Genomic DNA, 72089 nt, shown 5'->3' with positions numbered 1-72089 from the left:
TCAGCCTCACTAGAGGTGACACATTTGGTGATGATATTAATATTTAAGCAGTTCAGTAAATTAATACTTTGGTCTTTTGAGTCTTTACAAAAGGCAACAGGACAATTTAAAAAGTCACCTAACACTATTATTTATTAACTATTTGATCACAGAAGCAGTGTAGGTTTTCAGCAGTGTGTGTAAAACACAATGCTATTTCTGCCCATCATTTTCTTTATTTCAAGGAGGACTGTACATCTGTTTTGATAAAAGTGAGCAAGAATTTTGCTGCCTCTCTGAGGGAACTTGGTCGGGTGTTTCTATCTTGCACAGTATGAAATAATGCTGAAATGCCCAAACTAGTTCTAAAAACTTATTTCCCAGATGATTTGCCCAATGGTAGTCTGTGTTACCACTATTGAATTGCTATAAGCTTGGCTGTCTTGAAACAGGTTTCCTAAATATAGAGCAGAAGCCATCACAACTACTCAACCTTCATATACCATGACTTTGGGTGGATGGGTACCAGAAGCCAAGCAAGGCTTTAACAGGAGAGCATTAGAAAAGGGTTGTCCTAGCAATGTTTGGGATTACTTTTTGCTAGTGTCACGTGGGAAACAATTATTGATTACTGAAGGTTTTGTAAACAAACCTGCATATTGTCACTGTGGGTAGTATATTAATTATTAAGTAAACAAGAGAAAATAAATGTGTACACAGTGTTGTTATTACAAGCCATAGGCACCATTTATCATGGTGCTGTATGAAATCAAACTGAACAGAAGTGATAATTGAATACCTTGGTTAATATCATTCCTCTGGCAGAGGGTCCCTGGGAAGCATGATCATTAATTGATTGTCTTGTATGATTAAAAATGAAGAAATAAACCTCAGCATTATTTTACATACTTCAGTTCATGTATCAATTAATTTGTATCAGGAATGGTTCTTGGTCCAAACAAATAAAATACATCTTGAGATTTGAATATTATATTTAGGGGTTTTTTCATAGCAAAATATTTTCTTTGTTCTAGAGATGTTGCCATAGTTTTCATCTCTCCTGATTTTTATCATGGGGCTTGCAACCTGCAACAAATTTTTGAGAGATCATTTGCAAGAACCATATTAATATCAGACAACTTCAACTTTTAATAAAAGGTGAAAATGCATTCTACTCCTCATAACTTTGGCTACCTGCAAAATGTCAACCTGAAAGATTCAGCAGCAAAGAAAAACAGGAAATTAAGTTTTAGTGTTGTGAATGGTGAAGACAAGTCCTGACTGCTGAACACTTATGTCAGTGCGCTCTTACTTCCTACTGTCAAATGCTGTGAATAAAATGGAAAAGTAATAATAAAAATAGCGTAGCAATTTATCTTTATTTCTTCTAATAGATCAAGAATAAAAAAATTTATGTGATTTATCTAATATCTCTCAGATAGTCTGTGTCACAGACTAGAAATAAACCCAACTTCTTTGTCACAAGACGGCTCCCCTTTTCAGATCAGCATTAGCTAGTGCTGAGTAATGCAAATTAATAGAGATTGTCAAAGAGATTAGGAATCCAGCATCCAAAGAAAGGCTTAGACCAGAGCTGCTCAAACAGTATTGCCAATAGATGAAGACAAATGCAGAGGCAATAGTTGCTGTTCAGTAATTTAATCTCAAACTGTTTTGCCATTTCAGGAATAACATTTCAAGATTGCATTATGAAGAAGTAAAAAATATGACTCAATAATTGTAAACTGCATGAAAACTTTTCAAACAGAACTCGTATTTGCAGACATTAGAGTGAGATTATCTTAACATCTCAATGGCCCTCCATCAGCCTAGATGATCATTGAAATAGAAATCTTAATGAGTCAGCTAACATGCAATGACAAGCTGTCTCCTTGATAATGTTTAAAAAGGATTTACTTATTCTTCAGACTCTGTGGGAGGATGGGATAAGTTCTACAGAGAAGAAATGGGTATAAAGACCCTGCATCCCAAATTTAGCTTAGTTGCCCAGTGCTATTGTAACCACAAATTCAGGGTGTGTTACTGCAATTGATCATAATTTATGAGTATGGGAAAAAGGGTTTTTTCCTTCAAAGTAGCAGGGAAAATATTAGAGAAAAATTGATTCCAGAAATCTTGCAAAGCTCATCAGGTCAGGAAACAGAAATAACATCACATGGCATTTCAGAATAATTTCTCATAATCAATAAAGGAAAGTAAGATTTTTCTCACAATCTTAAATATTTCTTTCTTCTTGAATCAAGGCCTGAACCACACTATTGTTGTGCTGTTGTGGACTACATCTTCCCTGTCTCTGAGTTTCTGGTGAGTTTTTAACTAGACAACATGGTCTTTTCCCTCAGATTCCTGTTTAATTCTTTGGACATAATGGTGTTTTGACCAATGCCATACTACCTTCTTTCTCTGTTTCTGTAATTTTGGTCCTTTACTAACCCCAGAGGAATCCTACTTTGAAAAACTCATAAACCCCAAGCAGTCAGACAGATGTCTGCTCAGTGAGCACCTGTTCCTTCCACTGTTATTCATGACTCCCTATGCTGGATTACTTTTCTTTCTGCTGTAGAATTTTCCTGTCCTTGCTCAAAATGCTAGCACAGTTCAATTCCTTAAGACTTTTCTTGTAGAAGTCAGAAGAGTTAATTGCTCCCTCATGTCTCCCCAGTGTATGGCTACCACTTGAGGATTTCTTCTTGCTTTTCCACTGAAAAAGATGCCTCTGCCATCTCTCTTTGTCTCCCATACTTTCTTTCTGCTCTAAGATCCTCCATTTTTGAGTCATTCTTCCTGACATCATTTATCCTGAATTGCCTTGACTCAAGAAACCAGATGTACTAATTATTTACTTGTCCTAGTTAACTTTTTTCTATTGAAGAAATATATATATTTTAGGGTTACTTCATACTGCTGAAATGCTTAGAAATTAGAGGAATTCCACAAACAGAAAAGGAAGAAAATTCTCTAGATCATCAAAGTTATTTTAAACAAAAATGTTTATTGTACATGTCTGATAAATTTCTATATAGTGGATTCTGTAAAAATATTTATGTGCATAAGCATTTAAGTGGCTTACTGGACTGCAGACCTACTGCAGCAGATGCACTCTAGATACCACCTTAAAAACACCCATACTCATGTTTCCAGAAGAGTTCTACTACTTCAGAAGAGTTCTCTACTTCTTTTTCCCAGAAATTTTGTTTTCAGCAGAGCTCCACTTGCAGATAAACCACGGAAAATCGATTAAATGCAGGCAAGTAGGGTAAGTTCTATATATTTGTGTGCAAGACAAGTTCTAGGTTATCACTTATTTTTGTTTCAGAATAAAAATGGTCTAGATGTTTCAGCAGGCTATCATTTAAGTGCTTTGAGTCTGGATCTCAGATTTTGAGGAAGAGGAGAAGAAGATGCATTGAAGGGAAAAGTTTGACTAAACCAAGTCTTACATTTCAAAAGACTGTTCTGAGAATATAGGCTGCATTCCTCATCCCAAAGACATTCTCGGAGAGAAAGGTGACCATTCTAACAATGTGCTTTTATTTAGCTCTATACAAAATCTGACCCAAAATCTTTGAAAACAAACTCACTGCAAGATTAATTAAGTCTTTTTAAGGGACCCAAAATGGTCATCATTACACTCATTACAAAGGTCAGCCAAGTTTTATTAACTCCTATGTCAAATTTACCCTGTAGCAAATTTAGTACCTTTGTTATGCTGATCCAAAGAGAGTGAATTGCTGGCAATTAGCCAAAATGAAGTGAGAACTACTTACTTCCTCCATCATTTTAATACTTGCATTTTATTACTGGTGTAAATAGGTTTATAACCTTCCATTATGAAGCACAGACATCTGCTCAGCTTAGCACTAAACATCTGGTTATTCCAACAAAGCATATAATTATATTTAATGGATGAGAAGTGTTTGATGGATTGCATCCAAGTATCTGAATAAGACAGTTATGCATAAAAACTATTTGCATGGCTTAGGTCGACAGACTAACAAGACACAGTAGAATATTATTTTGTCTGAGAGTTACATTGATTTCGACTGATAATTTGCATTGCAGAGGCTGCCAACGTTTATATTAGTTAAAATCACAAATTCTTCTAATTTTCCTTAGGTAGCCATAAAATGTACAAATTTTGTTTTGCTTTATTATCAGGCACAACCCACTAACAAAAATTGCAAAATTCCTCTGTGTTATACTTTGACAGCAGGTCTTGTTTTTCAAACTTAGCATTAAATGTTGAAAGAAGGAGTACCTCTACTGCTTACCCTCATATTCTATTGTTATCACCTAGAAGATGATTGTGTCAGGAAGCATTGCTTGCTCAGAAAAAATTGGAGTTTTTTCAGTTAATTGATGTAAGCAAGTAGCTCGCCAAAAGCAATAAAACAGATTGTCTTAAAATGAGAACTATCATTCTAGAAACATTAGTTGTGAAATTCCTCCAGGATTACTTATCGTTAAGAATCATGACACAAAAGTGGGAGTGCTCTAGTTAAGTTGAAAATCATCATTAATAGAGGATGACCAGAATACTAGACAAGAAGAGCTGGATGACCTTGAAAATGATAGCAGAAATAGGATAAAACTTAATCGTATAAACCTCAAGGTCACATTCTTGGAGACTGCTGACATTCTGTAGGCCACAAACTCAGGAACTGGAAATCACAGAGAACACGACAGAGTAGTGGACTGGGAGTAGTGGACATTTTCAACTACATCAAAACTTCAGACATAATCCTGGGTGGTAATCAAGCAAATTTTTTCTATTATAGACTGAAAAATATTAACAGCATGGGACTTTGGCTGGAAGGTTGTTTGCTGTTCTGGCCACCTGTACTCAAGGAATATAGAACTGAACATAAGCAGTTACAGACAACACTGATAGGTTGACTGGGGGTGTGGAGAGCTTATCTTGTCACATGTGGATAGAAAAGTTTGTCCTTTTTGCACTAATATAAGACAATCTGGGAGATTCTAGAGATGATGACTATAAATACATCACGGGGAGAAAATAAATCTCCAAAGAGAAGGAAGAGCTAAAGGAGATATTTAAATTGAGTGATAATTTGGGATCACTAATACATTGACAGAAGCTTACTTTGAATAAATTAAAATTGTAAATTAGCAGACTTTTCCTACCCACTAGTTTAGTAAGATTGTAGTACTGACTTCTAGGGTAAACAATATTAAGACAGATACTAATAAATTTTAAGAGAATTATATGACCTTGCTCTCTACAATAACATGGGCTGGATTCAGTGGTAGATGTCTTTGTCAGCCACGTCTTTTGTCCCAGTGAAAGCAATAATGAATGGAAGTGCGTTACTCCTGAATCACCACAGAACTATTACCTCCAACCACTGCTTGGTTATTGACATTGCAGAGATAAATTGAGTAATTCAATGAGGGTGTTTGGCAAACATCTGTTGAAAACTGCATGTCACTTTTTAATAATACAGTGCTTTATATGTTAGATGTTTTTGTACTAGAGGTAAAGAAAAACATTGTGAACACTTTTCTAAAGGGTAGGATTATAAATGTGATTTACCTTGTGAGATCAATTGAATGACTGACTTATCCCATGATACTGTAGCCTGTTTGTCTGGAAATAACTTCAGCAAATGGTGTCAGTCATAACTAGGCACAGGGACTTGCTGAAATTAATTCTTTCCCATTTCTTCCTCCAAGACAGGGTAGCTACTTGCTGCCCTTTATTCAGCACTCATTCTCAGGCTGCAGTAGTTCATATTTTACAGATGAAGGAAAAAACAAAACAAGCTCCAAACCCACAAACATTCAAGAAATAAATCTTGTGTAACATGTTTTCCTTCAGAAATGTTAATTTATCCAGATAGATAAAAACATTAGGTGGGAATGTATCCGTGTTGATAAGAATTTCTTCCAAAAAAAACAACAACTAAACCAAAGAAATCAAGATAAAACCAAATGAAGCCTCTACCAAAACCTGTCATACTTAAAATGTTGTATCAAAAATGGATTTGTAAAAATTTATTTAGCCCTGAACTAACATTTTCCTCCCTAATAAACTTCAATATCTGAATCTTACTTGGATCAAAATATAGTTTCTAAATCACATAATTGACTGCCCCATTAAAATTCCAGTTCCCTCATATCACCAATTAAAACATAAAACACAGTGTACACAAGTTCAGATGTTCATGGAAAATTCCTGATCTGCTACAAAGACATGAAGTCCTGGATCTCCCATTCCAATTTAGAAAACTTTTTTTTTTCTCATCAAGATTTGCACATGATAAATGAAAAAGCAATCATTTTATTTTGGTGACTCACAATTATTTTCTCTCATAGTTGATATAATACAGCTAATATTTAGTGACTGGATTTTGCAGTACTGGGCAGATATGAAGGTGGAAGTCAGTAACACCCACTGTGGACAGAATATTTGAAATACAGGGCAAAGTTTTACTTAACTGTCTGAGCTGAATAAGGAACCACCTACCCTTGCTTGAAAATAACAAGCACATCTCACTGTTATGAAGTCATGAATTTCATAGGTCTATCCTATTTTCTCAGGCAAACGACACTGTTTTTTTTAAGATCATGTAAACAACATGTGCTCATGACTACTGCTCTTTGGCAGTCTTTTCAGTAAGAAATATAGCTTGAAGAACTGTGATGTTTAATAAAACTCAGTATTAAACAGTTAAAAGTTTAGAGTTGGCCAAAATTTCTTACCTAAGTACTTCTGTACAAAATCAACAGGTTCAGTCGTTGGTTGATTAGTCTGGAAGCTGCCATGTTTCTACAGGCAAATGTCTGATGATTAAAACATTTTGGCCAATGGTCTTGATAATTGTTTGTACCAAAGCTTGAGCCATAAGCCCACATTCCCAACAAAAGAGTCATTTACTAATCTTTACAAGTAGAGGGAAAAACAGGTTACAAAAAGAAAACAAAAACAGCATAGCTGAGGCATAGGAGAGCTGTTGTTATAAGACATTTTCAACTAAGGTAACCTAGGGCTAGTCCCATACCACACTGAAAATTACAGGGTTCATTCCTGACTTTGTTTGCATGTTCAAGACCTTAATGAAGTGGAGGAATGCCAAGGTGAGGAGATCTGAACAGTTTGTATTTCCATCCTGACTCTGTCACAGTTTCCTTCTGTCACCCAGTAAATGACATGGTTGCTTTGTGTTACTGTTCCTACCTCTGTAAAAACAGGATAATGGCAATTCATATTTTCCATCTCTGTAGCAATCCAAGGCATACCTATCTTGAGTCTAGGGCTGTCTTCCACTGTCTTTTTGATAAGGCACACAGTACAAAACCATTTCCACACGTTTGATGTTTTTTGATAATGAAATGATATAGATTATATGTTCTTCATTTTCCTGGAGTTCCATTTCTTTATTTGGTCTGAATTAGGCCTTCATAAAAAAACAATTTTTCAAAAAGTGCTTTAAAATACCTGCCCATGGTAGTGTACTTGAAACTAGATGATCTTTAACGTTCCTCCCAACCCAAACCATTCTATGATTCTATGGAATATTTTTAGTCATTTACCACAGGAAATTAATTCTAAAGAGCTGTTACTGTCAGTCTACTCTTCTTTAAAATAAGAATGCAAAATAATAATTGCTTGTCTACTTTTTTCTTTTGATCTGATTATGCCATGAAGTATATTTTTAATGCATTACATTTAAATGTTTCCATGTTTGCCTGTATTTTATGTGTTTATTAAAAAGAAAAAAATGAAAATTTGCATAAATTCAGGTTTCTGATCAAGCCTGCAATCCTCCCAGTGCTCAGTATTTGCACTTGGCTATATCTCCAAAGGGATAGGACTGCCAGTACTCATTTTTTTCTCAACTCACATCCAAGTTCATTTCCTAACAGAGACACTATCTTCACATGGCCAATTCTTGGCGTGTTTTTGTTTGTGGTAGCCAGTTTTGCCATATACTGATAAAGATAAGTGGCTTACCTATACCCTGCACATAATTTTACTTTTATTTTTGCACCAGCTACCCAACTAACTAGGCAAACTTTTTCTATCAGCTCTTGCATCAACGCATCTTTTAACTACCGACCTTGCATTGCACCATCTTTCTAATAACATTGTATGCCAAGACAGCACTTAAGGTAATGGTAGAAAATCACACAAGTACACAAGCGGAACAAAGAGTTGTGCTACAGTCCCATTGGAAATGAAAATTAAACCATTTGCATGGATGACATTTTAGTAGTTGATTAATACAATAATCACACTGACTGACACCTATATCAGAGGGGGACAATCTTTTAAGGGTCTAATGCAATTCTGGTGAAGTAAAAACATTCAACTCTTAAATGACTTTTACTGAAGCCGTCATATAAGGAACTAGAACTGTCTTGATACAGAGCCATTAGACCAAAATTAGGTAAAATTCTGAATTCTATTCTGATTGTGATATGTCTTTTGGCAAGTGATTTCAGTCCAGATAACTCAGCAAATGTATTTGTATCATTGTCTTCACAGTCCCACTTGCTTACCTATTTTCACACAAGTTTACTAAAAAGTCATGTTTGGCAGTTGCTGAAGCCACAGATGGATGCAGAAGGTTTAACATGTTAGATTCAACAGAAAATGGACACTCTAATGAGTGAAGAGAGTAGTACATCCTCCAGATAAAAAACACCTATCGAGAGATTCTCCATCCCTAGGATCAGGACCCACCATAAGGAAAGATACAAAAAAAGTCTTATTGATTCAGCATCAGGGTGTCTCTAGCCAGAATCCAGTACTGAACGCATGTGAGCTCCTAGTAGAGAATAAGAACAAGGTAAGGATATATGATACTTCCTTCCTAAAACTTCCCCCAACCTCCAATTATTTTATCTCAGGATTTTCTGACTCCATGCTGTATGTCTACTTCCTCAAAGGTTATCTCTTCTAAACTCTTATTCAGACTTAAAATCAGACAAATTTTTTGCATCTGCAGCACTCCTTAGCAAGAGTATTGGAAGAAATGAACAGGCGTCAGGCATGAGATTAGAAAGAACAGTAGAAATGCACTAAATGGCATCCACTACCTAAGGCTTTGAATAACTATCTCAAAATATGACCATTTCCGGAACTGTTCCATCAGAGACACCTCTTTTATGGTAATAGTGCTGCAGCCCTTCAGAGAACAACCAGCCTATTAATTAAATTCAAAAATTAATGTTATATAGATACCAATACATTCTAGGACACTGTGATATGTATTTTAATAACAATAAAGGGAATAGACTGAGAATTTCTAAGTGCTTTATTTGGTAAACTGGAGGTCTTCCTGAGAGTAACTGACCCTTGCAATACCCCATCAATGACTAGGGCAGATTTGCCGTAACTCAGCTTTCTAAAATGTTGTTCATCTAAACAGGACTTAATTCCAGGCATTTCAATGATCTGTGTTGTAGCAGAGGTCATACTACACAATAATACCTTCTATAGGCCTGTGACTTTTTCAGATGCAGCCCTTGCATATTTACTGAGAACACAGGGACCCTTTTTTTAAAAACAGAATAGGGTGTTGTGCTGTGGAACGGACCTGCCTTAGCAGATGTTACAGATCATTGTTATAAAAACTTCAACAATTGAAACCAGCTTCTTTTTAGAAAACTGTTTTTCTGCTTCAGATAAAATAAATGGATATAAGGGAAGAGGAAAGTGCATCTCTCCCTCTCTGTCTATAGTTCTATGCCTGTGCAAGAGTTTCCTTTCAGAATAGTTAAGATATCAACATTTGTTTCCTGGAATGGGTAGGTTTATATTCACTTCTATAATTTCAGTAAAAGCTAGCAATAAGCTTGTCTGTGGTACTCTGTAGCCATGTATAAGGTCGTGAACATTTCAAGAACTTTTCAAAGAGAATCACGTAACATGCATGGCAGCCTATGTCCTTTCTTCAGCCAAGTGAATCAAATGATTGTATAAGTTGCAGGACTGGGTGTGGGCAGTGGTGATAACAATCCTTACTTCCCTTCAGACACAAAAGGAGCTCCCAGCATACTTCAGTTAAGTGAGAGATCTGAACCCTAACTCTTGAATACCCTGAGCACATGGGAAAGGAAAATCTGTACTGGAAAGAGTATTCACACTTTGCAAACTGATTTATCTCTACCACGCAAAAAAATCAGTGCCCAAGCACAGATCATGCTTTGGGTGACAGACCACCTTGTGTAACCTTTGATTCAGCCCTGTATGCAATGTACAAGGCAGTGTATCCTGTCTGTATGTAAAGCAGTTTAAATTCCAGGTGTCCTATGCTCAGCCTTTTGCTCTTATGGCAAATGTTAAAAAGTTCTGTCTGAAAAGTACCCCACTTAACAATGACTATGTTCTCACGTTGCAAAAGCAAATGAGCTATATGATGGCAAGCGTACGGCAAAAAGAAAACAGAGGTTTTACTTCTGTGTTCATATTCTTAGCTCAGTGCTTGTTTACCCTAAGATATTCTTAAACCTGTGTCTGAACAGGGATTTGCAGCTACACACTGTAGGTGTGAGATAAGTTTGCAAGGGCTGGAAGCAGTCAAAGATAATGGAGCACAATAAATGGAGTATGGAAAAATGTAACTAAGGATTCACAAGCAAAGCCATATGTCCTGTAAAACAGCACTTCTCACACACGGTTCAGACAAAGTTTGACACAACCCCTTTGCACTCTCTATGGGAAAAAAATTATAATCCTTATAGCCAGGGCCCAAATCACTTTCTCCGTGAGACACAGCTGTCTCATTCCAAAAGCTCACACAGCTACCTGTGTGTTATCTGCAGAAATAATCCTGTGGAAGTGCTCCATGTTCCACACCGGTAACTGCACAGCTCCTTTCAATCCCTCCACTGGCTTTGAATTTTGTTTAATTGAGGCAGTGTCTCCCAAAATTCTTAGAGCAGCACAAGAAGAATGCATCTAAGCTGTGGAACCCTGAAATCAAGTGCAAAGGGAAGTAAGGAAGGAAACTCTGTGTATGTGTATGTATGCATGGAGAGGGTAACAGAATACATCTTTAAAAAAAGGAAAATATTTAAAAATGCAACACACTAAGTGTAATGTCACCTGTCTGCCTGAGTTGACCACTTCTCTCAGGGCCACAACTTCATTGAGCAGCTGTTTTCCCATTATAAAAGGAGACCATCCTAAAAAAAGGAATTCTCTGCAGAAGAAGGATTAGGTGAAGCTTGCTTCCCATCAATGTGTGTGATAGACCAAACATCCAGTCATGTTGCAAAGACTTTTTGTAGTGAGCAAATATGTATTTGTTTGCATGTGTGAAGGATGAGTGAAGACTCATATTCTGACTTCATTGATTTTCTACCTGAATATAAATATTTTATGCTACCAGATGGACTCTACCAGTTAACCATAAGCTAAAAGCAGTTTGGGGCTCCCTTTGCTCTATTGGGTGCCTTTGCAATTGAATTTCTTTAATTAAGTAGAAAACCAAACTACTTCAGAACAAACTAAAACCTTAGCCGTAATTATATCAAGATGGAAGACCTGCTTTTAGTGGTCCCAAGGTCTCCATGTCCAACACCTAAAGAAGACAGAATAAATGTATCATCATCACTAAATTAATTGAATATTTTTCCCCAACCACTGTTTTCAGGATAATGAATTTCATTTTCAGGAAATCAGAATGACCGGTTCCCACAGTAAAAAGCTCAGATAATAAGGACGAAGGCATATGCAGAGGGAACAGAGAAGCCTCAGGCCCAAATTCTCTGCAAGGGTGTATACCTCTGGGAGAGTCACAAGATCCTGGATGATTCCAGGACATCACCAGAGGCAGAACTTTGGCTTCCCATGACACAAGTTGACATTTGAGTTGTGAAGCCAGTAGAAGCTCAGAGTTGCCACCTCACACAAAAACCAAATTTGGCCTGCCAAATCACATTTGTTTTCCCATTAGGATATGTTTTATTTGCTCATGCAGTTTATTGTCCTGTTTTATTGTGTCTTGCCTTTTTTCTTGCTTCCTCAAATAGTAATTCATTGAATAATTTCTCTCAGGGTATCTCTCCACAGTGCCAAAAGAAAGACTCACATAGTCCTGTGGAGAGGGAATTTTCTGCAGTCCGGTTTGCTGTTGATGAAGGGTTTGCTTTGTTTCATTTCATGGACACAACCACTTCTCTAGACTGTGACATACTGCTGGACATTTTTCTGGTTTTTCAGTTTCTAATGGAAAGCATCTGGTTTTAAAATATTTTTTTAAGACTTTTGAGTTTTTTGGTACTAATTTTAAACAGTTCGGTCCTTTCATCTTGATTTACTTTATAGAAAAACAAATATTTGAGACTGGATGTTAACAGGGAAGACTGTGAGACTGTTTTCCCTTCTCCCACTTCCTTCATCTCTAAATGAACAAACACATGGTCAAGTAACGAGTTCATAGGATGACTTGGCAGTTATTTTGGAAGAGAAGGCAATAATGAACAAAGCAGCATATTGGTTGAAAAGGTCATACAAATCATGACTTGTGTTTTCAGATAGGAATCTAAGAGTCAACCTTGATTTAAACAAACACACGCAAAAAAAAGTGTTGTGAAGTAGACTGATGTGCCATGCTTTTAAAACAGAAAAACTCAAAGAAATTTAATAAAAATCTTTTTTAAAAATAATTCTACATCACAAAAGCCAGAATGCTAGTACTGTCTGAAAGGTATCTCAGTCTGGAATGTGGATCAGAAGCCAATATCTTTGCTAGCAGGGAGAGAATATGAGAATAATTTCAGTTACCTTGTACTCAGTGCTTTGTGTTTTGGGTTTGTCCTGAATGAATTGTTTTGTAAGTGAGTTGTTGAAGTAAATTGCCTTTAAATGACAAAAAAAATTAATTGTACAGGACCTCCAGAGTTTAAAGGAGAAACATTAGGTTCAGGCCTTTCCTTCTTATACCTGAAAGCCTTGAATATCTTGTAGAAAAACACACATACAATATAAATGCTGCAGCATCTTTGTTTACTTAGGGAATTTGCAGATTGACTCTGTATAAAATCAATCCATTCTCAGCTAATACTCCAGCTGAGCTCAGGGGGTGAAATTATATTATAACTTTGTACAGTGCCTTCTGTGGCTGAGGCTTACCTTCAAAATCTAAGCATTTTACCTTCAACCATCTATCAGGAGGGATTCTAATACTTTAGGAAGTGGTAGCTAAAACCAAGCCACCCGTGGCTCCCAAAACAGTGACCTAAAGCACATAATGTGTAAAGAGGGGTTAAAGGATCTGTGCTTGTTTAGTCAAGCAAAAAATGAGGCTAAGATGCTTGCTGGCAGTGACTGCTGTCTGCTCTTATGATACCTATGCTGTGTCCTTTGAAGCAGGGGAACAGCAGCACAAACACACTGGGACCAGGGGCCAATTGCTCATGTAAGTGTCAGAGGTCCAGAGTCACAGACAACACAACTCAGCCAACTTAACCTCTTTGTTCCTTCTGCTGGCTGAAACTGCCAACACTAATTCACCCCACAAAGCAATCAGAGCAAGGAGTTCACTGCACATAGATCAGCCATCATCTGCCAGGTACTAGCAGAGCTTGATTCCTCCTGCCTGACCTGACTCCTTTCCTAGATGTGAAAGAACTAGCACTTCACTGACTCCTCAGTGGGTGAGACAGTCTTGCCTTACAATCCTGCCTAGAAATATAAAAAGCTTTAAAATAACACACTTCTTTTAACTGCTTATGATTTGACCTCAGATAGTGATAACACAAAAAGAGAGGTAGCCTTACATGAAAGTAAATAGCCTGAACTTTCTGAAAAGAGAATTCAATGTTGAAATTTCACTGTCAAGTTTCATATCACAAAAAAACCCAGTTTATATACCTCCTTCTGCTCTCAGAAGAGCATTCTCCTCATATTTCCTAAATGTCCCGGTGATTTGGTAGGGATTCCTCCTCAAGGATCACTTTTTTCCTTTTTTTTCTTTCTTCTTTTCCTTCCTTTATTTTTTATTTCATAAGAAAGAAAAGAAAACACAAATCACCTGAAAGGCATTCAAACTCCAGGACCTCTCCTTTAGTCCTCCACTGGGACATTTATACTTGCATTCCTCCCTGGACTTTTTCCTGCACCTAGAAAGGTTCATTTTAGCCACAACCACCATAATCTGTCCCAAAGCATGGATTTCCAGGATTTTTGCCAAAGCAGGACTAGCATCAGCCACTGGCATAGGGGTATCCTTTACTCCCAGTCAGTGTTACAAAGAGCAGAGTGCTTGACCTTGAATGTTGTGACAGAAAATGCTCCCAGGCAAGGGAAGGAGCAAAAGAGAGAGTGCCAGGACCAGGCCTTTGCTGGAATTTATTTTTCTTCCTGTAACATAATTCTTGAGACCAGGGCTTGTGGTGTTTGATGTTTTGCATCCTCTTCCTCCACTGAGTCAGATCTGACTCAGCTCTATAGACATAAAAATTACAATCTCCCCTCACAAGTCTTTGTGTTGAGTCACCCACCTACCAAGTGCTTAGAGGTGCACCACAGGCTACCTGAAAGCCTCCCATGTAATACAGAGATAAGTTTATCTTTCTGTTTCTGGCCTTTTGGCTGTGAAGGATATCTTACATTACAATACAGTGTCAGAGGGACGTGCTCCTCCCAGTGCACCTCTAATTTATGAGATGACAGTCTTTGACACACAGGCTGAGGGCTTAAGCAATCTCTTTTCTCTCGCTGGTGACCAGAGCTTTTGTTCTTTATGCTGTTTATAGATATTGTCTTATCTTGAATCCATAAAGCAGACTCTTTGAGCTGTATCTGGGAGTGCTGGAGATGAGTAGATGTTTATCTGAGCCTTCCTCTTTCAGGATGCCTTAGTTCAGAGATAGGGAAAGGATGCTAGACCTTTTGTTTGTTTTCTACTGTGAAGAAAATCCAGGCTTTGGGAAGGGTTGAGCAACTTTAAACAAGAAATAAGGAGACTCGAAGAAATGTGAGGAGTTCTTTCTTTTTTCTTGAAAATAAGAAATCAGGAAAAGAAAGAAGTAGAGCAGGGTGAAAAGGAAAAGAGTAAACAGGTATGATGGGCAATGGAGAGATGTAATTAACAAGGCCAAAACCAGGGATAGAGAAAAGGAAAAAGAAATAGTTGTCTAAATTGCAATCACAGTTCTAAATTCTGAAAACCATTTTCTCTTTCTGAAGGGAAATATTTAAACAGTAAACAAAAGACAAAAATATGTGATGTCTCCCTTAGAATGTCTTCCGGCTGATGCATATATCAAGAGCTGTACAGGTCTGCATCAGTAGAGGGCTGCTGTCCTATGCGAGTAGGCTTCTGGCTGTGCAGGAAGCCCAGTGCATCCCTAGGAAGGTGGGATGACTGCCCACCTTCTCAGCCTGGGGTTTTGGCCCTGATACAGGCTGGCCTCCAAGAGCTGCATAAGGAAGAAACTGAGATGACAAAATGGTAAGGACATTTTTGGCTTTCTGTCTAGCTGGTTATCCAGGCATTGCTGTATCCTTCCTCTTGCTCCTCCTGGATATCAGGAGCCAAGCAGTGGCTGCCAAACTCTCCTTCCTGCCTCAGTGATTGCAAAGCTCCTCTCAGTGAAATATAAGAGAGGAAGGAGCCAGTGCAAGTGTTAGGGATCCCAGGACATTGTCCTGACCCCTTCCCTTCCTTTCCCATGGAGATGATTTCAGCTGCTGTTATTGTGTTTTAGCTGCTGGGTCTTTGTGTTTGGGCCTCACCATGATAAAAATTAAGTCTTTCAGTTCACGTACAAAGAAAAGAGAAGGGGAAAAAAAGTAATACTACTAATAATAACAATAATAATAATAATTTGGAATTTGTTGTAGAGTGCAGAATGATTCTGAGATTAGACAGCAGGACATGAAAAAAAAGGGCAGGAAAATATTCTGGTGTGCTTTTAAATGCCAAGGCCTAAGATAATCAGAATTTTTCTCTGGGACTTTTGCTATCTTTCTACTTTGGTTGCACCGTGTTTTTTTCTCAATGCAAATAAAAACCCCAGAGCTCTTGCTGAGATTGAAAGATTCTTCAAACTAAATGCTGATATGAGTTTCCTCACCTCCCAGAGACACACTTTAGTTTTGAACACAATTTGTGAGTGTTCCAGTTTCACCCCCCAAACCCCAGAAGAAACTAATGCAAGCTACGGCCTGGAACGAGAAACACCCACTTCTAAACTAAGGATTTAAAATATGCTCTATGAGTACTTATAAAGAAACATAGGATTTGTGTTATTCTCATTATTAAGACTTGAAACATAACTGGAAAATCTAATCTAGTACGCCACCCTGCCTTGCAATGTTGAAGTCCATCAAACCAAATTAATTAACCAAGTGGAATTAATTAATTCCTTTTGATACTACCCAGTTGGAGAATAAGCATTTGGGGTTGTTTTTAAACCTACAAACAGGCAGCTGGGAGAGATTATTTATTTTAAACAAAAATGCAAATGAAAAAATGCCCATGCTGAAAACAGTGTTTTTTCTCTCTTGATTTAAGACCACTTAGGTTTCCTACTCATGTTATAATTTTTCCTATTGCCATCTTTACTCCCTTTACCATTCTAGATGTTGGGATAGAATATAAAGATTATTTAAGATCCAAATTGAGCCAAGGCAACAAAATGTTTAGAACAGAACCAAGGTATGGAATTAAGTATGGAAATAGTGAATTAAGGAGTCTTTTTCTTCTCCATTAACATTGACTTGTATAACATAGTATTGTTATATAACTTGTATAACATCACATAGTATTACCATGATCAAGTGACTACCTAGCTCTTTAGACTGGATCAGTATTTTGGTCCTGTTGCTTCTTGTCTTGGCTCTGCAATCATAAAACCAGCAGCTTTATATGTATTTGCACATTTGTGATCCTTTCTGCTCTAAGGCATCTTTTCTATAGGCCAAGGGCCTAAACCATCATTTTTTTTTCTCTCAGCATTTTATTGCTGGTCATGTTTACTACAGTAATGATCATCTGCTCAGTCTCCCCTGAAATCTTTTCAATTGCTTCACATCTTTTCTACAGTGCTCTTGATTTTTCCTTTCTCTCTCTGGCATCTCATACTTTCTATTTTTATGCTATGTCATTCCAGGTTTTTCCCAACCATGTCATCAGCATACCAGAATTAGTTTGAATTCTTATCTTTTTCTCCAGTATCCTTTCAAGTGCCTCTACAGTTTAAATAAACACAAATTCTATTGCATCAGGAAGGTTATTAATGAAAAAGTTAAAAGATTTCGGCCATAGGCCTGCAGAATTACATGTAAAATATTATTACGCTTGAAGATGGAATCACTGAATCACTACGTTTTCTCTTAGTTGATATCCACTGGATATTAGTCTCACCATATCAGCCACCCTCCCTCCCTTTATTTTCTTTTGCTGCCTCACAAAGCCCGTTGTGTATTCCTTTCCCACTCTCATGTTTTTTTTCACAGCTAAAGACAGAAGACAGGAACAGGAAAATGCCCTGTGAGGTTTGACTCTTCAATGTTCCTCGTTGCCTGCCCACAAGTCTGTTGGACCCAATTTCTCCTTCTTCACTTGTTGCTAGGCTGATACAAAGTGCACAAAGCATCACCTCATTTTTCCTGGGGCCTGGGAAAATACATCTTCCTACTAAAGAACATAAATCGTTTCCTAGTATTGTCCCACCAATGATGAACCCAGCCATTTCCTTGTTCCTGGATGTACAAAAATATTTATCCAGCCATGCCAGATTCCCCTTGTCTGGTTATTCACAGGTTATTGGAGACAAGCTACTTGGGGGGGGGGAAAAAACCAAAAATCTAGACTACATATGTTAGTAAAACAAAACACAATAAAGAACTGAAGTCTAGACTATTCAAAGGTGCCTAATACAGTAAAATCCTTTTTTTATTGTTATGTGCCATTTGATGTGGTTTTATTGTGCCTCATATATTTGCATATATATACTTGCAAATCCTAGCTAACATTTCTAGACCACATTCAGACCACCTACTGCAGCACCCAATGCAGAGTTAGTCTACATTATTATATCTACTGCCAAAAAGCAACAACAAATATAAACACAGATAGTGAGTCACATCACAGAGGAGATGCACATCACCTAACTTATAAAGTCTTCAGGGTTAGCATCCTGAGGTAGGTAGGATCCTGAGGTAGGTAGGATCCTAAGGTAGGCAGTCTAGACTACCTTTATAGAGAGTGGACAGAAATAGGAACTTCTCAGTTGCTATTTGTCACAGCCTAAATTGCACGTTTAAAAAGGAGTGGATGAATCATGGTTTGGAAACACCTAATGCTTTCCCTTAGTCATAAAATTAATCAGCATGATCCGTATATCCATCAGTATTGCACATATCACAACCTAGAAAAAAAGAATCTCAGTTGAAAGAGTGGAGCTGACATATTTAGACAACCCACAAACAGAATAAAAAGCTGTGTACAAGTTGCTGTCAGAGAAACATAGAACTTTTTAGGTTGAAAAAGACCTTTAAGATCGCTGAGTCCAACCATTAATCTACCACAGCACTAAATCATGTATCTAGATGCCACATCAACACTTTTTTTGAACTCTTCCAGGAATAGAGTTTCCATCTCTTTCCTTGGCAGCCTGTTCCAATGTTTGACAACTCTTTTTTTTGAAGAAACTTTTCCTAATATCCAATTTAAACCTCCCCGGCTACAACCTGGGACCATTTCCTCTTTTTCTATCCCTTATTACTTGGGAGAAGAGACTGACCCCCACCTGGCTACAATCTCCTTTCAGGTAATTGTAGAAAGATAAGGTCTCCCCTGAGCCTTCTTTTCTCCAGGCTAAACATCCTCAGCCCCCTCAGCCACTCCTCATAAGACTTGTGCTCCAGACCCTTCCTCAAGCTTCACTGCCCTTCTCTGGGCAAGCTTCAGCACCTCAGTGTCCTCCTTTTAGTGAGGGACCCAAAACTGAACACAGTGGTCGTGTCACATCTTGTCCTACTTTTCTTTACTGTCCTGATGGGAAGAAACACAGCCCCTGGAAGTGTCATCATTCCCTGGAGACTGTATTAAGTGCTCAAGCCCCTTCCTTTTGTGCTAAATGTAGGCAGAGGGGTGAGACCTAACAGGATAGTGTCAGATAACTCTGACTTTCAAAACTGGGTCAGAGAGGACAAAACATTAATTACAAGTTCATATGACTAACTTTTCTGTAAGATGTAGCTTTCTGAGTTGCTAACTTAATCTGGAGCAATGTTTTATTAGGAAAGTCTTCAAAGGCATAATACAGCATCTTTGGAAATTCAGGGGAGAGAATGTGACTTACCTGGATTTCAGTAGGATTTAATACATGCATAGGTAGGTGGTGAATGAGATCAGCAAAGGCAGGGAAAAGGACCAGAGGTTTAATATATAGAAGTACAAAGACATAACATTTAAGCATTGCAAGTACACAGAAATCATTGCTGGTAAACACAGCAAGAGAATTTAGAAAAAGCAAGGGGACTGTTGTTATTTATCCATGCTTTTCTTGTGTTTGGTCCTGGATCAATACAATTAATAGTAGCTCTTTGAAAAAAACGAGATTTGGTCAGGATAGGCAGGGTCAGACCCTCAGTTTGGAGCAGCCAAACCTTAAGCATACTAGTTGAAGCAACTAAAATATCAGATAACTGGAAATGGTACTTACCAGCTGGGGAATATCAAACAGATAAAGAGACAGATTTTCAAAGTTTCCGGAAAGCATAGGGTAATTCATCAAGAAAACAAGCCTCAATTAAGCAAAACCCCTCACTTTCTTTTAAAGGAATTAGTGGAGTTCTGAACAAGCAACAGAATAATTACATTAACACATACTACTCAATATGTTTGCATTACATATATACAGAACCATTAACAGCATTCAACACAGAGCCAGGCCTCAGTAACTAACTGATCATTATAGATGAATGGATAGAGGATGAACTATCTTATGATCTGAAATGGAAAGAGGCCACAAAAAGCTCAGGAGAATAAATACGTTGAATTTAGGAAGAAAACTGCTAGGTGATTTCTCTCCCATTTCAGATATGCAGCTCTTTAGAGTGACCCAGCTGCTTTGTCCCTGGGAATCCGCTTAAATATTGGTCTTGCCTTTCATGGATCATTTCCAAAAAAGTAATGGGAAGTGAAGATCTGCTATTTTTTGAAGTTTGTCTACTTCAACAAGAAAAAACAGTGAGATGGTCCCTCATTTCCAAGGACAACCAAAAGCAGGCAACAAGCATTCAGCTTACTTCACAAAGTGGACAACACATTAGACAGTCCAGAAGAGCCATACAAGAAAGCTTCAGCACTCCTTTTGTTTTGGGACATTTTGTTTTGGAACATTTCCTTTGTGTATCTTTCTGACTGAACATTTAACATTGTTCCATATCAAGCAGCTGCATATTTTACAGTGTTAAAGGGCAGTAAGCCGAGCCTTCAGCTTCTGTAAACTTTAGTGGGTAATAGCACGGTTCCAAGCTGCCACAGTGCAAATATATGACTACGGACATGACTTCTTTTGCAGCCAGTCACATGAACTACAAGTGGGCAGATTACACGCCAGCCTTCAGCACTGAGATGGGTTGAATGGTATGAAATATTGTAAGAGAGGATGGCTTCTCTTCTGGCCTCTAGATTATGACAACACAAGAGAGAACAAGTGTCTCAGTACTGGAACTTGGTCCCACTGTGAATGTGATGCATTGGACCTACATATGCAGAAAAGTAAGAGAAATAGTTTGATAAGTGACGTGCATATGCAACTATTCTTTGACATGCATGAAGTATGTAATTACACTCACTTTTTTTTTTCTTTGTACATTATGTCCTAATTGGCTCATGTATCAGCAAACCTCACTGATTGGTTTGTGAATTTTTGCCAAAATCTTTCTCTCAAAGTTTTCAGTGATTTGAGACCTTTTTATTAATTTATTTTGCCTTCAGATATTTCTGCACTGACAGGAATTACAGGAATTTTCATCTGTTTGGTATAGAATTATCTAGGCACAAGAGTTTTAAAAACATGAAAAATATTCATCATAGGAAAAAGGATAATAAAAAACATCTCAAGAAGCAAATTATGATTCCAGCTTTTTGCCAAGACAGTTTTTACTGGTACACTTAGATAAGCAATGGCATATCTATATATGAAAAACTATAGCAGGTTCCTCTGCATAAAGGAATAATAAAATACCTGCAGCGTTTTTCTAGTGAAAGCATCCACCAGCACTAGTCTGGAGAACAAATACCAAGATTAATCATTGATATTGCTATTTTCAAAGTCTCCTTTCTGTCAAAAGGCTTTCAGTGACAGTTCATCAGCATTGGTCTCCATCTTTTTCTTCATTGTCTCCCAAGGATATATTCCCCTTCTGGTGAACTGCACATGTATAACATAGACCTTCGAAGCCTACTGGCAAATCATCAACTGCAATATATTACAAGGAGTTTTCCAAGAGGGTAGCATTTGGTTTTAGAGTCTGCAGTCCCATCCTGGGGCATATGGAACCACTTTGATACAAGTTCCTTCCAGAAACTTCAGTAGAATTGCATGTCATATAATTCAAACAGAGTGAATTTAGTAACAGGTACCCTCAGTTTTGAAAACAGATGCCTCATAAATAGCATTCAGACATTAGAAAACCTGAGAATTCCATAGGATTTCATAAAGCATAAAAGAAAGAAACATTATTACATTGCTTAGAAGAATCTGGTACAAAAAAAATTAGTAGATATTAAAAGCAAACATGAAAAAGAAATAACAGTTGTTTTGAAGAATTGCTACAGTGTTAGGCACTAGGGTGCTGTAAAACCTCCTCAGCCATTCTTGTTGCTATCATTTTCCTACATTGTCACTAATATCCAAGCTACTGTAGTGATTTAATTTTACTTTATTGCAGTGCTTTTCCAGCCCTTCTAATGAGATAAACATTTCTGACAGTGTTGAATGCTGAAGCGACAATTTTCAAGATAGACCAGAAACAGAGTATGAACTGCACAAGTTAAAACCAAAAAAGAAGAGAAGAAAAAAGAAGTATACTTTGCATTCCTTGGAGTTGGACCAGAGAAGAAGGAGCCCAGTTCTCACTGCTGAGAAATATTTGAGATAGTGGGGAGTTGGCTCAGTGCATGACTCTCCCTAAAGTTTGGCTCCAAGACAAAACTGGTTTTCTGATTACATTAAATAAGATGATGACTGCCCTTGTGGTTCATGTACTTGAACTGTGGTCCGGAGGCTTACCAGTTTGAACCTCCTGGGTGACCGTTTGCAGAGGACATAGAAAAGACCTTCCTTGTGTGGGGAGGGTGCGTCATGAAAAGCTAGTTTATTTAGCAGTGCTATGTCCAGAAGCAATACAACTATAGCAGTACAGAGTTTTGCCAGAGCTGCTTTCCCTTCCAGAAAAACTCCACACAGTATTGGCACACCTACCCTGCTTCCTGACACCCTGAAGGACAGAGATAGACAGAATGTCTCATTCAGAGGTAACTTGGTTTACACTCTTACACTTAACAGAATAGTCATCATCTATCTCCACTCCTCCTTTGCCTGTTTCTAAAAGGAGAATTTCTTTCCCACTCCTTTTTCTTACCCTTTTCATGTTCTTCTGCAATATTATGTAATTTCCTATTGTTTACTAAAATACTATATGTTGAAATACATCAGCTACTATTATTTTTTATGTTGTTGCCTTCTACTAAACCATATGATCATCTCTTACTTCTCACTTTCATGCACCAAACCATCCCTGACCCCTTGGTTTGCCACAAGTTTTGTCAGCATAACATTTGCTGGTAACACCACATCCTTTCGAGAGCATTTTGGGAAAGTAACAACAAGCAGGTTATTTTTGGTAGAGCACATTTTGTCACACCTGCGAAGAAGAGGTTACACTGCAAGGAGAAATATTACATGATTTCCAGGGGACACCAATCTATTTAGAAGCTGTAACTGCAGGTGCAAGAGAACTCATGGCATCACACTAATGTCCACAGCAGGATAGCAGGGAAAGCCTGTAGTGAATGACTCTACTGCAAGAAACTTTGATGGCTGGGGCTCACGCTGAGAAAAGTAGTTGTAGTGAAATCATGGAATAAAGTAGAAAACAATACATCCTCCTACTCAGTTGTTCTTGCTGGGTAGTTTTTAAGTATTCTGAACACCAGGTCAGAATCTCTTTTATTTACAGATGAGGTCTATCATTTTACATCAGCAGAGACTTTGGCCCTCTCTTTCATGAAGGGATGGCTGATATTAAATCTAACACCTGATATCAGTCTCAGTTACATAGTGATAAATATGAAGTTACTCTACTCTTTTGAGGTCAAAGTACCGAGCACAAATCTAACAGGTTTATCCCACTTTTACAGTGAGATAACAGAAAATAAGCTGTGCTTTGGTGCATTAAGAGCAGAAGTAATGTACAGCAAAAGGACTAATCTTGAACATAAGTTATTTGGATTGTACAAATATAAGAAATTAAAGTCTCCGTAGGCGACGAGAAAAGAGTTAAAACACTCTGTCTGGAATTGCAATCTATTTGCTTTTCCCGGTAGAAGCTGTCCCAGACCTGATATGTCAGCTGCTGTCTGATATATGTCTCCTGCCTCCCCATATGCTTCATGTATATGGTTGTATGTCACTTTGCAGTCAGCCAGCAGCTTGAAAATGTCACACTGATAGCTTGCTTGGTGACACTCCCCACTCTCTGTGCTCATGACTGAATGTGTAGGTCTCAAATCTACTTATATACACATAAAAGCAGAACCAAGGAGGTGGTTTACAGTGAAATCCTTGAGCAGTGCTACAACATTGAGCTCTGCAGTGAGCTAATACCAATGGTTTCATCTGCCTGTGGCCTTTAGGGACAGAAGAGACGTCATGATCCTGTTGTCGGATACTCTGTCCTTTACAGGCCATAGATTTTCACTGGCTGATTCACGGATTAATATCTTCAAGGCCACTCAGGCCACAGAATGATATTGAACTAATAACTTCTCTTTGACTCATAAATCTTTCAGTGAGGTGTCTGTAAGATTTCAAGAACTAAAAAAATTCATTCTTTTTCTCAGTACTTTGTTCCAAATCTTGGTTGCTAAGAAAACATGTGGTTTTTTATCCCTTATATTGTTACAGAGTAATTGCACAATTGTTAACATTAATTTATTCCATTAGATTCAAACCCTCTTTTAGTACCTGATTTTTTCTTCCCACTGAGATGCTTGGGAGCAATATTCATATTACCTCTTGATCTTCATTCTGATAAGCTAATCAGATTTATTTCTGCAGCAAGGCCTGGCTTTGTATGAATGATAAACCCAATATACTTAAAGTTATGTATCTACTGTGCTTTAGAGATGGAAAAGAAAAAGCTCTTCCATGTTGCTGCTTCTTGGTCTCCTAATTTTGACAAGACCACAGAAGTTAGCTCAAGCCAACAGTTTCCAGAAGAGGTGAGGTCAGTCATGGGTTGTTTGTTGCAGACATTTTACAAAGAACTACAGCTGATGAGACTTTTTGTAGAAGTGAAAAACACGTGGTTTCAAGAAGTCAAATGGCCTTCCCAGGAATTTCAGCCAGTACGTGTAAGGGAGCTAAAGTCCCTGTACAGTCAGTAGAGGAAAATTAAATGACATCAAGAGGCAAGTTAGCATACCTAAGAGATGTCCTCCCCTTCTCTCCTTTAACAGGTAACCTCTGTTTCTCCATGGGGTGATCATACCCTCTCACACTCAATGGGTTCCCACATGGACCTCTCAACCTGGAGATGGTGGGGCACAGGGAAAGTCCAAACGTGAATCCAAGTCCTGTACAGCAAACATTCTGCCTTCCCAATTATTAACGCACCATTCAAAACAGATGTCTGATAGTGAAAAAGCAAAGAAATAATTCAGAGGCCAGAGTGTCTACCCAGAAACCCAGAATGCTCCTAGGGGTTTTCACCCTGGGAGCATGAAATCAACGATCTCACTTGTCCACAATGAGCTCTAACCACAACACTGTGCCATGGCCCCAGTGGAAGGTAACTTCTTAGCAGAGTCAAGAGGTAAAAAAACTCAAGAGTTATCAATATCTATCTGTGACAAAGACTTGAGTTAAGAGTAAAATGGACATGAAATGAATTCTCACTGTACTTGTGCATATTTTACAAGGAGAGACTATGTTGATATAAGTTTTAGTCTGACATAAGATTTTTACTTTATTTGTGTCAAACTAATGTGACTTCTAAATGGAGAAAACCTCTTTATATCTCAATATTATAGGTATATTTCTCTTTATATATAATATTTGCAGTGCAAGATGTTCTAAATCTTTTTTCCCCAGTGATCAGAAAAAACGTTTCCTACCTTTTCTGTCAGTACATTGTAGATGATGTTCTGTTCCTCTAAGGGATCCAAATAACAGCACTCTACCAGAAAACAGCAATTTTGCAATATCAGCTCACTAGCAGAGTACATACAGACAATTGCTAGAAACACAGAATCCCTGAATCATTAGGGCTGATAGGGACCTCTGGAGATCATCCAGTCCAACCACCTCTGCTAAGGCAGGGTCACCTGGAGCAGATTACACAGGAATCCAGGTGGGTTTTGAATGTCTCCAGAGAAGGAGACTCCACGACCTTGCTGGGTAGCCTGTTCCAGTGCTCTACCACCCTCAATGTAAAGGAACTCTTCCTCATGTTGACATGGAAATTCTTGTGTTTTAGCTTATGACCATTCTTCCTCATTCTGTCGCTGGGCACCACTGCAGAGAGTCTGGCACCATCCTCTTGACACTGCCTTTGAGATATTTATATGCATTAATGAGATCCCCTCTCAGTCCTCTCTTCTCTAGACTAAACAGGCCCATCTCCCTCAGCCTTTCCTCATAAGAGAGATGTTCCAGACCACTCATCATTTTTGTGGCTCTCTACTGGACCCTCTCAAACGTTTCTTGTTTTGTGCTGAAGAGTCCAGAACTGGACACAGCACTCCTGATGGGGCCTCACTAGGGCCAAGTAGAGGGGGAGAATTACCTCCCTTGACCTGCCGGCCACACTCTTTCCAATGTACCCCAGGATACCACTGGCCCTCCTGGCCACAAGGGCTCACTGCTGGCTCATGGTCAACTTGTCATCCACCAAAACTCCCAGGTCCTTCTTTGCAGAGCTGCTCTCTAGTAGATCAGCTCCCAACCTATACTGGTACTTGGGGCTATTCCTCCCCAGGTGCAGTACCTTACACTTGCCTTTGTTGAACCTCATTAGTCTTACTTCAGCTATAATGATAAACATATTAATAGAATTAATGAAACTCCTCACATGCATTCCAAAACTTGAAAGGCATTGAAAAGCTGACTATAAGCATAAATACTTTGTGTGTGAGTGTGTGTAATTAATGTCTACGTATTGCCCATGGCTATTCAATTTGCTATTGCATTGACTGCTATGTCAATAGTGACTTTAGTGGACAATATAGAAATGTTAACTGATATGCTAAGTGAGTCACATTGCTCATATATACATGCACAGCTAATTTGTTGTGGGGTACAGATAACTGGATGCAGCTGTTAACATGCTCAGAGTCTGGGCTGGATTAGCAGCAGGGTAGTTGGGCTGGATCATCAGTGATTAGAAGAAAACAGCTCAGAGCTAGCAGCAGCAGAAGTTATGGTAACATGTGAGAAAAATAACAATGTTATTTGGTGGATGTGTTTCGGATTTTTTCAGGTGAATTTCACATTTTGAATACCTTAAAAGAACAAAATACTATCATAACACTTGTGAACCACAATGGCTTTATACATACACATAGCAAAATCTGGGTATTCTCTTCAATGAGATCAGATACCAAGAAGACACTAACATTTCATGTTTAATTTTGTATTTCAGCTGAGATACTCTAAGATCAATAAGTTCTAAAAAAATTGGGGCCAAATGCCCTAGATACATTCATACTTTTTCTCTCCTTTTTCTCACAGTACTACTTGTATAGATATCAAATGTGTGATGCTACAGCCCAAAAATTAATTATTTTAGGCTATTATGTACAGCGAAAATCCAGAACTTTGAAAGTACTAAAGAAAAATAGTATAATTTAATGGTATCTAGTGAAATACAGATTTCTAGGGGTTATTCCCAGTTCTAAACTTGAAAGAACATGTCATTAAAGCCAATGTGTGAATAAACAGATGGATAAATTATTAAGCATTTGCAATTGCACTTCTTTAGTAGAAGTTAACTGCTTCATTTGAAAAAAAATTCTATTAGAGCTTGTATATCTCCATCTCACTGTTAAAAACCATATCTAAAATTGTATTCCAAGTATCTACTAACACAGTCCTAATACAATGTTGCTGAGTAAATTTTTGACTGCATTAATACTGAGAACAACCATTCTGACTGAGTGACTACAGTCACAGCCTGCAGAGGTTTTCAGAGAAAGGTCAGGATTTGAATTAATGTTAAAAAAAAAATTAACCAACAGTAAAAGAAATAAAATAATACAACTTTATTTGGCTTTAATTACTGTACTTTTCAAGCAATTAAAGCTTTTATGGCATTATGTATAATATGTGATTACACCACTTTATTTAAATTTATTGATACTGTAAGTAAATGTATTGGGTTTGCATGATAAGGGTTTGGTAATGTGCAGATCACAGGGGTGGCTTCTGTGAGTAGCTGCTAGAAACCTTCCCCATGTCCCACCCCGTGCTGGAAGGAACCACAGAGACAGTATGAGATGAACTGACCACTACTCCCATTCATCATACCCCTGTGCCACTGGTGGGGAGGAGGGAGGGAGAATCAGAAATTGTGCTCTGTGAAGAAAGGAGGTCTGGGTGGAAGGTGTTTTAAGATTTGGTTTTATTTCTTGTTATTCCACTCTGATTTGGTTGGCAATAAAATAAATATTTTTTTTTCCCTAAGTCAGGTCTGTTTTTCCTATGATGATAACTGATGAGTGACCCCTCCCTGCCCTTATCCCAACACATGAAACTTTCATTATATTTTTCTCTCCCCCATCCAGCTGAGGAGGGCAGTGATGGAGCAGCTTTAATGGGCAGCTGGCACCCAGCCAGGGTCAACCCATCACAGCAGAACATTTCTGAGAACATCTGAGAATTATTTTTTGAAGTTAAAAAAAGAAAACAGCAGAAGATTATGGCAGGTGAAAATCGAAATGATGGAATATTGATACAGAGTGTTAATTAACACAGAGTGTTTATTCGTGCTACATAGTGCATGTAATCAGTTACACTTACTTAAATGAGGATTTGATTGCCCACTATTCCAAAGCATACCAGCAATTTTAAATGGTAAAAGTAGGATTCTGTGTGTATTTGCTAAGTACAAGCAGGATGGCCTCTGTGAGGAGTGTGAAACACTGCCAGAATAGAAACAGCAAATTTAAATATTCATAGAAAAGCTGCAACATCCTTTATGTCTGGATCTCAGCAAAGAAGGGCGTTGGTTTTTTTCTTAGGGGGGGAGAGAAAATTATTGATTATGATGTTGTTCATTGCACCTAATTTTAGCCACAGAACGAATCACCTTCTGGAAACCTTTATCTACGCCTTTCACTCCAGAGGGTATGCAGAAGACTAGGATAGATTATGTGACTAATACCTCAAATACTGAAGTTACATAAAATGACACTAACCCCTATCTTTAAAAAGTTTCTTCAATAGACTGACTCATCATAGAGTCTAATTCAGAAATTTAATTTGGGTGATGTTGTAGAGGAAGAGTCCATATATGAATATTTATAGGAAGCCTTCAGTAATCAGGAAAATCTTTAAGCATGCCTTCAACTTGTAACATGACCTAATCATGTGCCTAAAATTAAGAAAAAGCTTTGTGTTTTCTTAAAAATAGGTAGCCATAAGGGCATTCTTCAGTGCTTCCCTTACCCAGGTTTGAGCTCTTAGAAACAAATCAGCAGTGTAGCACTGTGCTACACAAAATTGCTCCAGCTCTTATTTTAGTGTTTGAAAAAAAATTACAAGATCCAGTGATCCTAGAGATTTCTGAACTAAGTTCTTTCCCAAAACTTCCTGATATAAACTAATTCCATTCCTGAAGTCTCTGTGTAACATTCTTTCCACCTGACTTCACCAGCCAAAATTCATATTTATCTACCTCATACAGAAAAGATATGTTTAGACTATTCAGATATTTTCCCTGTAATTATGTTTATTGTCCTGAATTATAACTTCCTGGGCAGCTCTTTGATTTGATAAGGAAGAAAACTATTTCCAAATAAAGCATTGTGTACACATATAGATATATATATATCAGTAGAGTTTGCTTGTAGGTCACTTCAAGAAAGGAATAATTTCTGTACACTCTCAGCATCTCACCTTTTCCTTGGAGTTTAATGCCTCCCATTTCTAATAGGAACACCAGAACAATAAAAAGAAGATCTGAGAGAGCATTGCAGAATTGACAGTTGAAAGCTTCAACTACACTCATACACGACATTTAAATAAGGTTCAAGGAAGTCTATGGCACCTTATCCAGAAGGAAACACTTGGACTCTGCATTAAACCAAAATAAAACTCATTGTGCAATTGTCAGCAAAAGCATTCATTGTGTGTCCCAGTGCCCAGTTCTCTGTGAGTGTGTCTGGTAAGCTGTTGCAGTTGGGCTTTTTGCCATTCCAGCATGTGCAGTTCAACATTTTTTTGCTTTGTTTTGGTTTTTGCAGCTGTATATTCTTCTCCTGCTGAACATCAAAAATCTTGAAGTAGTGCCAATCAGATACAGCTGAATTGACTTTACTGCAGTAAAAAAAAAAAAAGATCAGCATGCAGTTTATTATTAAAATAGACCATTCTAAAATTTTATTCCCATCACACCAGAGAGCTATATCCATTTTTGTATAAAAACAGCACAAATAAAAGGAACAGCAGATTATCTGGCTTTAAGACCATATCCTATTTTCAGCTGGAATTGTGGGGTAGTAGACCTTAAGGACTGTGTCCAGTTCATTTAGTTGCCCTTGGGGAACTCTTTTGCTCCCACACCCTGTACAAAACCAGTAAAACAGAGAGAAACATCTTCATGATGGCTCAAATAAGTTGCAAAATGAAAAAAAAATATGTGAGTTTCAGGTTGTTTTAAAATAAAAGCAACTCCAATCACATGACTCATAAGAAAAAAGTTCAAGCTTCCCCCGGGCCAATAATTTTGAGGAGTTATTTTGAAAACAGTAGTAGGAACAATGCTAAGCAACAAGGTCTTGGGATCATCACACACGTCCCCGCGGTGCCCCAGCTTCATTCAGTGTAACTGTGACTTTACCACATGACATCTTTGTGCTCAGATAGTGGGTTGAAACACTAAACTCTGCACCGAAGTATCTCTGATTTGATAATTGTTCCAAGGTGAAGGAAAAGTGAAGACTGTTACCACATCAATACAATGAAGAAGATATTTAGCACAGTTATTATAAAGTGCACTTATAAAAATTACCAGAACAGCATTAATTTTGTAAGACAAGTACCTTTGTAAATAAGTAAATTTGTTCCAAAGTTCTGCCAGTTGTGGACAGACCAGAGGTACAGAAAAGAGAAGCATGAGCTCAAAGTATGAGCTTTTTGCTTTGGCACTTAGAGAAGAAAGTAATCTTAAAATGATGCCAATTTTCTGGAAAGAATAGTACATGCAAGCTAAAAATAAGAGCAAATACCTCAGTGTTATTATAGTTCAGGAAATATCATCTGCCAATCTGGCTGTGTCTGTTTGGCTAAGTGTTGCTGCAAGGTGGGAAGCAGACTCAGGAATGGATTTAAAGAACAAACACTTATCCAGCACCTTTGTTGGCTGCAACCCAGTTACTGCTTTGGTCAAAGCATTCACACTGTGATCAGCTGATCTCAACTTTGGATGAATCCCATCTGTGTGTGATGTATCCAGTCTTTTCTACCAAAAGGGGCTGAAGCCCTTGGTAAAGTACAAAAGAATTTAGGATCCAGCCTCCCAGAGACCTCAGGCTGAGACAAGCCCATATTTCATGTTACAAAAGGACAGTCCAGGTGATGGACTAACCATCTTTGAGAGGATTTTTACCTGCACTAACTAGCCATGAAAGCATAATTTAACACTTGGATAACAAAACAAAGCAGGCTCCACAGTCATCAAGACTCTTGACAGTCAATTTTCTGGCCATTTTGGAGTTATGCAACAACCTAGAAAAAGACAACTTATTGAAATTATGCTACAGTAATACAGTCTCATCTATATAAACAAGAATAATGGATTTCAGTCCCACTGAAGGTCTAACTACACCACATTCTCTGGGAATTATGACTTCCAGTGTTTAATTCTGCTTTGTGTGAGCAAGTCTTCCCTTTTGTTTTAAATTTCAGCATGATTCACTTTATTTTATTTATCATTCAGTTCTTTTGTTATGAGAAATCCGTGTACCAAAGCCTGGTCTCAGATTTCTTGAACTCAGCAAGAGCTGATAGTATGATTCATTCCCTCCACATCTACCCAGATTATGTTTCCACTGTTCCAAATATGCACTATCAAACAGCATGTCAACATCCTGTTGACTGCTCTAGAGTATGAGCAGATGTGCTTTTCAGTGGTGTGGGACATTAGATTGGTGAGGAGATGGGAATCAGTGGCTCTAAGGCATTCTGTCTGACCTTTGGACATGACATTATAGATAGTCACAGAGACTGCAGGTCACTGTCCACTGAGCTCTTGACCTTACACATCTTCCCTCCATGGTGTCATTAAATGGACCACAGTTCACGGAAAGCCAAGCACCAGGCTATAGAGAAGAGGTAGTTTCTCCTTATATTTCCATTTTACAGAGAGACGGCATGTTTTGAGAAGGATTTGCATTGCAGTGACACTGGAGGCTCCCCTGCTTTTTACAGACACAATTGTAAGAGAATTTGGCCCAAATAAACTAACAGATTAAGTGGGGGGCTTAAACACAGACAGTCACACTACATACTTTAACTGCAAATAGCTGTGTGATAACACAAAGCAGGGGGGATGCTGTGTTCCAGGGATAGGTATGTATTCCACAGGCTCAAGTGGAAGTCAGAGGGGTGGTAAAAATAAAGACATATGCCTCAGATACAAAGTAGGAAGGAGAGTTGAGCTCTTATCTGCAGAGTAAATCCTCTTTTGGCCTTATACAAGGGTCAAGATCTTGTTCAGTAACAATTGCTGTTATGACTGCAGACAGAAAATTCCCGCTCTGTGTTCCAAGGATTTAAAAATCTAGTTGCACTTAAAGTCTCTGACCACATAGGCACCACATAAAACATGAGTTATACTAGCACCATAGTCCATCCTGGGTAATAAATCTACATTGGTTCCTTTCACATAGTCACAAAGACTTCATTCTCCATGACATTACACCAGACCTGAGATGGTCCATACAGAGGATGAGTATTCTGGGGCCAGTATTCCTCACCCTCTCAGCACAAAAATAAATGAGAAACAGAAAGGAAACAAGAGGACTGAAGGCAGAGAGAGACCCTACCAGACAAGGTAATAAATAGACTATTATTCCTTCCAGAGATGAAGAGGAAGATAATCAGTAGAAAATAGTATCTCATGGGATGTCCAGAGCCAATTGCTTTCCTATAAGGAATCCCTCCTTCAGGATTCAGCCTAGGTTCTGCTGCACCACAGCACACATCTCTGTTTGACCTGCATGAAGTCTTCAAAGTTTGGCATCCTACCCAACCACACATAGCTTGGCAGCCTGGCATGTTTAAGACAGCCTGAAGTGTGTAGCCAGCAAAGGAGGTGAGAAAGCCAACACCACCTCTCACGCCAGCTGGCCAGGTGACCATGGCACGTGGCCTAGCAGGACATCACTAGCTCATCCAAACGTGGCCATCACTACGGTCATGAGGCCCATCTTGAACTCACAACCAGGCAAGAGCCTCTTCAACCACTGCTACATCCTCTCCTCAAACGTCCAAGTGAGGGATCCAAACATCTTCTCTGAGTCTTGGAGGCTGTGCAGGGTGGGCAATGAAGAGACATTACTGAGGGTTTTCGACTCGGCCTCTTCCAATCTTACCACTGTTTTTACAGGCTGAGATCACAGATTTTACATTATGTTTTCTCATGAAAATTCATCGAAGACAGGAATTTATAGTCTGATGTCCTGTTGCTATAAGGCATAACTGCCTGAAGAGAGACTCTTTCCTTTGGTTTATTTATTTATTTTCCTTCAAGTGCAACCTAAACCCTCCCTTCCTGTTGGGAACAACAGCTGCAGCATGCAGCATCAGCTTGCCAAGCCCGAATGACTGTGAAATATCATTTATCTTGGAGCAAGATAATATCAAAGGGAACAACCATGTGGGCCTGACTGTGCATTCATTACATAGCTGTGCTTAGGAGAAGCAGGATAAACTGCAGTATTAGAGGTAAAAGAGGTCCCTCTTCTGAGCTAACACTCTTGGACCTGAAAGGATGGTCACATCTGAAAGCACTACTGAGAAGAAAACGGAATTTTGGTTTCCATACTCAGGAAAGCACTCTGAGCTTTCAAAGGCTGGAGATGTAAAAGTATTCACCAGGGCAGGAAACCAATACTATTGTAGGTTAATGGGAACATTGTGGTCCCAAGAATTGGTTGATAAAAACCACAGAGCTGACACACACACTTCCTAGCATACCTGTCTTATCCCACAGATCTGGTTAATCCTGTATGAATGCCATAGTCCTTTAATAAAAATTGCTTTCAGCTCACCTTCTCTTATCTCCCTTTAAAGTTTTTGGGGGGCTTTTTTTTCTCTTTTTTTTTTTTTTTTTTTTTGAAGGAATGGCTATTTAAAGGTTAGATATTTCAGAAAAACTGGAAAATAATGATTAATCACATACACTCCCTACCAGCACTCCACTCCCATCTTTTGCTTTGGTTCCTTTGTTGCCTCTGGTCTCCCAGGACCAATTGGCTGAGAGCACTGGGATGCTCTTTGTTCAGTGCCCAGTCTCAGACTCCTTCAGAAGCATGCTGGACTATATGGTCCTTCCCTTTTCAACATCACATATTTCCTATTAATGAGTGGAAAAGGTCATAGAGGTCTCTTCAGTGACCTAATTGAAGGCAAACAACAGCCTTGGGAATGGCACTCTGATTTCTGGGAATCCCAGTCTATTCAATAAGCAAAGAAAGAAGTCCCAAGAAAAGGGAAGATGCCAAGGTGTTAAAGTGGACTTTCCCACATGGGCTTGGTTCTGCCAGAATCCTCCTATATAAACTTGGGTATAACTCCTCCAGTGATTTTAGTGGTGGGAGAGTAGCTTTAATAAGAACATAGATGCAGGAAGTGTTGCACAGATGGAAAGGGGTTAAGCACCAGGAGGTAATTGGGCTCAGTTTAGAGCAACCCCCTTGAATACATGCATTGCCACAGTGCTCCTGGGAAGGGTCCAGACTACCAGCTCTAACACAATAAAGCCATCAATACCACCATCCTTCAGTTTATATGCAGCAGCTAAGGAGTTTTTTCTCAACAGCAGTTTTGAAGTTTCTCAGGCATCATACAATGGTTCAGATTGGTTGACCTTAAAGACCATCTAATTACAACCCCTCTACCATGGGCAGAGATACCTTGTACCAGACCAAGTTGCTCAAAGCCCATTCAACCTGTCCTTGATCAGAATGGTGAAAGATTTAAATGTAAAAACTTTGCATGAGAACAATTCTCATGCCCAGAACAGAAAGCCCCAATTTTACCTCTGCACATTGTGTTTCAAATACAGAAGAAACAGTAATCAATTACCTGCCCACCAGTATTTTCACAGAGAAGCTATTTGGTGTAAATTAATGTCACACTGGAATTTGAAACAAGAGCAGCAATGTCAGGAGCTTTTCCTGTTATTTCCCTCTCTTTGTTTTTTGCCTTGCTTTGCTCTGTCTATCACTAAATATTCCAGGGCTCTCTACCACAAGCCCAGAGTGTGGAAATGCTGACCAAAGCCATTTACTGCATCCCTGCTCACAAACAAGCTGTTATTTGCCATTGGCGTGTAAATAACTAACTGTTCTTTCCATGCTATAGCTGTTAGATATATACGGTGGACCAAGTTCACAGCATTGATTTCTTGTAGGAGGTCACTGAGATGATTTCACAAAAATATCCTGTGACAGTTTTGCAAAACAGGATAGTCTCAGTCTGAATTTCATGACTCTGGTTTTTTCCACTTCCGTACAGTTGGTTACTGTGTTTTTGCTATCACAGGCAGGCTGTTAATACATTCTGACTCAGAGACTTCAGGAAAATGGAAACTTTGTGTACTCATCTTAGTGGCTAAGGTATATACCTTAAAAATTACCTGTATTTTGGTGCGATCTAGAAGTTGCAGTTCATGTCAACTGCAATCTGACTGTGTATGCACGCTTACAATAACTGCATACCACTGACTGCAGTACAGCATGCAGGCAGCCAAACAGATAGCTTTAAATGGCACCAATATAAACAAGGGAGCTGGTAGCCTAGTCCAGGGTGAAAAACCTGCTGTGGAGTATGAGTAAATTAACCTCTGCAGACCAATTATTTATAAACATTGCCTGCCTGTAGATTAAATAAATATACCAAGACTAGGAGGAAACCAATTGTCTCATCTTTATTCTACCGGTGGCAAAATGGGGTAGAGATTAAATATTTTGCCAAAGGTACCATAAGAAGCCTGTGTCAGGGCTAGGAATGGAGTTGCCAGTGCCTCAGCCTGTGCTGTAGCCACAGGTTCCCTCTCATTTTGAGCACAGTGTAGATTCATGCTATATGCTGACCCAGGAAATGCCATTCTCAATTTTCACCTGTTAAAAGGACAGAATTAGTTAGATTGTGAGTGCTAAGGATGATGCTGGGCAATGAAAATTGAAAACCTTATTTTCAATTTTACCCGTTGATGGTAGGCATTTTGGGGAGTCAGCAGCAAGTTTTGCACTTAAAGAAATAATATCAACATCTGTGGTTAGGAGTTTGGGAAGCGCATTTAGTAGGTGTGTCTATGTTTGGCTAAGAATGAAAAGATCATTTTCTTTCCACTGGTTGCTGCCTAATAAAAGCAAAGTGGTGGAATATATCCAACTTGCAAAACTTGAATACAGTTACTGCTATCTGCAAATGGGTGCCCCTCCCCGCTCATGTGAGCTACACAGGCAAAAGAGAATGACACATGTGCTGTTTCCTTTTCCAGTTGTAAAGGGGTCAGGAGCCAGGCAAGGAGAGCCCGAACAAGAGAAGCATTTTCCTGGGTTCTTCCAGCTGTTCTGTTCAATCCCGCCGTCAGTTTTGAGCAGGGAAGAGAGACTGTCAACACAAATAAGGCATTTTTCAAAGGCGTAAATTATGAGTTCCCAAAACAATGCGACATCTCAACCACGTGAGTACCCTTACCCCCCCCCCTTTCCTTACAATAATAGTGGATTTATCAGTCTGTCGCTTAAGGAAAAGATTGTCTAATGTATTTTATATGGGGGAAAAAAAAAGAGAACGCCTGAGACTAATCCTGAAGAAAAAAAACAACTATGAAGAAACTGTTTTCTTTTTTTACTCTTTGTGTTTGTGTGCGCGCGTGTGTGAGTGAAGAACTGAAACAGGCTCTGCAAACTCTGGCTCCTGAATAGAACCAAGCAAAGTTAATAACGTTTCCGCCTAAACTCCAGCTTAGAAAAGTTCAATTTGAATGTTCCCCCCCCCCCCCCCTTCAGGAATTAAAATACAGGGCATTTTGAAAGCGTACTGACACTTTTCTGAGATATTATTGGTGTTGCCCAACTTGCATTTAGAGTTTCAAGCCGTTTGTGTGTAACATGAGACGCAAACCACAAACTGACAGTCTATATTTAAAGCCACAATGTGTTTCTGCTCCTGGAAATTTAGAAACATGGGCTTACGGACAACCAAACTGGTTTCTCAGCAAGAGAGAGTACAGGAGGGCAAGTCCTCTGTTTGCATAACTCCATATATTTCAGTAAATTTTAAAGGAGAGAATTTGACCTGAACAGTCAAGTGAACACAGAGGCTCAGCTGCAGAATGGTAGTGTTCATCTTGGTACAGTGTTAAAAAGAAAGTGGAGGGAAAGGAGGTGGATTATCATTAGACGAGTTGAGAAAACTCTGAGGTTTTGGTGCTGCGATATATTCATATTTTTTCCGTGGTTTTAGTGTGATCTTTCCCATTTAAATTCAAGACAGTGCTTTTGCTTTCTTTTTAATAAATAAACTGCCAATAGCAGAATTGTTTATCATACAGTGGTACCGGTCGTGAAGGCAGAAAGTACAGACAGCATTGCCCGGAGCAGCCTGCAATTCAGGGTTTGATCCAGATATTGCTGTAAGGATATTTGTTTTGTATGGCTGTAGACACTGAAAATATTTCCCAAGCTCTGAATGAGGCAGGCTGATCCAGCAGAAAAGACACAGTAAGTGGAATCTCTGGAATTCCAACCAGCAATTTCTATTTACAGTATTTGGTGTACACTTTTCAGTCCTTTTTGCAAGTTCTAACTGACAAGAAAGATTAGATTCTACCATTATAGTTTATTCTATTTCACTCCACAGTTTAGAATATTATAGCTTGTTTTCTGTTGCTGATAGGAAAGAAACATGCAGGCTTAATCAGGATTCTGAGGGTTTGGGTTTGGAAAAGCTTTAGTAAATTACTACCATTGGTGCTCTCCAAGTGTGTCCAGGATGCTGGTCATGACTCACGGATGTGCATCTTGCAGACTGTGAAATATCAGCATGGGTCCAGATCCAATTTTGCATCTTTAGTGACAGGCTTGTCCAAGTGACATATCTGGGGCCAGCTCTGTAGTCCTGAATGCATTACAAATCACTTCTCTGACAGACCCAGGTTGTCACAGGATGCCACAGAAGGCCCTAGGGGGGATCTGGATGAGGAGTTAGTGCCCCATGGGGCCTTTTGTCTGTTCGTAATGAAAAAAAGCTGATACATCAGGTTCTCTTGTTTTTTCTAGAATCTGGTCAGGAATTCTCAGCTTGAACTATTTTAAAATCATATGATTGTCTGGGAAAATAAATGGCTTGCAATACAGTTACAAGAAGTATTCTGTATGAAAAATAGTGACAATATATTCTTTATTTGCCCTCATCATTTCCCCTACTGATTCAGCAGAAGGTCCCTGTATTTTGTTTCAGTCTGTCTTTGGTTATTCTTTTTTTTTTTTTTGTTCAAACTGCATGGGTCAAATTTAGAATTTAAGAACAAACTTAAATTAGAGGAAAGTCTGATAGTACCATATTCCTGTGTAATTCAAGCTTTTTTTTAATAATGTTTGAGGTTTTGAGGGAAGGTCTTTAGGAAAAGGATCTTATTTCCTAGTATAATTCTTGTAGTTTTTTTTCAAGAAAAAAGACATTGAAAATTCATTGTATTGACAGGCACTGCACAGCATGGACAGCAGATGTTTGCCAGAGAGGCAGAGTAAGTGGGAAAACAAAATTTGCTTCATAGCCACAGTGAAAATCTTTGGGATGGGTGTGAAAATGCATAAAATACCAGCAAAAACCTTTGACTATATTGAACATAATAATTCTTTGCTGAGTACCTGCTGGTGAGACCACAGAGCAGCTGCCTACTGATGTAAACTGAACAATGTTAAGTTACCAAAAAGCTCATGTCCTTTGCTTATCTCCTTGTATTCACTCATGGCTGATAAGTAATTTTTACTCCTTCTATAAATACAGCATGATCCTGGCAATCCAGGTGGGAGCAGGCTACTGTTTCAGGTTTAAAAAATTCAACTCTGTGAACTCTGCCAATGTATTCTGACTTTACATGGGGAGGTCACACCATCTAACCTTGGGCACTTCCCATGCCCAGTTTAGATATCCCACCAGTCTGTCTGTATACAGAACAGAGTCAGGGGAGACAGTGGTTCAGCCTGCTGATGTTGGGCAGCGGGTGTATATTTACTCCACTGTTCATTGTAAATGGATATTTGTGTGTGGTTAGAATAAAATAGAATACCTAAGAAAAGAAGTTAAAGCTAAAAAATTGAGTTGGGCTTGAATTTTATTGGCTCAGATTCAATATAATATTGTGCTGTGAATATATCTTCAGTTTCTTTTTTTTTTCCTTCTTGTTGTCGTCTGCTTCCTCTTCTTCTTCTCCTCCTCCTCGTTTTTCTTCTTCTTTTTTTTTCTCTTCTTCTGATTTAAAAGGGACTTAGCCTGACTACAAGAATGTGAATTTCTTGATTTTTAAATGCATTACTTCCAAATGCATTGCCTTCTGGTGATGCATTTGCTTCCTCCCACCTCTGCTCAGACGTACAAGCAGTAGCTGCCTGACTTCCTATGAAGCCTGAGAAATTCCATAGTTTTGGCAATCTCTGTTCAGATGGCAGCCTTTTCGCTCTTCCTCTTAGACTGCAGTGATCCTATTTTGACACAACAGGACAGCTCGAATGAGGTGAAGAACTCACACAATAAACACTACTGGGTCAAAGATTCGATCTTGGGAGTCAGTGATCTATGTAAAGCCATCTTTACAGGTCAAAGGTGTTCATCCCCTTGGAGAAGGTGCTCTGCAACTTACGGGATTTAATCTGTACTTGGCACGCTGGGAATGTTTTATCTGAGGCCTCTTATAGTCCAAATACCAGCTGTCAAAGGAATTAGTGGTTAAGGAGTGCAGTCTGTGGAGGCTTCTCTTCTTCATCACCTATCAGCAGATAAGGTCTTCCTTCTGGGTGGATAGCGAAGCAGTGTGATCTGTGCTACGTGGAAGAATTGGCCCAAAAGGAAAACAGGAAGCAAGGCTGGTCCTCAGCCCATGCTCAGCTGCAAACAGAGGAAGAGTTTGAGAAATTGGATGAAGCAAAGCCAGCCTTTTGAGCTATATGCACTCTACCTGCATTGCCATCTGTCATCCAGCAGTAGCCCAAGTACAAGGCCTGCCCTGCTTAGGGGACCAGACCCTGGTGCTGCCCTATCCTGTGAGCAGGAGGTCTTAGCTCCATCATGCCAAACTTCTCTACCTGCCACAATAACAGTAGGGCTTCTGGGAAAATGAGTCAGGTATGTGTGGGCTGTCCCCTCCAGAGAAGCTGAGAGCTTGGCAAAGGTGGCCCCTGATAAAGGCAGAGTGATTTATGGCTGTGAATGGGGAATCTCTGTTTCTGAAAACAGCCTTGCCCAATCTTTAACACATAATGAGATATATTTTGGGGCTGGAAACTGGTCTTTTAAATGTTACTTGAGCAATACCACTTACCTTTCTTACAGGGGCTGTGAAAAGACTTGAATGAACCCTACAAGGTTTTAATCACGTTATTCACACCTTGGCAGTAGATGTGATTTCATTGCCCTTAATCAACAGAAGCACTTGCCTGTGACAGTAACTAATAAACAAAAACAGAGGCTATTGATTATGAAAATTTGGTCTTCACTGTTAAATCTGTGAGCATTTATAGGCAAGGAAGCCTATAGACTATAATAACCTCTGATTCTTAGCACAGAAGTCTCAAAACATGTCCCTCAAGCATTTCTGTAAATTGAATGTCTCTGCTTGTATGTTTGTTTTCCACTATTGTGCATATGAATAGGAAAATTTGGCTTTATACCCCAAGGCTCTCCTGACACCCTCATTGCCTGACATGTTGATGTGAAACTCTGGGAATTGAAAGGCTCAGAATGTACCTGAAATTTCAGTAATTAACTGCAGAAATGTTGGCAAACCGCTGAGATGGAGAGAATAGAGGAAATGTTGACCCAAATAAGAGTCTACTGTTTGAAAATACACAATTCTCAGCATTTCTGGTCATCAATTAAAAAAAAAAAAAAAAAGAAAGAAAAATATTTACACAGTAGATGTTAAAGATTCAGGTTATAGCATGTTATGTGTTTAAGCATATAATATTACATTAATATTAATACACATTAATATTACAGAATTCTGCAGTGTCTGCATCTCATTGCTGATACTGCTGCACCTTTCTTTCTAGGCTCTTGTGGAATATACCCTGTATCCATCACTGTTCAAATTACTAAGTCCAATCAGCAAAGTCTTTTATAAAACAGGCTTTCAGGACTGCATTCTCTAATGAAAGTCTGTTTGTGTGTCTGCTCTATGGAGTGCCTATCTCTATTGTTGGAGAGGGATTAGTATTCCTATAGCATAGAGAAATTCAAGCCAACAGACGGATCTGATTGTACTAGGTACTCTACAGGCACCTCTTCTTCAAAAGGCTGGTAGACTACATAAAGAGGAGAGATTACAGGTAGCAGAGAAATGGCTGCTTTCCGTGGACACTGCTAGTGAGGCAGCTTTAGCTATGGGAAGGAATTTATAGCAGCCAGGAGGTAGAAGTTGGTTTGATTCCAGTAGATCTACTGGGGTGACAGATCTTTACTTCCCGCTCCCTAATTTTGTAATGTATGCTTAGGGAAAAAAACCATGACTCAGAAGTCATTTAGCAACTGGCCTATTGTTTCCCACAGAAAGAGCAGAAAACTTTTAAAAACAGCATTTAGCATAAGCAGGATCTTTTTTTTACCATATTTTACTTCACATATAAGTGATAGAAAATGCATGAAAAATTGGGGGACACCCAGGTGCCACAGTGCCGAGAATATATGAACATCTGAGGTAGGCAAGTACTCAGACAGCAGACAGATTGTGTTTTATTTAGTTCTGAAAGACTTAAATTCCTAAGTCAAACAAATTTGAAAGTGTTACCCTGGTAATGACTTGATGAAAAATTCACCAGCTTCTAAGCATTCTGAAAAACTACTTGGTGAATGAAGAAAAGTGACACTTGGAGAAATCAGGTTTGGTTTGCCAAAAATTTATGAATGTGGATAGAGAAAAGGACTGTCATCTCTGGATAATTTATTCATAACCAATAACTCAACTGCATCAAGTAACGATAGTGCAGCATTATAACAGCAGACATGCAGCTCATAATTTGTAGCTGAAATAAGGTCTGTACTCCTCTGTTTCTCCAAGAGTCAGCATGATCTAATTCACACCAGATTCCTATCTCTGCTATGTTAGCATGGAAATCAAATGCACTGTCTGTGCTATGCTGCTCCCTTACTGCAAATGTACCTTGCACGTGTAGTTTCACCAATGAGACATCTGGCTAAGTGATTTTCCTCTTAATTAATCATCTCATATGCAAAGGAGGCCAGTTTCTCATATCTGCTTCTCTTCTGACATATGTTTCACCACAGGGTTCTTCCTGATGAAGCAGAAAACTTCACTTAAAATCTCAATGGGTTAAACTTGTTCTGCTGCATTGGAGTTTTAAAGCGATTTTTTTCCCCTTTCCTCTGCCTCTCTTTTTCATCTTAAGAGAAAAAAACAAATTCAGTTATTTCATGAAGGTCTACCTCTTTTTTCTTTAGATAAGCCCTGAAATGGAGTTAAGCTTTTTATCAGTAAGTTGCAGGGGGGCTTTCAAACACTCCCTGAGACAGTTCCATGTTATCATGAGTGATAAATGCCTATTTTACTGGGAACTGCATGTTTAAAATATCTAGTTTTATGAGGCAGTCCACACAATAAAGAGCATGTGTGACAAGGTCACAGCAATGCAGAATCAGACATCAAGACCTTACATATTTGTAGATATTTAGAATTGCAGAGACTGTTTTACTAACACCAAACCAAGAAAAAGAGTTTGACTTCTATATATATGCACATATATAAACACACAGAGTGTATGTATGTATAATATACTGTATATTTTTATGCATACATATACAAAGACATACATTTGTATATACACCACCCTTTCCACTACTTATATGGCTTTTAACTAGTCAGACTTCTCGGTGTGGAGCGTTTTATTTCCCTGACCGTATCCACCAATACTCACAAGCTCATGTTTCCCTTTTCAGATGATAGATATCTTTAAAAGCAGCAGAAAAAATTAATATAATTTTGAATGCTTAGCAGAGGAATAAATTCATTAACAGGAAAGGAAGCAAGAGGATGATTAGAACTATAGGAAAAAAGTTGGAAAACATTATAAAATACCTTTTTTATATGATATAGTAAAACATTAGACTTATACAGACTATCCCTTGCAGATGTCAGATTCAGGTGTCTCTCCTCACCATATGAATATAAAAAGCCTGGCAGCTCATGGTGATATAGACAGTGAATCACTGTCTTTTGAATCTAAGCACCTACAGGATTTGCCTGAATCCACTGAGTAGACTATTACAGGACCCATGTTCACATATAAAAAAATTTACAGAGAAATACAATGAAATTTACTTAAGCAACAAGGAGGAAGTAGCTGTTCCATATGAACAGGCTATTTAAAAGGGAAGAACCCCTTTTACAGATTAGTAAAGACCAAGTCCGCACTGTTCTTCAGGCAGTGAATGGTTCAAGTTTAAACCTTAAGCAGGCAGGAGATTTGGTCAGGTTTGTGTTCCGCTTGTAGATCATCTGTACTGGGAGAATTTGTTAGCTGCATCTTCAGCACAGTTTTCTAGAAACACCGGTCATATTAGTATATTCATACTGAAATAAAATTTATTCTTTAAAGACCAACTACCCTCCTTTGGAAACAGAATACTTATTCAAGAATCATATCAATTACATAATTCTGTGTCCACCTCAAACAGTTATGAGAAAATGAACTTATACTGGAATAGCTTTCACAGAATTGTTACTCCAGTTTAACTTTTTTTTTTTTTTGATAGACAAACTTCTTCTCTGTACATAAGAAAAATAAGCTTGTTTTCCTTGAAAAAAAAAACGTTTTTAATAAGAAAAAAGCAAGATGCTTCTAGTCTGCTAACTGGATGCTTCAAAAATGCCAGTCATTTAAAAACGGATGAAAAAGCAGCTCTCTATGGCTAACTCTAGGTAAACTAAATAATCCTTATGTAAAACAAATAGCCAGCAAATCACTTAACCACTGGTGATTAAAGAGTTACATGTATGAATGAGTAGAAGAAAAAGAATATTTCTAGTGGATTGTGAAGAGTTACCATGAAAATGTAGTAATTCAAGCACTCAGGAAATGTATACATTTTCAAAAAATGTAATGTTTAAAGTGAGACACTGGATTTTTATATTTTATTTCTATCTCCTGGGATGTATTGTTGAATTCTGCTTTCAAGATTTTCTTATCATGTGTCAGGGCTAGAAATTTGGCAATTTATTATGAAATTATTTTTTCAATCATCTGTTATTTCCTGAAGCTTTTATAACCAGCAGTCATGATCTAGCTCCTGTTGTTCTTCTATCAATGGTTCATTCAAGTGTCATGAACACAATTCCCTCCCTATCCAATAAAGAAAGCAGAAAATTAAATCCTTAATGTATCTGTGACTTCTCTCACACCTTCTCTTTCATTTTGTCTAGTTCAGTTATCCTCTGCACTTCCTAATCCTTCCTGTCTGCCCCTTTCTCAGCTCATGGGTAAATGCTCATATCTGAACATAGGACACACAGCTCCCAGTTGCTAAATGTCCTCCCTTCTTTCAAGGACCCTCCATAATCCTGCCAGTGGGAAGGAAGAAAAGAACAGGCCAGGAAGACATAAATTTTTCCCTGTCACCCTCTGGGCTGAGGCTTTGTTTCCTTTGGGAGTTGTCCCCTCTTCCACTCCCTCTACCTCTTATCTTCTCTAGTAATTTGCTCTCTCATCTTCACAGTTTGCTAAAAAACAACACTTCCCCACTCCAGATCATTCCTGTCATCACATAGGAATTTTTATTTACAACCTGGGACATGCTTTTTACATTCTGGATCACACAACTGAAAGAGTTGATTATTGTCTGTTTCTCTTGAATTTCCATAATTATGTCAGGAGACATTAATTTTTGGACTCTGTTGCATAGAAATCCAGTTTTCCCCTCACTGAATTCACAGGGACTATTTTTAGTTTAGAGAAGCTTATACTACCAGTTACTAATGGCAATTAAGCCTTTGGTGGAAACAGGGCCATGTACACAGGATTAGGCTGCATCTCTACAGAAAACTCTGCATGAGGTGCTGAGCACACCAGGAAAAATGAACTACCACTGAGCACCAAGTTCCAGCTTCCCCTTTGCTTTGGGAAAAGGGGAAATCATGGGGTTTTTCACTCTTTTTCAAAACTACTCAGTGTGCTCTGCACACTATTGCTTTTCCTATTACTCATCCTCTATCCCTGCTCCAGTCATGAAGAAGAGTGCAGTGAATAGCTTCTGCTAACATCAACACAGCTAAGAACACCACCAGCTCAGGGAGGAGAAGGCCAGGTTGGATGGGGCTTTGAGCAACATGGTCTAGTAGAAGATTTCACTGACCATGAGGGTATGGTTGGAAGCAGATGATCTTTAAGGTCCCTTCCAACCCAACCCATTCTATGATTATATGATTCAAATGGTGCTTTGTAGGTCCTTCTCTTGAAGGTTGTGTCCACTTAAAGGGAAGAAACCAATTCTTCAGAAACCTTGCTGATTGCCTTCGGCACTTTACCATCTCCCACTGGAAGTTGTCTTCTCTTCCATACCTAGAGCTCAAGAAATGGCTAGTGACTGGACCCTTGACCATCCTCAAAAAAAATGAAAAAAATCACCTTATATCTCCCCTTTTGTAGATCTGTATGGATCTGGTTCCCCAAGGCACCTCTGCTATGCTGCTTACTTGCCCATGCAGCTCACCATATCTCCCCAGCTAATGTTCTCTCTTTCTCAAGTTAATCATCCCACACCCTGACCCAAGAACCCAGACCTCATATTGACTTGCTGTCCTGGAGGACAACTGAGATTTCTTCAAGTCCAAACCATTAGCACAAAGGCACGGTGATGCATGGTGACTTGGCGTGGAGAGAGATGGAAAAGATGCTGTTGTATAGTCCCAGAAAGAAGTTCTTTTCCTCATAGCCTTGAGCCTTAGCTGAGTCTTTCCTCTGTTTCCAGCTCTCCAGCTGTCTCCTTGCTACTCATGATTAATAGCAAGCTCTTACCAGCTTTCCTCTCACATTCTTTCCATTCCCTCTTGACAAAATAGTCTTCTTCATTGCAAAAATGTATCCTTTTTCTTTGTTTAGTCTGTAAATTTCTCAGAACAGAATTCGTCTCTCCTTCCATCTCTTTTTTAAACAAAAATCACCAAACCATTATTTGACACTTCAGTGTTCATCATTAAGGGCACTGACCTCATCTGTCTTCCAAAGTTACCTTATCAAGTTGCTGACTCTGGACACAGATTTAGGCCTCCTGAAACATAAAGATAAAATGTAAAAAACAATCTTAAGTATCACATCAACTGGAAACGCATATCAAGGTGGAAGGACTTTAGGGTTTTCTCCTTGAAGATATTTTCTCCCTAAATATATTTACTTGTATTCTCTGAGATAGTCTCTAGACTGTGGAGATCAAAGCAAGCTGGAAATCCAGCAGAGTTTTTTAAGTGCATTAAAGGTAATGTGTTTCAAAGCCACACGCCTGAGCATTTAAGCACCATGGAAGAAATGAAGTAGTAGGTGGTAATACATGTAAGTATGATTGTTCTAATCTTCATACTTTTCAATTTGTCAAAGCCTAACTGTGCTACAAAGAGCCAAAATAAAGGATGCTGTGTGCACACGCAGGCACACAGGAGAGCATAAAACCCAAGGACACCAGCCAGCTTTGGGTTTTCCTTTTTAGACACATTTCTGATCTTGTAAGTCATTTACAGCAATAAGGATGTGGATTTACCAGACTTATGTGGAACCTGGCAAATCTAAGCATGGAGTGAGTGCTTCTTGGGAGATTTGAATACAGAAATGTAATTCTCTGCTGCACTTTTTTTTGCCGAGGTACAGAGTATAAAATGCTATCCACTACAGAATAGTGGCACTTTGTAAATGACTACATATTGTGAACATATATATAGCCAGACTTTAATGCTCCTCACTTAGCAACTGAGAAATTATGGAAATATTTTCAGGTGTTTCCACAGAATAAAAATGGGACAAAATGAGACTATTTTTCTTTTTATTACTCCTAAGGAAATGGGAACATATTAACAAGAGATATCCACCAGATCTAACCCCTTTTCTACCATAAGTTTTGGTGCATGTTTTCTGATCAGCTCTAGCTGTAAACAGAAAGCTTCATCACCTGAGATCACCTGAGGTCCTGGCATGTAAACAAATAGTCGACCGTTTCTGTCTCCTCCTGTTTCTTCAGAGCTTCTCAAGAAATGCCTTACTTGCTGCAAGTTGTCATTGTATTGCCAAAATCAGTGCTGTTGACATACTTGTACCCTGGAACTTGAGACTGTTCATATTGATTTTATTGGACTTTGTATCAGATTTCAGATCTTAATTTTTTAATATTACTCTTCTTGGTTTAGCTCACAGCAGTCTCATCTACTATCACCACAGATTTTAATGAAGGCAAAGTAATATATCAGTGATAACTAGAGCTCTTGTAGATAATACTATTGAAAACAGGGGGTAGTGGGGAGAAAACAGAGAAAAACTATGCTCCCTATATGCTTCCAAAGAAGAATATTTCTTGCTGACTCAAGATTCTTGCACATTAAGAAGAGATGTCTCTGGCTCCTGAGCTCATTCTCCCCGTGGATTAATGATCCATAAGGGACTCCTTGTACCAAGCAGAAGTAAATCACCCCTCCTGCTTTTGACAGGCAGGAACACAACTAGAGAGATAAATGCTTTTGCATTTCTCTGAACTTTGCTGTTGCTCCTTGGTAAAAGATTTCCCCTTCTGGAACCCATTAAAATCTATGAATTTCAGACAAAGACTCTTCTTCCTCCTCCCACGTTCTGTGTGAGACGCTTAATCTCTGCTTCCTGGAGACATAACCATTTGTGAGCTGGAAACAGCATGAGCTGAGCCTTTCTGCTCTTGCAGTACCTCCTCTGATTTCCTTTGCTTGCGATGAATGAAACCTTTCATTTCAACAGCATCTGACTAGTGTCAGAAGGTTTATGACTGAAGCAACAATAGGGTGGCAGAAAGGGATATAACTGTTTAAAATGTGTCATTGCTAAATAAGTAAAGATCAGCTTTGAGCACAGGGAGAAAGCAAGAGGAGGTATGACTGCATGACACTATTTTTAAGAAAAAAAATGCTGCGTAGACTTCTCCCCCCTACTTCTCTCCATTACTTGCATTTCCTTTAAGGGAAAGGTCATGCCTTCTTTCTCGGGCTGCTACAAGCCTTCCCCAGACAGGAAGCATATCCTGTGTCCTGTTTTCTCTAGAGGCTACTAGCAGAGCAGATGGGAGCACAACTTCCACAGTGCTGCTTCCACGGTGCTGTTTTTAAGTGACCTGAGTACTGAATCACTGAGTAAATCTCCCTCCCTCTCAAACATGGTGCAGCCCCAGGGCCCTGTAGGGCCTGGCAGCTTCTGGAAATGGCCAGAGAGAGTAATATAAGCTACTCCTTTTGGAGGTCTGGATGCCTATTTTTGTCAGATGCGAAACGGCAGCAGTCATTGGTGGGGAGAGGGAAGCACGTGTTCTGTTATTAAAAACTGTGTTTATGATTTATTCCAGAGAAGAGGGGTGTATTTTCCCCCTTGAAAAAGAGGCTTGGAAAGTAGAACATGTAGCACATGCCATTTTCCACCTAAGTGATTTCCTTCACAACTCTCACCTGAGAAGAAGCTTTCAAGCCCTAAGGGATCAACCCTTCCCCATCATGCCCTACTGCCTGCAGCACAGAACAAGGTCTGGGACTTGTGGGTGGCTGAGCGAAGTCTGCCAGGGAAAAACTTATAAATGCTGGTGTTCAGCTTTGCAATTGATTTTATTTTCCACTGTTTGGCACTTCAAGGTAGCAGCTTGCTGTCTGTGGACATGAGCATCCATATCCCTAAGAGGATAATTTCCTCCTGCTCCCCTGCCCCTCCTCCAGGCCCCCACTAAACATATCCTGGATGAGGGGAGATGTAGCAAGAAATTCAAACTCAATCCCTTGACAGGCGCAAAGCCATGGCATGCTAGTTATGGGCAAAGGCCATATGTCTCTCCAGAGTCCCAGGGCCACACATATCTGTCATTTCCTTTCCCCATCCTTGCTGAAATATTTCCAGTCCATCTTCTAAGTAATGGGATTTGGTGCCGATTTTTCCCATCCTTTGTTTCACTGCCATTGCACAATGAAGTGATGTTGTGGCATAACCACAGCTGCCTGTGTGTCTTCCCTGACCCTCACCAACTATCTGTTAGGTTACACCATTACTAAGGAGAAGAGACTTTTCAAGGGGTGCTGCCACCTCTTCCCATCTGCTACAGAATCCATGACAAGTGATTGCCAACATGAGTTTGATCCTGATGGCTGGATTTTCTTGACTAACTAGGACTTAAAATCTTCTTCAACTCTGTCCATGAAAGTGCGGTACAAAGCATGGAGCCATTGGTCCATCTTACCTATTAGAGCCAGTAGCAGATGCTTAATGGAGAGTCAGGTGCAGGGCAACCATCAAGGGATCTGAGGAATGGGAAATTCTTGAGCCAGAATTGGTAATTCAGTGTTTAAAGGGTTGCCTTGGGGTATAAAAGCTTTTGCATTTACCAGAGTTTTTCATATGAAATACTTTAACCTCCTGCTCACAAGCAGACTCGGCGCTTGGTAGGACTGAGTTTCGCCTTCCCCTCTTCTTGAATGAGCTCTTTTAAATTGTAGTTGAAGGAATTCAACCTTCAGAGCTCAGCATTATCGAGCGTACAGCTGGCGGCAGGGAGCAGGGCACTCCGCTGCCCAATTTCCCCAGGTAATCCCAGTGCCTCCAGGAGTGTGTGATTGTGACTTTATCATTTTGTCCCTTCTAACATCCACCTGTGCAGCCACTGTTCACTCCAGCAATGGTAAATGCTGTTACCTGAAGCCAGCTATGCAACTCAGCACAGCATAAGGGTGCCAGCAAGCCTAACCCCTTTCTCAGAAAGCAGACAGGATAGGGAATGTCACTGCCACTCCTTCTTCCCTCCACAGGTAGCAGAGCTCCTACCTGTCAGGTAAAAATGTCCAGTGGAAGGCTTTAAGGAGATAAAGGCAGATGGCTGTGTATGTCCCTTCTTCACAAAACCTATGCATCTCCTACGGAGCATTTCTTGCTGACTGTCTCCTAAAGGGACTCTGAAGAGCTAGAAAGACAAGTCTTAGAGCTTCTACCTGTGTGTTTAACACTCATGGGGGTGGCAGGGGCACAGGGAAAGACTACCATGTCTTATAGAAATAGCCTAGTAGAGTTAGAAACAGACATTCAGGTCTTCTGGAAGAAGGAATTAAATTTGACAGAGAAACCCTGTAAAACTGTGGGCTGTTTTATTCACTTTAAGTTTTCTATTTCATCTACACAGATGGAACCAAAAAATGCAAAAGAGAAGTGGGCTTTACTCCTCTGTCTTGCAACAGATGCATGCTTGTGTCCAAGCCTTGCTGTGGCATGAAGTACAGCATAGTTCCCCCTGAAATAAAATGCAGCTCACACATATCTCAGGGTGGAACTTGGCTCTTAAAAAAAATTTAATGGGAGTCTGCTCTGGCTGAACTCTACTTATGACTTCATATTTTCCAGGACTGTGCTAGTGCTGTTGGCTTGCTCATTTTTCTTTTTCTTTTTTTTTTTTTCATTCTTCTTATACTAATAGGTGTTTCAGTGGGATAACTTGACCTTAAGACGCTGTTCCAAAGCAGACCTCTCTGGTCTTGGATATGTTATGCAAGTGCTTTGAGAAATTTGCAGGTTCTCTCATGAGTGCTTGAGAAGGCAGATTTTTGCAACATATTAGGCAGCATCAACTGGTAAATTAAACTGGAAAGCGGGAAAGCAGAGAAAGTGGACAGCGGCTATCCATGATGTTCCTGGTCCTTGCTTCTGTTATGTTTCTCATATTCATTGAATAGAATTTTTAAAAATTTCTCCACTGGCCCTACTGAGCAGTTCAGAGGTGTGAGAACCCACTTCAAAGGGAGCAGAAGCAGTTTAGTGGTGAGAGCTTTTGCAAACCCCACCTTATATGTGTGCCACTTGGTGTTCCACGTCGTGTATTGGGACAGTGCCCTGCTTTGAGACAGAAGGGCCAGCAGTGACTGCTGCTGCTGGGCCACAAAGCCTGATCACTCCTGATTCACCTGTGGAAGAGCAGCATGCCCATAGGAAGGCAGGTACAGGGTAACAGTTCTGCCCTAGGGTCCCTATTTTCACAGCTGAGAGAGGGGCCTTACTTCTTAATGCATTCCAAAATATTCTTACACAGGGAATACCAAGCCCAACTTTTTCCATGACCTTCTAGGGCTACTGCAGTTCAAAGGAGTCACTGGGCTGTGAATATCTGGAGTTTTCTGTTCTGCTGAGAGTACCATTGAAAAGAAATCTTCAGATTTAACCAGCTGTTTTTCTCCTCATGCTTTTCTTCTTGGAGGTTTGCTTTTTCTGAGTGTAGATTTACGATGTATATCACCCACTCAAAAGAGCATTCCTGCTTTTTGCCCTCTCTGTCTACATCTACCAAACCCCTACCTATTAAGAGATAACTGACAGTCAGACTACATGGTGATTTGGATCAATTTGCTTATTGTAAATAACCTCCTACAGTACATAGTAAATATAAATAAATAAATAAATAGTAAATGGAGGAAGGGGCTTTCCTTTTGTTTTTCTGCTGGATCAGCTTGGAAGGAAAATGTTTAGGAACAAGAATGCCCTTTGCTGCAGGAATGTAGCAGCCAGCTCAAATCACAACAATTCACTCACAGCTTTCCTGCATGTGTATTTCATGTATTTAGGAAAGGAGCAGCCCAAAGGCTTTACAGTAAGTGATAAATAAGTTGGTCAGAGAGGTACCATAGCAAGTATTTGTTGCTATTGAAAACTACTAGACCATATTTCTTTGCTTAATGACACACATTAATCCTCCATTGAAATTTCCAGGGCTGTCCAAGCTGAATCTGGTTTTAAAGGTTAAAAATACAGTCCAAAATATAAAAAATGTATCATTCTGACCAAAAAAAGGAGCTGAAAAAAGTCTCAGCAACATTCCTTTGGTTTTTTCTTTTCTTTTTAAACCACTAAGGATGTCATCTACAAGCTTTGAAATGGTTTCAAAAACATGACATTTTTTAATTGGTGACCAAAATATGAATAATATCCAAGTGTCCACTGCTACTTCTGTTTTCAGTCCAGTTTCCTAATCAAATGAGTCTTATGTGTTCCTGCTGTCTATCTGTCTGCTTAATCGTCTGTTCATCCATCTGTCACTGCTCATTAAGAACTTCTGGATCCACCGACCAGTTTCAACCAGATTTGAAAGAGAAGCAGAAGCGTCAGAAATTATAATCATTCTCCAGGTTGTATGAAAGTCAACACTGTCTACACAGAGCCACTCAAGTGAATAGGAACACAAAAAGGACTCCTTATTAGGAGATAAAATGAAATTAAGTTCTTTTCTAGTTAGGAATGTGGTAGCATCAAGTTTTGCCATGATAAGTTTGCTTCCATAAACATGACTGTAATTTAATAGCCAAAATGTAGAGAATAAGATACCATTTAAGCACCTATAGAAGACATCCAGCCCTTCTGACCATGGCATTTTGAAAGCTCTACAAAAAAAGGCTCTCAGTACTTTATAGCAAGGCTAAGCCTTCAGCACAAGCTTTGGAAAGGGATGGCTAAGAACTGCTAACAGTAATGGCTGGGATTTATTTTCCATAATTATAGACTCTAGAAAGCTGAGCTTCTAATTGAAGCTATTCTAGATTTGCTTATTTATTAATGGAAAGGAAATTCCCACACCATACTCCAGGATTCACCACACCTCTCTTGAGTTTGAATAGATCTTCTTGCAAAAATGCATGTCAGAACAAAACAGAACAGAACAGAATGTTCCAGTTGGAAGAGATCCACAAAAATCATCTAGGTCAACTACCTACTAGTGTCCTCTCTGCATCTGTGGAGACAGATGAGATTATACAGATTCCTTTCTAGCACTCAAACATCTTGTTAGGCTGGTTATTAGCTTTCCACCTACATGATACTTACCATTCATGTTTCGTTGGGAGAGAGGAGCATTAGTAAAAAACTGTTAATTAATCTCACAATGTAAGTCCTGTGCTGAAAAATATTCAGTATATGGTTTCAATGAAGGTCCTTTCCTGCTTAGCTGTTAATGTGTTCAATACGCTATTTGTCAAACAATGCCAGACAACTGTCCAAAAATAGTACACAAACAAACCTTTTTGTATTTTTTTCATTCTTTTTAAAAATTATTGCACAATCTGTCCAGAATTGCTCAGATGAATGATAGATGGTAAAGAAGTTTTGCTAAAATTGCTTAATTCAATTCAGACAGCTTGGACTGATACATAAATGCTTTTTGAATAATAAAATGGGCTTTGTCTTTAGAGCAGATATGCAAAAGAAATCTGCATATTCATTGAAGAATCCTTGGAAAATAAGAAATGTTGTTGCCTTGAGCTACTATTTGCCTTGCAAGTTTCTAAGGTGTTTCAGTATGTTTTATTTTCTTTTTTAATATACTCAATATTCAAAGCATTTGGAAGATTGTTTCCACTACAGATATCTCCATTAATAATATTAACCTCGACAGTGCTCCAGGAAAGATTTCTGTGTCCCTGAAGAGCATATGCTAAACATCCTGACATTTCCACTTGCAACACATAGTAGAGAGTGCCTTAGGCAAGCACTGCTGTATGAGCTGGATGTAGCTGAATACAATTCTTATCAAATAAGTCAGTGGATGGAGCACAGAGAATTCTCATTTCCAAGAATTATCACTTGTTGGACTGCTTTGCTATAAGATATTGGGGGTGGGAATGAGACATAGTGGAAGAAAATTGACCATGTTGGTAAAATGATTATACTTTTCTAAGGATAGGAGCTTGGTGCTTCATTCTTTGAACTGTTACAGTAATATCTTTGTGCATGACTGCAGGCTTTCACCAGATTTCAGGTGATTTCTAGATGCCATCACCTGTAGCTTGATCATATCATCTCTAATTTAAGCACAAGGTCAAGTTTTTTCATCTCAAAATGAAAAAAAGACATTTATCAGCCTCAATAGAATGACTGCCATGTTTCTATCCTTGCATGTCAGTGTTCATTATAGAATCACAGAATATGTCGAGTTGGAAAGGACCCACAAGGATCATCATGTACAACTCCTGGCTTTGCACAGGACCATCCCCAAGAGTCACACCATGTGCCCAAGAATACCGTCCAAATGCTTCTTGGACTCTGTCAGGCTTGGTGCTGTAACCACTTCCCTGGGAAGCCTGTTCCAGTGCCCAACCACTCTGTGGGTGAAGAAGCTTTTTCTAATATTCAACCTAAACCTCCCCTGACACAACTTCAGGTCATTCCCTCAGTTCCTGTCACTGATCACCACAGAGAAGAGATTAGTGCCTGCCCCTCCTCTTCCCCCCACAAGGAAGTTGTAACTGCAATGAGGTCTCCCCTCAGTCTCCTCCAGGCTGAACACACCAAGTGCCCTCAGCTGCTCCTCATACGGCTTCCCCTCAAGGCCCTTCACCATCTTCGTTGCTCTCCTTTGGACACTCTCCAATAGCTTAATATCTTTCTTATATTGTGATGCCCAAAACTGCACACAGTATTCAAGGTGAGGTCGCACCAGTGCAGAGCAGAGGAGGACAATCCCCTCCCTTGACTGGCTGGTGATGCTTTACCTGATGCCCCCAGGACAGGGTTGGCCCTCCTGGCTGTCAGGGCACTGCTGACTCATATTCCACTTGCCATCGACCAGGAGTCCCAGGTCCCTTTCTTTGGCACTGCTTTCCAGCATCTCATTCCCCAGTCTGTACTTACATCCTGGGTTGCTGCCATCCCAGGTGCAGAATCCAACACTTTCCTTTGTTAAACTTCATACAATTGGTGATTGTCAAGCCCTCTAATTTGTTGAGATCTCTCTGCAGGGCCTCCCTGACTTCCAGGGAGTTGAAAGTTCCACCCAGTTTTGTGTCATTTGCAAACTTACTCAGTATCCTTTCCAGTCCTATGTCTAAATCATTTATGAAGATATTGAAGAGAACTGGGCCTAATATGGAGCCCTGTAGAACCCCACTAGTGACAGGTCACCAGTCTGATGTCACCCCATTCACTATTACCCTCTATGCTTGACCCATGAGCCAATTGCTCGCCCACTGAGTGATGTGTTTATCCAGCTGTGTGCTGGACATTTTGTCCAAAAGGATACTGTAAGAGACAGTATAGAAAGCTTAGAACAAGCTTTCTGACAGCAACAGAACCAATGAAACACTCTTGCTTTTAGACTTATGCCTCTGCCCTCTAAATCCCATCTTCTGCATACACTGGCCCCCTACCTCAGCAGCTCCCCATCAGGAGGGGAAGCACCTTACTGCAGCTCCTCTAGATCTACGTGCATGATGGCTGGAAAGCATGTGTTTACTGAAGAATTGACTGCTACTGCTAAACAGAGCTTTAAAATGCTGAGCCCTCGCTGCCTTTCCTTCACTGCTGGATTACTCTAGTCTACCTTTTCTCTCCAGTCTACAGCTGTCATGAAAATTGAAGCAAAATTCTTATCTTTGCCTGCTTTTCCTTTAAAACAGTTGGAGTTGAATAATGGAGTCAAAATCTGTGAAGGTTACAAGGACAGCCTGGCCGATAGCAGGAACAGAAAAAAAGAATGCAAAAATGTTGTCAAGTGTATTTGATGGAAATATTTCAAATACTAACAAATGCTTCAGACTGTCTTAGTTAAGGAAACTAACTTTAACTAATGTTTGTGTTAGTGCCAAATCCATAAATGCTTAGTGCCATGTCCATAAAAAGGGTATGTTTCTAATGTAAACTAAACCCTAATCTTGAGAAGTTATTAAGGTCATAAAATGAAACATAACATTGAGGAACAGAGATCACCTTATCCTCTTATGACATGGTCAAAAGGCCTGAGAGTCAGGTCTGAGGCTGGTAGACCTGTTAGTAACAAATTAAAAGCTTGTCTTGGTAAATAGTTAGAAGCAGCTTAGCAGTTAAGTTGTCTTACTGTATCATATAACCATTTACACAAGGGTTTGGGAAGGAATTATCACGTCTTCCAAGATCTCTTGGTCTCTGGCTTTTCACTGAAAGTTTCTGGCTCAAATTTTTATGTTTATATTTCTAACATGCAAAGTTTAGGTCAGTGGGGTGTGCTGCTTTCATGCACTGTCTCTCAAGAGTTACGTGTATCAGTTACAGGTTGTCAGATGGGTTTTCACTGTGTCCGTAATCAGGTGCTTTTATTGCCTATGATCACCTGCAACATTTGCAATGGTTAATCAATTAATCCAGGAACTCCTTTCTGTTTAGCTTTGATCTCAGTGAATGAGCAAAAGCCTGTTTTTTTCCTTTTTGATTCAATAAAAAATGACTAGAGCTTGAAATTGCTGACTTTGGAGGAAAGTGAGACAGAAATTATTTGGCAGATTCACTGGATATTTATGTTTCTTTCAAAACCTTCCCAATTATAAAGCCCTCAAAAGCAGTACTCTGTTCTGAAGAAGAGGGAAGAGGTGGGAGGAGGAGAGACGTGCAGGAAAAGGTCCTGCTTGTGGCCTGTATCTTATGGATTGATTCATACCCCCTTTGTCACTCCTTCTTCAATGAAGCAATTCCAGGTCAATTTATCTTCCCCAGCAAAATGTTGTACATGAGCTGGCTTTGATGGCTGTAGCAGGAAGATGTAAATGATGGCTTGGTTGCATTAACATATTTCCATGGAAGAGTAAGGATCTTTTTGCAGTGATATAACTATACACGAGGCAGACAAAACAGAACACAACTTCCAAATTCCCATATGCAGCATTTTTTGGAATAGATTAGACCTTCTTCCAGGTCCTCATACTTCATGCGCCTTTGTTCTTCAGACATTGAGCAGCTTTCCAATGGGATCACAGCAAAAAACAGCCACCATACATGAGCAGCAAGTGCACTGCTGGGTGGTCCTTGGTGGCTTCCCCCATCTCATCTCTAAAGATAAGATTTCTACAGCATCCTTTTGTGAGCTTCATTGCCCCAGTCCTAGGGAGGCAGCTACTTCCTCTTGTTGCTCTCTGCTCTGAGCTTCTTCTACCAACCCTGAAACCTTCTGATCTTTCCTGATGCTACAAGCAGAGACAGAACCATCTAAACTTTTCTGCCGTTTCTTTACTGTATATTTACATCCGTGTGAATACACAGGACACAATAAATATCTGTTACCAGCTACTATGAGCAAAGAGCTAAAGTCTCTAGTAATTGTAAAATAATTAAAAAAAAAAAAAAAGGGATATGGTTCAAACTGTACAAACGGAAAGGGGAAAGGGGAATTTGAGAGGACTGTGACAAACAGAAAAGTTTAGTTTTAAAACAATCTGTAGGTTTTTAGGTTATATAACCCTTTAAAATACAATTTTATTCCCTTTTAAAATTTGATAGGATTTTTTAATTTCATAATATAGAATATCTCTTCACTTTTAAAAGATCCTTATTATTTTCTAATCTAAAATAATTTCCCAAGTTTCATTAACATTTTCTCCTTGTCCCTCTTATCATTAAGGGATATCATATGATTACTTTTTGACAAGATGACTTTTAATGTATCTCTCCATCTCTGATTTTCCCTAAGACCCAAGGGCAATTCAGCTTCATAAAAGAAGGAGAAACTGTGTGAGCAAAGCCATTACTTCCTCAAACATTGTAAAATGTATTTTGTCTTATTTACTTTATAACATTCTAGAATGGTGAAAAAATATTTTGCTCACTTTGTATACCAGAATCAAATGAGAACTGCTAAAATTTTTTGGCAATCCTAATCTAATTAAACTAATTTCATAAATGCCTTTTATCCTCATTATATCACAAAGTGTCAAAAGTCAAACAGACCTTTGTTTTATTTGAATGAAACTGTACTTTGTCTCCTCAGAATTAATGGCAAAGTACTTGCTAGCTAGGATAGCAAGAGAATTGAACCCAGTGCATTTTAATTTCATAGATATTTTTAATCTGCATGATTTACCTTACATTTGCAACACAGTCCATTTACTTCCCCAAAAGATCATGTAGTTGTTGTTGTTATATGTCACCATTATTGTCCTTATAATAATTTAGTATACAAATGGGAGCCAAATTGTTCTGTCTCTTTTCCAGATTGACAGATGAGAAACTGTTCCTTAATTTTGAAAGACCAGCCTTGATGTGTTTCATTGTCTAATGGGACATGGTGATGGCTTTTTCAGCAGAATATGTCAAATTGATGGGTTCAGGCTGATGACCCTTTGGGATAAGAAATGCCAGCTCTGGCAGGGCACTGCAGACTTACTGGCAAATATTAAAATAGGTAATGACTTTTTTTTTTTAAATTCAGAAAGGCCTCAGTGAGATGCATCTGATATTGTAACACAGGCCAGAGAGCAGCCTGAGCAATTAACATATTTCTAACATGAAGTTTTCAGAAGTTGGTTTGACTCATTTTTACACATGCAGTTGCAGTGAACCAGTTCTACCTCTAGCTTGTAAATTAAATCAGTGTGCTAAGGTTAATAGATTAATGATTTTCTCATGAATGCACTGTGTTGGCAAGGCACAAACATAAACCAAAGGGCAAGAAGGACATACCACAGTTGCATAAACAATGGAGGTGTTAAGACTTCATTAGTTCTTTCATACTAAATGTGTGGTAAGATAAGTCTTGCATCAGTGAAGACAACAGGGACACATTAAGACCTGCTTTTACAGTCAAGAGGAACAATGGCTGCAGAAGGGCATAAAAAGAACAAAAAGAGCCCCTAGGAAAGGAACAGTTATAACAAATACATTTTTATATACAGAATATAAATAAAATAAAAATTGCGATAATTATAGTAAAGGTTTTTAACAAGTTCAAAAGCTTCCTGGTAGACTCTGTATAGTCCTCAATGCCCTCAAAAGTTTATAATTACTAGGAATGCCCTAGGAAGGAAATGACTGCCTTAAGGAACTCAGCCCATCATTCACATAGATTGAATGAATTTCAAGCACTTCTTATGCAATGAACAGGCACACCAAGAGAGAAAATGGGTTGCCCAAGAAAGCACTTAAAGACTTACTTGAGAGCAATTTAGCAGCCAAGGCTTTGTCTGAGATTGTAACCAAGCAGTCAGCAGTGGAGCGTCATGATGGCTGAGGTTGCAAAGACTCAAAAGCACAAGCTTGTGGGTAGGAGAATCCTGAAAGGCAGGAGCAGTGGCAGTGCTGCCTGACTGCTGTTGAGTGGCTTTGAAAACTGTGCTGTAAAAGCTGCTTATCACACATTGATATCTGTATACTCAGCTTGACAAACTCACTCCAAAACCCCAGTATCACCCACTGCTGCATGGGAAGCATAAGCTCCGATCTCAGGCTTTTCTTTCTCTGCTCAACACTACCATCTTTAGTTTGGAACTTTATCTCAGGAGATTAGAGAGGCCTTGATAAGTTTGAGCTAAGGTCTATGTTATCCCATTAAATTGCCCATGTGGATTACACAGCAGAGATTTGGTGACATCCTGCAGGATGATTCCCATGCAGTCCTGTCAAATATGCCAAATGGGATCCTTTGGCAGGTGTAGTTTTGCTTTCATGTTTTTTCCATGTATAAATCCATAACAAACAAACATATAGGTACTCAAATTTCTAACTAAAGTGCTAACTGCAAAATCGCTAAGGGTGCAAATACTGCATTTTTTTCTGGAAACTCTTTTAGCAGGCAAAAACAATGCCCAAAAATCAGAAAGCTTGAAGCTCTCTACAAGTTTATCCTATGTTTCACTGACAGCAGCCACCAAAGCACTTAAAAGCTTTCTGCAAGCAACAGGATCTAAACTCTGAGCTTTCTATGTTGAATGGGAGAAAGCATTTGTGGAATGAACATCCCCCTTCCCATGAAGGCCCATCACCATGTAAGTTGAATGGTCAGTCAGTTTGAATGCCTCAACATGGTTCGGCCTCTGAAGTAGCTCACTGACAAGTCTTATAGCTTTATCAGGATTCCCATAATACATCATGTTTTCCTAAAAGACCTGTTTCCTCATGTCACAAAATCATGCCAAGACCTCAGTTTTCATCTCCAAACCACATTTTGTCTTTGATATTGCAAAGAAAGGCTTGAAAGTACTACTTAAATGAAGCTCAGATATAAAAGTAAGGGTAAATAAAAAAAAAAAATTATTTTAAGAACCAGTGTCAGAATTTTGAACAGGAAGTGCTTTATGGCTTTTAGTGGTTCAAATTTGCAATTTATAGAAGAAAATAAACTATTACAACTGCCAGAGATGTGCATAGTAAAACTGGGAGAGCACTGAACCTCCAACAAACACTTTCACTGCTGGACCTACCTCCTTCAAACAAGTTCTCCTCTGCCAAAGTGAAACAGGATAGATTTAAATTAGGAGGAAAAGCTACCAAAATTCATAAAATCAAGTTTGGTTGGAAAATTGCACCTAGAGGAGGCGGTTTAACAAATTTACCAACAAATTTAACAGAAAAAACTCACCACTGGCTACCTTAAAATACAAGGTAGTTGTACTGTTGTTTCACCTTTGCAGCAAAAAGCCAGAGATCTTCAATATTTAAGTCAGGAATATTCCTGGGACTTTCAGAGACTCCTGCCTTCTCAGCAGGATATGATTGATGAGAATGAGACAGGTAGCAATTGTTCTATTGCAAAAATTCCTTATCTGTAAGTTTATGGGCAGAACTGAAATTTGACGAATTTCAGGTCATGACACAAAGGTATTTCTTTCCCTTCATTCTTACTTTTAGAAACACTTTCTAACAACAGATAATTTCATTTGTATATTCTATTCTTGATTTAGTCAACTCATTCTGATGGCCAGAAATTTTATGAAAAACAAGTTTTTCCACTTTTTTTTTTTGATTTCTGTGTGTCATGGTAACCAATGGCAGTAAATAACAACACTGTCTAAACACTTTCAGGACCAGATCGTAGCTGGATAAGGGCCAGTATAACAGTGAGAGGAAGCTTTGCAAGGACAATTTAGCAGCAGATAACACAAAAGATGTCCTTGAAACAAAGGAAAATAAACAAAACAGGTGCAAGAGCATCCATTGAAACACAGACCTCTGAGCACTCTGTGTGGGAGGAAGAGCAGAATAAAGAAGGTACAGGGCCAAAGCCATTGCTGAGCTAGAAATTCCATCAGTATGTTTGATATCTTTTCTCCCTCAGAAAGGGAAAATTCAGTCCTATAATAATGCAGTGTGTTTCTCACATAGACTGAGTTTAGAGAGACCATGCTGAGGTTCCTGGCCAGCCATGGATTCCCTCTGGACAGCGACTGCTGTCTCTCTCCTGGTCAAAGAAGAGATTCTCATTTCATCACATATGCCTTGCATGTTCCTCAGTCATGTTTCATGAAGGGTGATACTGCCAGAATCTTGAACAACACTGATCCTTTTCACCCTTGCTTATCAATCTTGTGATACTGCCATGAATCACATTGCTATTTTTGGACAAAGTGAAATTTCAGAGACTGTGAGACAGGGATTAACGGTGTCTCTGTCTTCTCCATCATCATTGCTCCTAAACTGATCTGGGGAGCAGACCTTGGAAACGTCTGGCCACTGGTGGTAGCTGCAACGTTCTGGCACTCTGGATGATGAAGCAAAATGTTGTCTGAGAGGACAGTAAGCCTTTTTTGTGGTCGAAAGTGAACACACATAGGAGAAGTCAGATTCTCGTGCTTGCGGTAAAATGAGAACTGTGTTGAGTGAAGCCACATCACCGTGTTTGCTGGTTACTGAATGGCACAGCATTGTGAGGCTAACAGACCAGTGCCAGGTACAATAGTTTAAGACGAGACCAGGACTCTTTCGCAAACTTAAAAAGCACAAACTTAAAGTATGGAAATGAAAACTTTTCTGCAAAGTGATGATACTGTATTCCATTATCAAAAAGCACTGCGGTAGAAAGTACTAGAGATAAGGCACCTGCTTGTTATCTGAGTCTGAGAGGCACCTGGGAATGCCAGAGAGCAGAGAGTTACTCAGAAACCCTTTTATAAATAAAGGGATACTAATTTGATCTGGAATTAATGTTTGGAAGCAAGTTGTGTAGCTAGGGAAGCACTTGAGAATTCACACCTTCAAGTATTTGATTGCTGTAGAGGAGCCTGGGTTTTTGGCATGCAGCATATATTTGGTGTGTAAAGAAATACTGAGCAGTATGACCTTGAGGCAATTAATCTCTTCTGAGGCACATGGATTTTGAATGAACATAGACATAATTAGAGTTCTTAAATTACATAAGGCATGCTTGCTCTTTCCATCAATGTATAGATGGAAGAAAGTGTGGGAAGGATCTCTAGAGGAGAGAAAAGCACTCCTACTTTCTAGAAAAAGTATCTCCCATGTTTGGGAAAAGGTGGATCCTTTGAATCTCAACTCTCCTCATCTTGTTGCAAACTGATATTACGGTCTGGTCATGAGTAAGGAGAAAACTGTTAATACTGTCTTAACCTGAATCGTACATATGGATTTAGCAAAAGGAGAGCCAGATATCAGTCATAGTGCCACTCTTGAGTTTATAGAAGGATTTGGAATTAGTTTTTTACCTTTTCCAGAGAACTTCTCTATCTACTGCATTTACCAAAGGCAAATAAAAAGGAATTCTCACATAAAGGTATTTCTCTGGTTTGAAAACCAGTATAATTTAGAATTATATAACTGGTACAAAACTAAACAAAGAAATTAGTGTCCTGTCATAAACTTAGAGTGGAAAAACTCCAGGAGCTCATCATACTCTCAGATATCCACATAATTCAGGACTATGTGGGCTGATACTAGTGGCATGAAATAAGGAGCTAAAAATAATTCCGAATTCTACCCTGATCAATTAAGATAGTGAATAAATGCTTGTCTGCTTGTTTTTACTTTTACTTAAGGTCTATATCAAACAATAAGGAGAGAAATATCCTCACTAGTTTTTGGAATATTTTTTCATCTCCCCTTAAATAGCTTCAGCTTTTTAGATATTTTGAGTATTCTTAGTAAGTGCTATAATTAAGATTAATCCAAATTCTAATTGTTCTTTCAGAAGCTTACATTTCAGACCAGTTTCTTACTTTTCAAAAAGACATGGTCAGGTACTTCTCTTTTGCATTTCAATTATAAAGTTTTTGGGTTTTTTTATAAATTATAATCCAGCAAAGATCATAATTTGATTTACCAGCAGTGAGTTCAGACTTACTCTAAGTGGGGACTGTTTCATACCGCAATGTAACAGGCTTGCCTTGATTCCAAATATAAGCTTAAAAGAAAACAAATGGTAGGTTTAAAAACAGGATATTGCAGATAAATAAATACTAATTGAAATCAATACAGCCAGATTAGTTTGAATCAAATCAAGATCCAGACCATACTCTGAAGAGCCATAAATGGGAAAATAAATAGACATCAACATTTTTTTTCCCCAAAACTACCTTTCTGAGAGTAATCACTGTGCCTAAATGCTCTTAATTTAATCATTCACTAGAGGATGTTACAGGTAAGTGCTCATAATAAACAGTAGGTGTTTCCCTGAGGGCCATGATAGTTTGCATAATGTGCTAGCTATTTATTTTCCAGTGTAATGGTGACAGAAAACTGTTACAGTACAGCTAACTCTAATGTGAAATTTCATAAATGTCTTTTGCTAACTAGAGATCTTGTTTAAGTTCTGAATTTCACAGGTTAAAACAATGCAGCACCATCACTACAGTCACTGCTGCTACATATGATCCAATTCCTTTTTTTTAATTAACTTTTGTATGTTCTATTCTATTTATAGATGGAGACATCGAGATCCCCACAGCTGGAGCAGATGTGGCTGTTATTGGAGGTAAGTAGCAGACCATACTAAGCAGCACCATAAGAATTAAAACAGCAGGTTGGTTGCATTTTGCAAAACCTCTACTTTGCTGACAAGACAACAGGAGTGGCCCAATTAGAGTTAATTAGGCCAGTGGGAAATCTACTCCCAGAGGGGCTATTGGCAAGATAACGAGATGAGATAACGAACATAAACCATATACTGAGCAGTACCACTCCCATCCATTCTCCTTTTTAGGACAAAATACCTAGCAGTCCAATAGCAAGTCAGTGTCTGATACCCTTCATTATTCACTGGGTCAAGCTTGTCCTTTAATACAGAACTGATGTAGCACCTTTGATTTGAGCAATGTTAGCTCATACCAGCTGACCCTTTATTGTTGCAGAATTCACCGCTGTATATTTCCTGGTGTTCCATTAAAGCTCTCTCATGCATTTAAACTAAATACAGTTGTCAGAATAAATGAGGAAGGCTATGGTCACGGAGAGAACCTGTCTTTTTATTTTTATTGTGTTTGTTCATTTCCATGCTAACACACTAATTTCAGTCATTCACAAGGGACTATACCAATCATTAGTGCAAATTGGTGAGGTTCTGCTATATTTCCCTCAGGTCCCATCTCCGGTAACTTTAATTTCAGCTTTCTATGAACAAGTAGAAGGTAAATTGATTTGTACTTAGTCCCTTAGGCTTATTAATATTGTGCTACATCTAAAGCCTATTAGAGCCTCTTGTGTCAAGGGATACCAGTGAGGTCTTAAAAACTGATGAAGCCCACACTGCAACCGTGATATTATTGCAACCCCAAATTTCTTTGTATAAACAATTTTATTTCTGCTAGGAGTAACTTCAGTTTTCAGAACAGGCACCATGAAATCTGAGGGATAACATTAAGGCATATATTTTAAGGCAGAGTTATAATCTTTATTTACCCTGCTAACATTCTGTCTATTCCCATGCTTTTATGCCAGCAGGGTATGCCCACTCAGTTTACAGATGCTGATAAATATAAAGACCCTGCCACATATCGGGAATATAGGATACAGAAAGAGATACTGTCTACCTACCCTTCATCGTCTCTGCAGAGTAGTAGGCACTTCCAGTGAGCAATTCATCTGACAAAATGAAAGTACTCCATTCTAGAAAAGGAATGACCACACACACACACACACACACACACTCCCACACCCTCCAGTGACAGCAGAGGAAGCCTTAGGAATGTCCTGTTCTGGTTGTTTTTATTGTGCATTTCTTTGATGTTTGATTTACTCCTGGAGTCATGAATATAGAATCAGCTCAGTATAATGTACAGAATCATAGCTGAAGTGTTAAAAAGTACATCCTGGATGCATGCAAAAAGTGTTTAAAAATTATAAAAGTCACACAAGTTGAATAAACTTCAAAATACTTCATTTATTTTCAGGATTTTTAAGCAAAGAATTTGATCTAGGAGGAAGGGAATAGAATTTGTAGGCTTTTTAACAATGGACTTGTCAGTGATGCCTCTCTTTTATGGAGTTCTACCTTTCGAGGTAGCAAAGGAGCTTGATTTACTTTTCTTCACCGGGAGTGCTTCCATTCACCATTTAGTCCCATGCACATTTGGGTTACCTCTAGAAACTTTTGTCCAGTAAACACATTGCTGTAATTAGCCTTAGTCCAGGAGACAGGAAAGCTGTATCCAGAATCCCTTCCTTCTCCCAGATGTCACTTCTACATTTGTTACAATCAGACTTTCCTAATTAGAGCATAGAATGAAATGGCAGCTTGCAAATACAGAGTAGTACCAGTCACACAGCTCCTCCTATTTGTTGAATGTCTCCTCAGAATACTCAGTGCCCTGAACATCTCCTGAACTTGAGGACACATGAGAAGCCAGGGTCAGGTTGTCTGAAACCCATCCCCCCCCAGGGTATATGTTACCAGAAGGATGAAAGAAACCTATTGGTTTTTCTTTATGTTCTCATATTTCTCCTCATTTTGTAATGAACTTTTAGCTCCCATGTGTTCAACCAAATTGATTTGAAAGAGAGTTAGTGAGAATTTGTCCTGTATTCCTGCAGCATCTATATCCCATTTTTTTCCCTTTTTTTTTTTTTCGTAATGTCAGACTTTTCTGACTCTGGCCACTGCAACATGCAAACACTTATGATACATGAACCAATCCAATCCAAGTTGTGATGTCTGGCTGTGAGATACTTCTCATATTTTATTACCGGTGACACATTTAACGGATCTCTTTCCTCTAGGTGTGATTGCTGCAGTGGTATTTGTCCTCATTTGCCTGCTGGTGGTGATGGTTCGGTACATGTACAGACATAAGGGCACCTACCACACCAATGAGGCAAAAGGAACTGAGTTTGCCGAAAGCGCAGATGCCGCTTTGAAAAATGACCCTGCTCTCCAGGAAGCAGTGGATGAGAGCAAAAAGGAATATTTCATCTGAGAGGCAAGGATTTCCATGGAGGCTTCCCCAAGGGAATCAATGAGAAATGTTACATCAACAGAAGTGCTAAGAGATGGATAATAGGAGGATACAGGCAAGCATTCTAATTGAAAAATATCTCTTTGCTTTTTCTGTCACTGGGTTGTTTCTTTTCCTATATCAGTGAAGAACTCTAAATGCCAGATACTTGCCTGTTGATTTTATTAGCAACCCAGCTGGTCACAGTTGAAATCAATATCAGATAAGAAAAAACAAAATCTCAGTATGAGTGATACACCAAAACCAGATAAAGATAGCAAATGTCAAGCCTTGACATTTGGTGAAAGTAGCAGATGCCAAAGAAAAACATCCTCTTAGAGTTAATGATGCATCCTATGCTGATATGATACAGAACTACATGAAGTTGAATTTCAAATGGTAACAAAACAAACATTCAATTAGAGAAAACTGATGTAGCTGGAAAAAAAAGATCTGTAGCCCAGGTATCTCCCCCCGCCCCCTTAAATATGCATTTTTATTTGCACAGGGGAGTTTATTTGGGAATTTACACTGGGATTTTTTTTTTAATTTTTTAAATTTTATATATATAAAAATCAAAGACACTTCAAAGAATTAAAACTGTTGGAAAACATGGAAAAGGTAAGAATGAAGGATTTATTTCTGGCTTTCTCTGCATGGCAGCTTGAGAACTGCAAAGTGTTGGAATTTACAAGGTAGTATTTAATAGCCAGTAGACTTACAAATATGATTCCAAGTAGTTGGTAGGTTCTCTGCATACATGCATAGATATTAAAAGGTAAAGCCTCTGGGTTTGAGCAGGCCTTTTGAAACAATGGAGCTCAGCTACATTTTTTCATGTAAGATATTTTTGCCTGACTATTTATTTATTTATTTTGAATTTGAAAATTCTCTTGAATGCAAAACAACAGGATTTTGGATTTTTGCAGGGAGAGGAATTCAGTTCTAGTGCAGATACCAATAAGTGTTTAAGAAATGCAACCATATGACTGCCACTATAAAGAAGCTTTTTCATCTGCATCCCACTGATTTCTCCCTCTGTATGGCTTCTGTATATCCTTTGCATTGTGCTAGACAAGAGAATTACACTGACCATTGATGCTTTATTATAAATAAATAAATATACCAGTCATGGTGGTCACATGAAAAGACCTTATTCCTCACCTAAGAATCGATGGTGATGAGTTTTTTATCCCAGTAAGTTGGCTTCCTAATTGAAGCCCATAATTAACTCCATAAATAAGAAAATTGTTCTCTGCACCTGCTCATCCACACCTGTGATGGTGCCCTGGACTACTGAAAAGAGAGGAGAAGAAATAGAAGATAACAAATAAGATGCTGATGAGCTCTGCTCAACCTGATATATATTTTCCTGTGTTTGGGTCTATATATGTGTGTACACATATATAAAGTCATCTGCATCTGTGCTTTCAAGACGTAGTTGCAAATCACTTGTGCTCATTTCTTGGCACCAAAGCTTGGAAAGCTCCTGAACTCCAGTGTTCATTATTGACATTGGTCATAAAAATGCTGTAAGATAGATCTGAACAAGAAAAGACTCTGAGGACCGAAGTGAAGAAAAATGAGACATTTTTGTCTTTCAATCACAATCTCAATCTTTGCTCAGTATCTGGAGAGGATGGACTCTGAATTATTCTCAGAACTAATCTTAGCTGTAAAACTGAATTTTCAAAACTGAAGACCCCTGACCCTCCGGTTTAATAAAAATGTAAATGTTTGCTCTGAAAAGAGGATAACTGGGATGGCTTGAGCTCTGCTGCATCTCCCACACAAGGTGTGGGAACACCAAAGAACTTTCCTCCACCACTAGCAGGACCTATAGAGGACTACCAGCCTTTTGTCCCCTTTCATATACTCAGAACTATGTAACAATACTATAGCTGTTAAAAAATATTGACTTTAGAGGAAGGTGTAAGGGACTTAGGGAATAAATTCCTGTCTCTCTCCCCAGTCATGAAATTCTGGCTTTTGCAACTTGAGCCTGTTGATTTTTATTAAACAACGGTGTCATACCTGATACACAGGAGAACCTAACTTAGTGCCTCTTTTGGTGTGGGTGTGAGTTTCTTAATTATGAGGTAGACTTAGACAAACTACCATATTGGAATTATAGAGACGTGATGGTACAACACGAGGTCAGTGGACCTCAGTCAATTCTTACCAATTCAGTCAACACCAGATTTTGTGTCATTGCTTCCCCTAAATCTGAACTGAATGCAACTTCTTGTCTTTGACCATATCTCTTCTTAGTTAACACTCTTTATCTCATTTTCCCTTTTTATCTAGGGGTGACAAACAGTCCAAGCACACAGGAACAGCTTCTCTGTCAGTAACGAGCCACTTTGAATAGTTCTGCAGCAGTAACTCTGACAAGAGCTATGGTTTCACTGAGTTTATTTTTTCACAAGGTCCTCCTGGGCTCCAGGGCTTTGTATATTTAGAAATTAATCAAGCATACTGAACAGAGAGAAGAGATGATTTGTGGAGATTTTCTATTTATTTGTTTCCTTCGGGAAAAATTTTGCTTTGTAATGAAGAAAGCTCATGAAATCTGATGACTGGCAGACTAATGGCCTCATCCTGCTGCTTTTTACTCATATAACTCTACTGTATTGAGTCACTCAATTTAACTGTGAAAAGAGTGCATTACAAACTTCCTACAACTTCTAAGACTAATTAGCCAAACATCCTTCTGCAAGCAGCATGCTGTGCTAAAACAAACATTTTGTACAATGCTGAGACATCTCAGTTGGCAGCCATAGCTTTTCATCACTGATGATTAAATGATTTTTACAATTTGCTTCCTGAATAGAAAAATTAATGAAACAGATTCTTCTTCCCCCACATACTTTTATCCCAGGTCCCTCCACTGCTGTGGCCTGTTGTCCTGCATCTCTCTGGTGCCCCATCTCCTCATCTGTGACTGCCATTCTTGCTTGCAGTCCCCCAGGCTCCCATCTGGATCCTTACTGCCTTCCCTATGGCAAAGGATTAGCCATTTACTTACATATTATTTATCTATTTTTATCAATGAACATGCTCTGTCCCTCTCTGCTAACCAAGAACCAATTTTCAAAAGATTTTGTCTTCGGATTGCCAGTCCTGCGTCAAATTTGAGCAAACCTGACCAACATGACCCGAGACTGATTTACAGAGTGATCCCATATGTTACATTTTTAAAGAAAATGGGTCTAAAAATAGCACTGCAAGCTCTGTAGTTGTTAAATTTAGTGCTATAAATCTCCAGTGTTTATTAAACAAGGAAGTAGTATGATGATCCCTCAAGCCACTTGAATTTGTCCTGGTGCCTTTCTGCCCTGTGAAAGCTTGTTGAATCCCGCTTTGCATAGGAAGTGATGGGTCCACATTTAGAAGTATTAGTAAGTAATTTTTCAATGACATACGGGAAAGCAGTGTACCAAAATGACCAATACTTGCTGAAGTTGGAACAGAGAAGATAAGTATGATCCTGTAGGAACACAGGACATTTTTTTAAGATATATGGATGACAAGAGTTCAACACAATATTTCTGATTACATTGGTGCACTTTAAGAGTGTGTCCATGGAGCTTTCAAATTCTCTCACTGAAAAAAGTAATTGCTTGCAAAGGGAAATTAATTTCTTTTTAATCCATTTCTTCTTGTCAAGCTTTGAAACCAATTTTCACAGATTCAATATTCTGACATTCTGCCTTTAACATCTGGAACTCTATTTCTGCTAATTTTTTGAGTATAACTGACAGTTCTCCTCTGTACAAAAATGACTGCTTGCCTATCTCAGCCCCTGAAGCAGCATTACAGCTCAGCAGAGTAATTCTGTCCAAAATAAGTCAGTCCTAAATGTGTGTCTGACCACATATTAGCGGACATAGTATGCATTTTTTCTGGGGCTTGGCCTCTATCATTCCAGGTTTTCCTGAGGTCCAATGTGCCATTGCCCATTAATACAGTTCTGAGGAGAATTTAATCATCCTTATTCAAGGTAATTTTATATATATATTTCTTTTTAGAACTACAGGACCAAATCACTTTGGGATACTATTAAATATAGGACCATAGGATTTCTCAGAACATCGACATCAATTTTTCTTTTAAATCAAATCTAGGGATCATTGGGGAACATCAGGACAGGGAAATAAAAAGGACTATGTTCTTTCAGCAAGGAATGCAGACAAGGTGCTGAAACATTTATAGCTCCAGATAAGGAGGAGAGCACCACTAGCTAAAGCCTGTAAGAATCCCTCACAGAATAGAGGAAACACAGAAACAAGATGTAAATCAGTAAAAAGATACAAAGGAGGAGAAGGTAATCAGATGTCAATATAGATGGAGAGCAGTTTTTCATCACACAAAATAGATATTCCTGTTTAGAGAAATCAAAGTGTATTTGCTGAAGGTAACTGATGACAATAAGTTTCTTTGAATTATATAAGATCTTTGGATTCCTTGCATGTGTAAGTCTGATCAAAAAATGCTGGTAAATACACACCAAAAGAATACTTACATTAAATACATTAAGAGCTGTTTATTTAATTTTCTAAAATCTCTCAGTTCTTTGCATAAAATGAAATGTATGTTTAGAAAACGCAGAAGCCTCACAGCAGCAGTTCATTTGGGACAGAAAACTAAGGAATCCCTGAACAAGCAATGAACACACATCTGATGTCTGGAAATTCAGGCAGCTAATAAAGGAAGTTAACAGTATCAAAGAACAGTATAAATGGTGAGCAAAAATTCCAACCATATTACAAAGAAATTAAATCTTTGTAGTAGTAGAGATCTTTCTCTAGTTCAAGACAGTAGAACTGTCAGTGACTGAAAATAAGGAAGCCTTATTCTACACGGCTGTTGCCTATGTGGTTGGGGCAAAGTCCCACTGAATGTAGTGGGACACAAATTTCACCAACTATATTTATCTTTCCTGTAAAAAAATTGTATTCCCACTCATGTCAGAAAGAAACACATCAAAATAAAGTACAATCTTTATAAGTGCTGATCTTTCAGCATAACTTCTTGTCTTCACACATTTTTCTGTTGTTTCAAACTGTATGTATGATGGAAAGCATCTGATATGTTGTACTAAAGTCTATATGAAGTGCAGCATTGCTATGACAAGAATAGAGAAAAAGAATTTTCAAAGCTTACTGCTGATTTTATATTAAAGCTGACAATAATGTTTGTATTTACCAAAGCTATTAATATTCTGATGGTGTAAATCTACTATATTTTGAATTAGGTGGGGGAAAAAAAGAAAAAAAAAAGGTAAAATATGAAGAAACTAATAAACTTTATAATTAAAGTTGTAATTTTCAGCATTTAAAAGACTCTTCTTTTATTTTTCTTGTCTTTCAAAATACCGTGAACTTTTAGAATTGCCAATTATGTTGTTTTCATAGGAATGTAGATCAAAAAGAAATAGTAGGTGAGAATGTTTCTTAATAGATCATACAAACCCTAAAAGATACACTGCTGCTGTTTGCATTAAAAAAGCAAGAGAAGCTTTTGATAGATCTAAGAAGGAGTGAATCTTCAAATGAGAAATCAAACAATAATTATCTCTAAAGGAACATTAACCTGTGGATGCCAGTATGAACCTGTGCATTATACTATTATCTATTCTTAAAAATTCTAGGTGGATGATAAATGCCTAACGGGTATTTACTGTTGAATGACCTGCCTTCCACACAACTGGTACCAAATGTGAATAATTCTGCTTTCTTCTTCATGCTTTCCACACAATTTCTCTTTTATCTTAATATATCCCTAGTTAAAAAGTATTCACAGGGTAGGCCTAATATAAGAGGTTTTTTAGTAGAATCAT

The 72089-nt window shown here is 38.7% G+C and overlaps 1 protein-coding gene across 1 annotated transcript; it reads left to right on the top strand.

The window, feature by feature from the left end:
* Positions 1–36146: 36146 nt before the first annotated feature.
* Positions 36147–66753, top strand: GYPC (glycophorin C (Gerbich blood group)). Its single transcript, XM_027636682.1, has 3 exons — positions 36147–36352; positions 63742–63792; positions 66033–66753. The coding sequence occupies exons 1-3, from the start codon at positions 36319–36321 to the stop codon at positions 66227–66229; spliced, it is 282 nt and encodes a 93-aa protein (XP_027492483.1). The 5' UTR covers positions 36147–36318; the 3' UTR covers positions 66230–66753.
* The last annotated feature ends 5336 nt before the right edge of the window (positions 66754–72089 follow it).

Source organism: Corapipo altera, unplaced genomic scaffold, assembly GCF_003945725.1.
Source record: "Corapipo altera isolate COAL_440 unplaced genomic scaffold, ASM394572v1 45, whole genome shotgun sequence".
Lineage (NCBI taxonomy): Eukaryota > Metazoa > Chordata > Aves > Passeriformes > Pipridae > Corapipo > Corapipo altera.
Note: the sequence above shows the minus strand (reverse complement) of the source record. Positions and strands in the feature narration are given on the sequence as shown.

Coding starts and splice junctions, on each gene's coding strand:
- GYPC (XM_027636682.1), top strand. CDS start 36,319: ATGAGTTCCCAAAACAATGCGACATCTCAACCAC. Junction 36,353..63,741: donor CAATGCGACATCTCAACCAC/GTGAGTACCCTT, acceptor TTCTATTTATAG/ATGGAGACATCGAGATCCCC. Junction 63,793..66,032: donor AGATGTGGCTGTTATTGGAG/GTAAGTAGCAGA, acceptor TCTTTCCTCTAG/GTGTGATTGCTGCAGTGGTA.